The 72,089-nt window shown below is 44.6% G+C and overlaps 1 protein-coding gene and 1 long non-coding RNA gene across 2 annotated transcripts; one reads left to right on the top strand and one right to left on the bottom strand.

Moving 5' to 3' along the window:
• Positions 1–27,428: 27,428 nt before the first annotated feature.
• Positions 27,429–30,640, bottom strand: OTUD1 (OTU deubiquitinase 1). The gene has a single exon (XM_075552487.1). The coding sequence runs from the start codon at positions 30,275–30,277 to the stop codon at positions 28,877–28,879; it is 1,401 nt and encodes a 466-aa protein (XP_075408602.1). The 5' UTR covers positions 30,278–30,640; the 3' UTR covers positions 27,429–28,876.
• Positions 30,641–37,266: 6,626 nt separating this feature from the next.
• Positions 37,267–71,105, top strand: LOC142451339 (uncharacterized). The gene is made up of 3 exons (XR_012784985.1): positions 37,267–37,384; positions 66,771–66,908; positions 70,292–71,105. It is a non-coding gene; the product is annotated as an uncharacterized LOC142451339 (long non-coding RNA).
• Positions 71,106–72,089: the final 984 nt, after the last annotated feature.

The following is a 72,089-nucleotide window of genomic DNA, read 5'->3' as shown; positions in this document are numbered from 1 at the left end:
GGCCTTATGATCCCTGACACGGATGCTTTGGAAGAAGGCCCAATGACCCCAATAGGAACCTGCAAGCTCCGGCAGGGCATCTCCACGGGTGGTTTCCCTGAAAATGACGGGGTGGGCCTGGTGAGCTGAAGAGCCCCACGGAGAGTGGGTGTGGGTCTTTTCCCCTGGTCTGGTCTATTTCCTTGGAAAGCCTTGGTCCTGGAGTGGAACCAGCAGCTGGCATTCCTCACACTTACTCTGGAAAGGGAGCTTGGGTGGGGGCTTAGGGTACCTTTCAGCATGTAGATTTCCCACTTCAGCCCCTTTCCCCCTTTCCACAGAGCTCCCTGTCCATCCTCAGCTCTGCACACAACGCCCCTGGGACAGAGTCTCTGCTTCTGCTACCCCAGGGAGCAGGTTGTTGGCCAGCTGGGGAACTAGATAAAGGTAGGCAAAGGCTTATCCAAGTCCTTATTTCATACCCCTCTACTCTGTCCAGGAGCCCCAGTGATACAGTGGGTTGCACCTTGAGCTGCTAACTGCAAGATCAGCGGTTCAAAGTCACCAGCTGCTCTGCCAGAGAAAGATAGGGCTTTCTAGTCCCATAAACAGTTACCGTCTCAGGAAACACAGGCTACATGAACGTGTAGAGGCAACAACTAGAGTAAGGGCTCCTGGGAGGTACAGTGGGAGAGTGGTGGGCGGTGGGTAAGAGGTTGCTGCTATCCAGGAGCTCAAGGAGGAAGAAACTGTGTTGACACGGATTTAGGTGGCAGTTGCACAAGGTTGCTTGATGCTATTGAACTATGGAATGGCATGCTGCCTGGACTGGGGCCTAATCAAGTGGTCTGGAAACGAACCACCAACAAAATGTTGCTGCTTCAGAAACTCACCAGGGACGGTCCACTCTGTCCTAGAGGGTCGCTGTGAGGGGGCATCTGTGAGGGGGCAGTGAGTTTGGGTTTTATGATCCTATCACCAGCACCAGTGCTCCCATCCCTTCTTCATTCTGAGATCTGCAGAGCTAGCCCGCCGTGGCCTTGCCCAGCACCCCATGCTGGTCTCAGTCATCTTGACTACCCTCTTTGCAGAGTCTCTACATTGATGATTTTCCTCCCCTTTCCTATTCCGTTGACTTTATGGGATGCTGATTCCCCACCCACACCCACCCAGTATTTTAGAGGAAGAATTGTAGGAGAAACAGATGGAAGAGATAGGTTGAAAGTGCCATTTTGTAAAACCTAATACCCCCTCTGTACTTTGAAGCTCCTATAGGAGGCCAATATGGGCCAGGCACGTACCTCACCCCTACCTTAACAATAACAACAATGCCCTTCTCCTGAGACTGTCCTACAATTAAATAAGTAAAAGCGGGTAAAACACTAAGTACAATCGCTCTAACTGTGGAAGCAAGGGGTAAGCAACAAGACGTGACAAAGTAGCATGAGCAAAGCCATGCTTCAAACAGGTTTATTTCAATTAAATTGAATTATTATTTCAATTAAATCAATACAATAATTTAGTTAGATGACTTTTGATTCAATCCCCTGCTTAGGATTTATAGTTTCACCCCAGGTATACTAAATCAGTGCCTGCATTCTAACCAGGAACTTACAGCCCCCAACAATTCCTAAGTATACATAGAAACCTTGTTATGCATCAATGTATACATGGATCTTATTAAAACATTAATGTTGATTCAGTATATCTGAAGTGGAAAGACAAGTTCTCTGCAGGGAATTAAACTGGAACGTGCTGGTTTGAGCACCCAGGGAAAAGCTGAGAGACAAGTGAAAAGTCCCTTTCAGGCATGCATATAGGGCAGTAGTTTCCAACATCGGGGGTCCTGGGACCAGCAGCATCAGCATCACCTGAGACCTTGGTAAAATGCAAATCTAAGGCCCTTCCACAGACCCACTAGCAATCTAGGTGACCCTGAAGCCTACTGAAGTTTGAGAGGCCCTGAGACAGAGAAGGAAGGGGATGCTCCTTCATTGAGGTCACTAAATAGGGGCCTGCCTCTCTGTGTTGCTGGGTGTACCTGGTGTGTCGTTGAAGAGATAGGGGCCACTGTGGGAATACACAGAGACTTGTAAAGCTGAGGAGTGGAGAAGACACAGATGTGGTAACATTGAAGCCCTAATGCCAAACCTTGAGAAACTGGTTCGTAATGTAGCTTCCTTCAGCTCTGTGAGTGATGCCAGGATTCTGCTCAGCAAACAGGATCAGCAAATCTCTCCTCCCTTCTTCTTCTCAAGACAGCTTGAACCGAGTGTCTGACAACTTCCAAAATTCCATGTAGTACCCCACCCTTCCTCTTAAGAAGAAAAGTCAGCCTGACTTCTCTTGCTGCCTTCTCTCTACGGTGGCATTGCAGTGCTGGCAAATGGGCAGCTCTCAAGAGAAGGCCAGTGAATAGAGTCTGGCAACTGGCTCTTCCCCTGAAGGGTTAGCAGTGCTCTGAATTCGGTGTCTCTTCTGCTTACACGGGCGTGTACAAATACGGGCATACGAGAGGATTTTTAAAAGTTCATAGACACGGGTCTTATGAAAAAAAACTATGCATGGATTTCAAATAAGATGTTTGCACCAAAATAAACTCATATTCACTTGCTATCACATGTCTTAACAGATTGAGTTTGGGGCACTGTGAGGGAAAAGATCCATTTGAAAAGAGGACCTACAAGAGCACCATCCCTTCTGCTCAGATTGAAGCAAGAACCGTCAGGACAACATTTAAACTTTTTATTGTGAATTGGGTCCATGCGAACAGAGCAGATTCATTTTCCATTCATCAATTCCTGCACATTTTGTTTCATGCCATTCAGTGCAATCCCCACAGCTGATCACATGTCCCACCTTGAGTGTAATCCCCGCCATGCAGCATTACATCTCCCACTTCCTCCCTGGGCTGTCCCTGATGAATCTGTGAAACTCCCCAGAACATAACCTGAAACACAAGGGCCTAACAGAACCTGAAAGACATTATGCTGAGTGCGGTGAGCCAAGCACAACTGGACAAGTATCGTAGGAGACCACAATTTCCAAAAGCCATGAAAAGGTTTTCACACTAAAAAAAAATATGATTTGATGATTACCAGGGAGGAGTCACCACTGGTCTGTTAATTTGGCATATTGTGGTGGCTTCTGTATGGATATGATGCTGGAAGCGATGCTGCTGGTATTTCAAATGTCAGCAAGGTCACCCAACATGAACAGAATTCAACAGGATATCCGGATGAAGAACAGATTATGAAGGAAGACTAGGTGGCGAGATAGTTAATCCTCATTGTGCCAACCTGGTTGATAAACAGGCAGAGAGATAAATGGCTCGGTGAGCCTCGCCTTTCTAGTTCTCAGGTCTCTTGCTTTGTGATGGTCGGACCAGAGTGTAGCTGCCTTAGCCAATTCCCTGCTTCAGCTGGCAAGGCTCACTTGCTGCAAGACATCCCCAAGGAGAAGCTGCATGGACCTACCCCAATGCAGCCCTGGGTGCTGGAGCAGTCACGTGGAGACCCCGGCCAGCGCTGAGATGCTTCAGCATTCCACCTGCAAGTCGGCATCATAGTGTGTGTTTTGTGATATAGAGGAGAACTTTGTGGATTGGTGTCAAAAATATGCATTAATGCTGAACTTGTGGGTTTGGGCAGGACTGGGTTGGGATGTTTTCTTGATGTGCACTTACCCTTTACATAAAACTCGCTCTTATACATGAGTTTCTGTGGATTTGTTTCTCTAAAGTAACGAGACTAACACAGGTGGTCCACCTTTAAGGATTCAGCCACTGAAGGCCTTATGAATAACAGTGGAATATTGTCAGATACTGAAAACCTACTCAATTGCAGCAGAATATTGCCAAGCAAAGTGCCAAGTGATGAGCTCCTTCCAGCAGAAGGCACTCAAGATGGGACTGAAGAAGTGAAGTCGATCCCGATGCTCTGAATGGAGTGAACTCTTCAAGACCTTCATTTGCTGATGAGGCAAAAGGAGAGGCAACTGCGGAGCAAACATCTGATAATACTAAGAACTTGGGGAGTAGAAAGCGTGCACCTAGATCTTGTCAAACATGAAATGCACCCTATAAAGACCAATATCCTAGACATTAGTGAGATGAAATGGACTCACAGTGGCCATTGTGAATCAGACAATCATATGGTTTACTATGCCAGGAATGACAAATTCAAGGGAAATGGAGTTTCATTCATTGTGAAAAAGGAAATTTCAAGTGATAGCATTGTATCTGCATACAAAGAAATCCAGTCAAGAGCCCCCAATAAAATGATTAAATTTTAAAAATCCAGTCAATACAACTATTATTCAAATGTATGCCTCAACCACTAAAGCGAGTGATGAAATTCACCAAACATGCCATCATGATGCATTGATAATCATTGACCATCGAAATACAAAAGCTGTAAACAAAGGGGAATGAACAATAGTTGAAAGATAGGACCTTGGCGATAGAAATGAAGTTAGAGATTGCATGATAAGATTTTGCAAGACCAACAACTTCTTCATCACAAATAAATGTTTTCAACAACACAATGACTCGACATGTGGACGTATCCAGGTAGAATGCACCGTGAAACAATTGGCCGTATCTGTCAGAAGAGACAAGATGATGGAGAAGCTCAATATCAGCAGATAACGTGAGGCTAGGGGCTGACTGTAAACAGACCATCAATGGCTTGTCTGGAAATTTAGGTTAAAGCTGAAAAAAAAGAAAAGAAGCTCACCGGAGCCAAATCTCACCTGACTTTTGAGAATATCTCAAGAACAGATTTGACACATTGAACACTAATGACAGGAGGGCAAATGAGCTGCAGGAGGACATGAAGAACACCGTATATGAAGAAAGCAAAGCGCCATTAAAAAGACAGGAAAAGAAGAAAAGGCCAGAGTAGATGTCAGAAGAGACTCTGAAATTTGCCGTTAATCACAGTGCAGCTAAGACAAATGGAAGAACTGGTGAATTCAAAGAGCTGACTAGAAATGCCAAGGGAAGCTTGAGAGGATAAAGTATTAAAATGAAATGTACAAAGACCTAGAACTGGAAAGCCAAAAGAAAGAAGACCCTCGACATATCTTAAAGCACCAAAAAAAATCCCTTTTCTAGTGTCAAGTTGCAATCCTAAAAGATTCTGAGCAAAATATTGAGCAACACAGGAAGCCCCAAAAGAAGGCAGAAAGAGTACAGAGTCACTGAACCAAAAAGTTAGTCAACATGAACTATTTCAAGAGGTAGTATATTATCAGGAAGCAATGGTCTGAAGGAAGAAGTCCAAGCTGCACTCAAGGCATTAGCCACAAACAAGGCTAAAATAATTGATGGACTACAAACTGAAATGTTTCAGCAAACTGATGAAGCGCTGGAAGTACTCACTCGTCTATGCTAAGAAATTCAGAAGTCAGCTATGTGACCTACTGACTGGAAGAGATCCATATCGTTTTCATTTCAGAGAAAAGTAACCCCACAGAATGCACACGTTTTAGAACAATATCGCTGATAAAACATGCAATTAAATTTTTGCTGACTATCACTCAGCAACAGTTGCATCAGTACATTGACAGGGTGCAGGCCAGACTCAGAAAAGGACCTGGAACAAGGGACGTCGTTGCTGATGTCAGATGGCTCTTGGCTGAAATCAGAGAACGCCAGAAGGATATTTACTTGTTTTGTATTGATTATGTCAAGGCCTTAGACTGTGTGGATCATAAAAAATCATGGCTAACCTTGAGAAGAACGGACATTCCAGAACACTTCATTGTGCTCATGGGGAACCTTCTCAAGGACCAGTGGGCGACTATGTGACTAGAACAGGGGTTCTCAACCTTCCTAATGCCACGACCCTTTAATATAGTTCCTCATGACCCCAACCATTAAAATTATTTTTGTTGCTACTTCATAATTGTCATTTTGCTACTGTTAGGAATCATCATGTAAATATCTAATATGCCGGATGTATTTTCATTGTTACAAATTGAACATAACTAAAGCATAGTGATTCACTACAAAAAATGTAATTATATATTGTGAAATATTTATTTCTAATGACAAATCAATGAAATGTTGTCTTGGAGCATGGTGTAGCTTGGATAACAGTCTTCACGCCGGGGACTCGCATGTGGGCATATCTGCATGTGTGCGGACCCCCCTGCAGACAGATAGAGGAGCAGTGTCTCGTTTCCTAATACTATCGGAAATAGGTGTTTTCCAATGGTCTTAGGTGACCCCTGTGAAAGGGTTGTTCGGCCCCCAAAGGGGTTGGGACCCACAGGTTGCAAACTGCTGGACTAGAACAAGATAATACATGGCTTAAAATCTAGAAAGGTGACTGTCAGGGTTGTAACCTCTCATCATACTTATTAAAGCTGTATGCTGAGCTTATAATGGAAAGAACACAGCATAATGATTGGAGGAAGAATAACAACCTGAGATATGCAGATGACACAATCTTGCTTGCTGAAAAGGAGAACTTGAAGAACTTGTTGATGAAAAGCAGGTACTGCAACCTTTAATACGGATTACAAATCAATGTGAAGAAAATCAAAGCGCCTCACAACTAAGCCGATAGGTAATATCACAATAAATGAACAGAACTTTGAGGTTGTCAGGATTTGTCTTGCTTGGATCCACTGTCAATGGGCTTGGAAGAGCAGTCAAGAGTTCAAATGACGCATTGCATTGGGTGATTTGTTGCATAACGCCTCTGTAGAGTATTGAAAACTAAGGCTGTTACTTTGAGGACTAAGAAGTGCCTGACCCAAGCCATGATGTTTTTAATACCTTACATGCATGTGAAAGGTGAATATGTAATAAGGAAGCCTCAAGAAGACTGGATGCATGTGAATTATGGTGTTGGCAAAGAATACTGAAAGTATCATGAAATGCCACAGGAACATTAAAATCTGTCTTGGAAGAACAGCCAGAAGGTCCTTAGAGGAAAAGATTGCAAGACTACATCTTATGTATTTTGGACATGGAAGGAGAGGCTAGTCCCTGGAAAAGGACATCGTGGACGGACTGAGAAAAAGAACACCCTAGACAAGGTGGGTTGACAAAGCAGCTGCAACAATAGGAATAGGCTGACACATAAGAACAATTATGACAATGGCCCAGCACCAGGCCGACTTTCATTCTGTTGTACTATGTTCACGTGTCATTATGAGCAGGAACCAACTTGACAGTCTTAACAAAAACAACAGATAAAAACCCATTCAGGCAGATTTTCTCTTAAGAAATCAATTTTGCTTGATGCTACCTAGCCATCAAAGCCATGTACCTGTTTATATGGGCACTGAAAGAGAAATGATCAAGTATCTTAGTTCTTTAAGTAGGGTCACTAAGAGTTGACCCTGACTAGGTGACACACAACAACAACAACAACAGCAACAGGGATGAGCGATGGAGGGAAGGCAAATGACTAGCAGACTTTGTAGCGGACAAGTGTCAACAGACATTAAGTTTATGGTGAAGTTTGCGATGGAAGAATGGTGAAATCATTAGTAATTTATAAAACATTTAGAGGGATATGCCCGAGAGAAATTAGCAGTTTAAATAGATAACTTGTTTTAAGAGAGAACAAGACAATGCTGAAGGTGAAGCCTGCAGTGAAAGTCTATCCACACTCATTTTGGGGGAAAAAGAATTAATTTTGTTCATATCCAATTAGGAGCTAGACAATTAATAACAGAAACATTAACCAATGTCATAGACAACTGGGTCAGCTTACAGAATTCTGACAGAAAAATTAAAGTTGATTGGACTTTCCACTTGAGGTTTCACCTAGATAAGCTGCAGACAAGAGCAGCGACTTCAATAGACATTTTCAATGAGTAGACTCAAGATCCTGAAGAAATTCTTGGAAGAACTGTAATAAGAGATGAAATATGGCTTTACTGATAGGATCCTGAATAGAAAACACAAGAAAAGCTATGGCTACAGGCTATCAAAATATTTAATGTCTGGGGTCTTAAAGGCTTGAAGATAAACAAGTGGCTCGGAATCTAGCTCAGAAGTAACAAAGCCTACATGGAATAAACACACCAGCCTGTATGATCACGAGGTGTCGAAGAGATCAGGTATCAGGCATCAAAGAACAAAAGAATCATATCATTGTGAATGGAGGGAGAGTGGAGACCCAAAGCCCATCTGTGGGTAATGGGACATCCCTTTACAGACGCAACACAGGGAGGAGATGAGTCAGTGAGGGTGCAGTGCAGCAACAATGAAACATACAACTTTCCTCTAATTCTTAAATGCTTCCTCCCCCCGCCCCACTACCATGATCCCAATTCTACCTTATAAATCTGGCTAGACCAGAGGATGTCCACTGGTACAAAAAAGAACCAAAAACACAGGGAATCCAGGACAGATGACCCCTTCAGGACCAATGGTGAGAGTGGTGATACCTGAAGGGTGGAGGGAAGGTGGGGTAGAAAGGGGGAACCAATTACCAGTATCTACATATAACCTCCTCTCTAGGGGATGGACAACAGAAAAGTGGGTGAAGGGAGCCGTCGTACAGTGTAAGACATGAAAATGTAATAATAATTTATAAATTATCAAGGGTTTATGAGGGGGGTAGGGAGGGGGGGGGGGAATGAGCTGATACCAAGGGCTTAAGTGGAGAGCAAATATTGTGAGAATGATGAGGGCAACAAATATACATATGTGCTTGACACAATTGATGTATGTATAGATTGTGATAGGACTTGTATGAGCCCTCAATAAAATAATTTAAAAAAAGAAAAAGAAAAGCTATGGCTACCAAGTGGGGGAAGTGGTCTAGACAAAGCAAAGCAGATCAGTTAAGAGCAAAGATCACGGTAGCAGTTTGTGGGGATGTTCAAGGCATTTTACTTGCTGACTTTCTGGAGGTCCCAAAACAATAACATCAGCTTATTATGCGAGTGTTTTGTGAAAGGCAGCCAAAGCGTTAGCAGAAAAATCCCCAGGAAGCTTCACCAGCGAGTCCTTCACCACAATACCCCTCTCTGCTTGTGCTTCTCAGCAAGCCAAGGAAATGCTGTGAGAGCTTAAATGGGATATTAATAGACATACACCTTATTTGGCTTCTTCTGACTCCATTTTGTTTTCCAATCTTAAAGAATCTTTAAAGGGCACCCAATTTTCTTCAGATAATAACATTAAAAAGACAATATTGGCAGGATGAAAGTGCCAGGGCTTTGAGGACTGGCTGACATGTCTTGAACTTGATGGAATTCATACTGAAAATTAAAGTTTATATTTTAATTGTTATCTTTTCATCCTATTTTCTTTCCCCATGAGCATTTTGAAATTTCCTCATCTTGACACATACCAGAATGCATTTACCTCATTTGGGGAGTTCAGGATTTGATGAAACACATCCACGCTACTCTTATTCATGAGTTTATAAATTTTCATCATGTCCTTTCTTGTCTCTGATTAATGTTCTTTAATTGTTCGTTTTACGTCTCATAATCTTTCTAAATTTCACAGAAAATATTTGTACTCACTGGATGTGATTCACAAGGTCTTCTTGTAATCCAAAGGGTTCTAAACCTAGTTATCATCAAAACCACCTGGGGAGACTTTTTAACATATGATCCCCATAGTCTACTGTACATCTACTAATCAGTGTGACTATATGTGAATGCTTACTCAAAAACCTGTGAAAGCTGGAATCCGTGTAAGGCAGAAGCTTACCAGCGAAGGAAAACTCAAATCTTTTTTTCACTCAAAAGAATGACAGAAAAGTAGTTAAGACTGTATCTTGTCAAAGAGGGAAAACTTGCAAGGCTCAGTAAAACAAGGCCGTTGCATCAAGTTCTCGCTCTCTCTGGCTCACTAGCTCCACTATATCATATATTTGGTGTATGGGTATATGTGCATGCATATATACACATCTGTAGGTATAATACATGTACATAAGGGAGGCTCAAAGAGTTTTACAAAACAATTCCACTATCTTTTAATTCCATTTTCCCACAAATTTTCGAAGACCTCTCATATATACATACATAAGAGGCCTGATTGTGCAGTAGTGAAGTGCATGGCCATTAACCGAAAGGCTGGAAGTTCAAATCCACCTACTGGCTGCAAGGGAGCAAGACCTGGTGATCTGCTCCTATAAAGATTCCGAAACTCACTGCCATCAAGTTGATCCTCATTCATAGCGACCGTACAGGGCAGGATCGGACAGTCCTGTAGTTTTCTGAGACTATAGATTTTTACAGGAGTAGAAAGCTTTGCCTTTTTTCCTCAGAGCAGCTGGGGGTTTCAAACTGCTGACCTTAAGGTTAGCAGCCCAACGCATGCTCCACCAGGGATCTAGAGAGTCCTATAGGGCCAGTTTACCCTGTCAGGCCGGCCATTCTGAGCCAGAAATTATTTGACAGTTCCCAAACAATATACATAGCTTCGTGTGTATGTGTGTGTATATATATATATATAACTCTACATAAAGATATAACATATACACATACTCATACACATCAACACACACTTACTGACTTATCCAGCCCCTGCTGAAACTGTTGATGCCATCAACATGGCTTAGCATTGACCTCAAGAGGGGAATGCTCTAGTAAAACCAAGAATTTCATGGTGTGCTCCTTTCTAACAGTGAAATTGAAACCATGAATGTCTGTTTTTATTAAGGGTAGCAAAATGAAAGAAGGTTGAGTCTTCATAGGAAGTCGTTGTGAATAAGGCTCTCAACTCAGCAGGGCATCCACAGGGAAGGCGATGTAGACAACGTGGTTTAGCACACAGATGGCAAACATCCGGCACTTATCTGTTCCCACGGATGATGGACTTCCAGGCTGAGTGTACGCACACACCGCTCCTGGCAATGCTACCGATCCACTGGAGAAAACACATGTGCTGAGTCCTAACCCAGCCCCACTCTAAAGAGGTCTGGAGACTCCTCCCAGCACTTCCACTAGCTACAAAAGCTCCACTTCTGTTTCAATGTCATCTTCCTGAAATCAGAGAGACTCACTGGCCTATCTAGCCTCAAAAAGTTGGTGAAGATGAAATGAGATTCATGAATCTGGAAGTTTGTTTTTTCTTAATGGTGGTCCCGGAATAGCAGGACAGGTTCAAAAATCAGCACTACGACATCTCAGGTATCTTTATTAAACAAAAATATGAAAAAAGCTGTTGTTTCTTGGCATGTCTTCCAACTAGGTCTGGACACTTAGCTGTGTTTCCATCTCTCTAACCATTCCCTGAAGAATTCTGCAATGTCTGAGTTATAGCACATCACACGGGCAGTTTGGGCAGCCTCCATCAACTGAAACCGTGCTCCTTGTTAAGCGTGTGGCAGGTAAAAAGCAGCCGGCAAGTGAAGACCAAGCCTGGAGGGTGGAAGGGGTAAGATTTCCTAGCGCAGTTCTCAGAGGAGAGCCCTGCGTCCCTTGAGGAACGGGCAGGTGCATTGTCATGATGGAAAAGGCAGATTCCTCCCTGCGTCTTCCCTGGCCTTCTCATTACCAGTGCTGCTTTCAGTTTTCTCAGAACGTCTTCGTCATAAGCCCCTGTGGTCGCTTCTGTCGACTTGAAGATGTATGAAAGTTTAGGGGCGGTGGACTCCTCTCTCTCTCGGCTCCTTCACCTCCTGCTTGCTGAGACTCTGCTGGTGCCTTGTCATGTTGGAGCCATGAGACTCTGTACCCGCGGGCCTGTGATCTTCCTGCAATCTGTGTCACTTCGTGTGGCTCTGTGAGTCTGAACGGGGGCTTAGATACTAGCGTTGGACTGGGTCGGGATGCCTTCTTGATATATAATTGCTTCTTGCTATAAAGCCCTTTCGTGTACATAGATAGGTGTCAGTGGATTTGTTTCCCTGGTCAAACCAGCTTAACACAAGCACTGTGGTTGGTTATTGTCTTTCCAAAAAAATCTCTCAAAATCTTGATTCCCCCTTGGAGAGCCCCAAATGTAATCACTGTAACTTCCTGTGCTGACCTCTCTGCCTTGAATTTAACTAGCCCAGCAGATCCCCTCGAGAGCCATGATGCTGGTGGTGCTGTTTTCAAGGCACCCTACGAAGACTAAGGAGCCCTGGTGGCAGAGTGGTTAAGGGTTGAGCTGCTAACTGCAAAGTCAGCAGTTCAAAACCGCCAGCCACTGCAGAAGAGAACAATGAGACTTTCATTTCCTGTAAAGAGTTTGTCTCTGAAACCCATAGGAGCAGTTCCACTCCAGCCTGTTGGGTAGCGATGAGTCAGAGTCAACTCAATGGCAGTGAGTTTGAATCTTTTGAAGCAAACTAAGTCTATTACAGAGAAGATGTGTCTGTAATATTCCACTGATTTAAAAAAAATGCTTTGTTTGGGAAAAATCTTTCATGTCTCAACTAGAACCCTAGTAGCAGTACGATTAAAAATTTTTAACCTACTTTGCTATAAGCTCCAATTTGGTGACACATTGTACTAAAGATAAAGCAACTAGAACAGAAAGTTGTACCAAAGGAAATAAATAAGAGTTCATAAACTCATGTATAAGGATGATCAGAACTCCATTTAAACCTTCCTACTTAAAAATCATCATTCATAAACACATGTGCTAAAAATGATCAAAATTCCATTTACAATTTCCCACTCAAAAAATATAGGTCGTTTCAAATAAGGCTTTGATTGTTAAGGCAAATTGATGCTATTAACAAACAGGTGCTGCCTACAGGAAAGTCTTAGAAAATGCCAAAGAAAATGGAAGCTAGCCAATAGTCTCTATTTTCAAAAGCAGCTATGGTTTTTTAAGATTCGAAGTGAACTTTTTAAAGAATATACTGATGCAAAAATATTAAAATACAATATTTACATGAATGAAGGCAAAACCTATTACTAGGAATGAAATACCAGCTTACTGATCAATATTAAAACACAACTTTCAAACAGAGAAAGCATAATATAAGAAATTCAGGATTAAACCTGAAGACAAAACTATAGGCCAGAATCGATGTATATAAACAAACCAATCCTATAATTCTAAAGATGTTAATTACAGAAATAGCTAACAATGATTAACAGAAATTGCTAGCACTTATTAAGTGCTTACTCCACCCTTGAGATGTATACTACATATTATTTCCCATTTATCTCTCACGGTCATCCTCTGAAATAGATACAATTATTGCTTCCTTTGTACAAATGATGAGACTGGAGTTAAAGAAGTTAACTAACTGACTCCTTATAGTCAGTGATCTCGCCACACTGTGGACCCAAGTTGACATGATTTCAAGGAGCTTCGTTATGTACAAAATGATTTCTGAAGGAGTGGTGCTGGTAGCCGATAACATAGGTTATTGAGGCAGTGCTAAGCCCCGGCCATCGTGTGTGCATGAGCAGAGCTGTACTCCACAGCATTTCCGTGGTTGCTTTTGCAGAGCGTAATCAACAGGTCTTGTTCTGAGGAACCTTTTGCAGACATGAGTTACCAACCTTGTGGCTAGCAGCGAGTGCACGCAAGTGCATAGAAGGAGGTGGTGCTCTAATGTTCGAAAATCAGCCACTGAAAACTCCAAGGAGCACAAAATTCTCCTCTGACACGCACAAGGTCACGCGTGTGGTTTGGAATCGACTCGAGGGCGCTAGCGTGACTCCGATAGCCTCTGATACTCTCTACTACAATCTAGCCCGTCCTCGACAAAGGACATCGGTGTGTGTTGAATAGTTACTCCTGCTCCCCCAAATAGTTTTATTTTATTTTCTTTCTTCTTTTTTCTCTTCCTTGTCTCCCAAATATAAAATCAGACAGACAAGTTTTGTCAGTCTTATCTTATTCTGGGACTTTCTGTAGCACTGGAATGGAACCCATCAGCAAGTTTTCTTTTATTTTTATTGACTTGGGATATTCCTTAGGCTGGCCCAAGGAACTCTCTCAGCTAGATAAAATAAAAGATACTGACCAGTCCGTTGATTCTCAGCTCTTCTTTCACAAGGCTCCAGGCAGATTTCCACGGGTCTCTGCTAACGGTACATGACTGCAGGCATCCTGGAAAAGATTCACGTCAGTCACAACTTGGTCTGCTTCAGTGACTTTTCATCCAGTCAGTTTGTTGAACTATGGTGGCTTGCATGTTGCTATCATACTGGAAGCCTTGCCACAGGCATTTCAAATGCTAACAAAGTCACGGGTGACATGCGGGTCTCTGTGGAGTTTGAAAACTAAGACAGATGAAGGAGAAGGGTTCGGTGGTCTGCTTATGAAAATTCACCAGTGAGTACCTTTTAAATCGCAATAGAACACGATCCAGTACATATGTGTTAGTCTGGGTAGACTAGAGGAACAAATTCATAGACACTTACTCATATGTGTATAAAAGAGCTTTATATACAAGAGCAGTTGAATAATGAGAAAACATCCCAAAGCAGCCCAGATCAAGTCCAATATTAGCCCATATGTTCCATATCAATCTATAAAGTCCTCTTCAGACTCATGAAACACATGCAATGACGCCAAATGCAGGTAGAGCACAGGCCAGTGGGTGGGAAGTCTTGTGAATCCAGTGGTGTTGTGAGCATCTCAGCGCTGGCAGGGCTATCCATGTGGCTTCTCCGACTCCAGAAGCTCCATTAGTCTCTCTCCATGTGTCTTCTCCACAGGGATGTCTCCCAGGGAGTTAGCTGGGAGAGAGTGTGTCTCCCACCTCCAAGAAGAAAATACGGGAGTTCCCAGAAGCCTCAGGAGAAGGTCGCGCCCACACCGAGGCCTCCTTGGCTATATCCTGATTGACGGCTAGACTCCGCCCCTACACTCTTCATCCTCACATTCACATCACATCATGGCTGGAAGAGGAGGCACTCAGGATACACGGTGGAATCCACAGTAGCACTCAATCAACAATTATGAAGATGACCCAGGACCAGGCAACATTGGGTTCTGTTGTCCATGAGGCTGCCAGTTGACAAGTAGCAAGACGAAGGAGGTGCTTGTGCACCTGACTAGGAAGAACCCACACTCCCCCAAAGGTATAGTGACAATCTTTGATGGATTCGCTTTACAGCTGGTAGCTTTGACCCACTTATGATTCTTCTACACTGTCATCTCAGAGCATAAGCTTTATCCTTAAAAACCCCAGTATGGCCTTTCTACAGAGCCTGTCTACCTCAATTAGCAGTCATTAATGTTTATTTTCATCTTTTACATTTCCTTTCTACAGTGTGTGGGGGGATTTAGTTACTTTCTTTTTCCCTTCCCATTTTCTGGGTTTGTCTTCATTTTATCCTTTTAACAAAACAAAATGAAAAAGTAAAGACCTTCTTATTTTAAGTAAGACTCATAGTGACCCTTCAGGACAGGCTAGAACAATTCCTGTGAGTTTCCAAGACTGTTCGTTACAGGAGTAGAAAACCTCTTCTTCCTCCCCAGGAGCCGGCTGGTGGTTTCAAACTGCTGACCTTGATTTGAGGTTAGCTGCCCACAGTGTAGCCACTAAGCCACCAGGGCTCGCTGTGAGTCAGCACTGACTCAATGGGATTGGGTTTGAGTTTGAATTTTAGCTAAATCACATAAAGATCTATCCTAAAAGAAAACCCAACACAGCGCCGTCAGAGAGGACAATGAAGGGGAAGAAAAATGGAAAATGTTCTAAAGAAGCAAGATCTGAAAAATGCCAGAGAGGAAAAGGTTTCTATGTTGTTCTTTCTGAAGATGGCCAGGCTTCCAGGATATTTTTAATGTACGAAAGAACAATTGAGAATGGAAAGGAAAGAGAAAAATAGCCGCTTTCTCAAAGCATGCAGGGCTTTGCATTTGTGTGTGTTTAATCTGTGCCGAATGCATTGTTGGAAAGCTGATAAGGAGCCCTACGTCCTGTCAACAACCAATTCCATTTTTATCTTAGTCTATGAAAACCCACATTAATGATACAAGTTCATGTAGACTCCATCTACCTTGTTACCAAGATATTCCAATATTATAGTAATCTCCTTCTGAAAGGTATTGGAAATGGATACCCTTCGGAGCCCTGGTGGCCAGAGCGGGTTAGTCTTGGGCTGCTCACTTCAAGGTTAACAGTCGGAACTCAACAGCTGCTCCTGGAAAGAAGGCTGAAGTTCTCTGCTCTTGTAAAGGACCACATCCTTGGAAACCCTATAGAATTGACCCCATGGCAGTCGGCTCTACCATCACTAATAAAGAAAAGTTTAAGACTGATATTTTCATGCCCAAGTGCATTCCGTCTTCTTCCTGGGAACAGTCTGGATGGGACGACTTCCAGTGGGATGTGGCCCCGTGACTGCGTGCTCTCTGGGGGGTGGGTGGGGGGGAAGAGCAGGAGAGAAGTGTTCCATCTCAGGTGGTTCCTTTTCCACCTTCCCTCTCCCCTCCCACAAGCTAAAGTCAAAGGAAAGTCCTCCAGGAGCTGCGCTGCCCGACCACCATCAGTGCTCAGCCAAACCAACCTCAGGCTATCGAGTCGATTCTGACTCACAGCCATCCAATGGAAGGTGCCCAAGGCTTTGTAAATCTCGACGGGCGTGGACCCACTCTTCTTCCTTCTCGAGATCGCCTGGCGTGTCCAACCACTGACCTGGAGGTTAGCAATCCAGTGCTTAACCTGACAGCGCCACCGTGGGAGCAAAGTGAGAGAAATATGCTTTTCTTAAATGTTCCTTGTTTCAGTTGGTACTCTGGACCGCGGGGGTTCCATGTCGTTTCTGTTTCAGGTCTTCCTTATTCGGGAGCCCAGGCCACAGGAGTAGGCCTCTGATGACACCCATGCCCCTGGAGGGAGAACTCACTCCGGCCTTCTGTTTGCATGGGGCAGACATCTTACAGGTGAAAGAAGCCAAGCTGTACGGGAAGTATATTCACCCCACCGAGAGGTACTGCAAGATGCTGAGTAATAGGAGGAGAGTGAAATAAATGCATTGTCACAACCAGACCCAAATTCCTAGGCACTGAGTTGATGCCAGCTCATAGTGATCCATAGGGCAGGGTAGAATTTCCCCAGTGGGTTTCTGAGACTGTAACTCTTTGTGGGAATAGAAAACCCAGTCTTTCTCCTGCAGAGGGGCTGGTGGTCTTTGAACTGCTGACCTAGTGGTGAGCAGCCCCCTGGGTAACCAGTACGCCACCATTGGGACTCCTTGGTGACAACCGTTTGACTTAATGCAACTGCCCTTAAAGCTGCCCTCTCCATCAGTGCAAGGACCTCTTTGCAAATCACTGCATTTCGGAGCGGTGCTGGCTCCTGCCGAAGGCCCCACTGTCAATATAACCAGAAAGAACCAAACAGCCCGTCAGAGAATTCATTCGCAGCCATAAGTTCAGCCTAGAACTACTGAGGTTTTAGCTTCAAGCATCTATTGTTTCCTGAGACCTGAGTGGGCTATCGATTTCATGGAAAAGAATCCAAGAGGCTTGAAAACAAGTTTCCCCCCTCCGACCCCCTACCCCCGTCCCCTTCATCAGCCACTGTCCAGCAAATGGCAATTGCAATGAAGAGGCAGCTCATTAAGAATTTCCTGACTGTATTCTTCCATTTAACTTGCATCACTTCCTGCTTCTTTCACTCCTATCACATCACTGGCATGGCTTATATTCTTGTTGTCATTGGAACCAAAAGCCTCAGGAGAGGTTGTCTTACACCTGGCTCTACGGGTGCTGGGTGGTATACGGGTATCTATTCCTGTCACAGTTACCTCGTCTGCACACCATCTTTTTACGCTCTGGGGAGCGAAGAAAGACAACCACATTTTCCATCCCTGAAGTGCTCCGAGCGCATTCCAATCCCTGAAACAGAGGAAGGCCCTCAACGAGACGACTTGACCCAGTGGCTGCAGCAACGGGTTCAAACGCACCAACGGTTGTGCTCATGGCATGCTTCTGTTGTTGTATTTTATATATAGATACATGTACCGTATATACTCGTGTACAAGCCGAGTGTTTCAGCACCAAAAATGTGCGGAAAAACTGGGGCTCAGCTTATACATGGGTCAATGGTACCCCAGCAAAGTGTAACATCTCGCTGGGCCACCCCCAGGTAACAGGATGAGCGCCCGTTATCTGGTGGGCGATTGCCATTTCTCCGCTGTTCATTCAAAGCCCTGCTGACACTGCAGGGCTTTGAACGTTTGTTTACTCACATCTAACCAATCAGAGCCATCCTATGACATGTATCTTTGAATAAACCTTTTAAAGACCGTGTGCGAAGGATGTGGCATGAATGGATGTCATCTGGTCAAGCCTGACTAACAAAAGGAGAAAATCTCATGAAGCCTGACTTAGAGTTAATAGCAAAGTGGGTTCGAGATGCATGGGAAGACATTCCAGAAGACATGGTGTGATGTGCCTTCCAGAAATGTAGTATTAGTAATGCTATGGATGGCAGTGAAGACTGCGCTTTGTATGAAAATGACAGCAGTGATGGTGATGACGGCGATCTCAGTGAGGACAGTGTCTACGATGAGCTTGGTTGCTGATTGAGCTCAGGGAATAGTACTCTTAAGGTATCATTGTTGATACCTTATTGTTTTTGTTAAACCTATTTTCCACTTACTGTGCTGGTTTACTAATGTTAAATGACTTGTTGTCCTTTTATTTATGTTTTTATTTAAAATAAATATTTAAATACATTACCCCACTGATGTCTCAATTTTGAGTAATTGTATTTTCATTTGTTTTGATTATTGAAACTTACCAATAGCTTCTCCATTTTCCATCCTAGGCTTATACTCGAGTCAATCAGTTTTTCTGGTCTCCCAGGTAGTAATTAGGTACCTCGGCTTATACTCGGGTCGGCTTATATTCGAGTATATAGAGTAATATAGATACGTGTATATCAGTCAGCACAGACTCGATGATACACAGCCCTACCTCCACTGAGTACCATCCCTTGTTAAAATCACTCCGGTTCAGTATAGAATCCTGTGAGTTGGTTGGCTTGTTTCTCTTATCCTGATCAACTACACACTGCCCCTTGGAATCAATTCATTTTTCTGCTTCAAGGGATCGTGGTTTGGTAAGCCTTGGACTATCAGTCGCAAGTCCAGCAGTTCAAACCCACCTGCTACTCCATGGGAGAAAGATGAGGCTGGCTGGTGCCCATAAAGATTTACAGCCATGGAAACCCAATGGGTCAGTTCGACTATGTCCTACGAGGTTGTTTTGAGCCACTAGTCCCACTTGTCCCACTGAATGGATTCCCTAATTCTACTCAGTGGGAAGAAAAAATTGTTTCGACTTCATGGCAATGGAAGGCTGTGGTGTGGAAGACTGGTTTATGTACTGATGTCAGCACTACACACACACACACACATACATACACACACACACATTGGTGTAGACTTTGGGACAGGAACTTCAAAGGAGAGCTGTCATTTGTATACTTCACCTGCCCATGTGCATGTTGCTTTGGCATTGGGGGGGTTGGGGAGGTGGGGGTAGGGGTTGTTCCTTGCTGCAGACCTGCACGTGAATCATCTAGCTCATCATCAGCACCACTTGGTGGACTGGAAAATGAAATGCAAAGATACAGAAGCAAAGGAAGGTAATGGCAGGTGGGCCCAACATTGCATGATGTGTGTAAAGACAGAGCCAAGTGGGCACGGAGCCATAGCCAATCAGCCCCAGTGTCAAGCACTAGGAGTGCTAGCCCGAGACTTTGATTGGTTGGTTGGTTTTTGTTTGGGTTGATTTGTAAACATGCCACTGGACATACTCGTATTTGCTATTGCTGCTGTTGTTAGGCTCTGACGCTCAGCAACCCCATGGACACAGATGGAAACACTGGCCGGCCCGGCGCCAGCCTAGCAACTATTGCTATGTTTGAGTCCACTGTGGCTGCCACTGTGTCGGTCCACGTATCTGGAGGCCCCTGGATCAGACAACTTCTAGGACACCAGCAAAGACTGCAAAGGGGGGTAGGGGAGATCCAAAGAGAGAAGAAAGGAAAAGGCTGGCTAAGTGACTCAAAACAAAAGCTTGAGTTTATTGCTTCTAGCAGACAGAGCACCCCAGTTCCAAATTAGAAGTCCACTGAAGAGTCCATTCTAAGCAATGCGGTTGTTGGTTTCTCTAAGGGAGCACAGGAGCCCTGGCCATGGAGTGGTTATGCGTTGGGCAGTTCAAACCCACCGGAAGCTCCAAGGGAGAAAGACTGGGCCTTCTACTGCCGTAAACAGTTACAGGCTCAGGCACCAAGGTGGGTTGCTCTGGGTCAGCACTGACTCTGCGGCAGGCAGTGAGAGAAGTGAGCACCTAGCTCACTGCCATCGAGTCCGTGCCAACTCCTAGAGACCCCGATGAGCTGGCTAGACCTGCCCTGTGAGCTTCTGAGATGGTAACTCTTTACAGGAGTAGAAAGCGCTGCCTTTCTCGTGGGGAGCAGGTCCTGTTTTTGATCCGCTGACCTTGTGGTTACAAGCCCAACACATAACCACTGTGCCAACCGGCACATCATGTAATCATGATGTAATGGGGAACAAGGGCCAGAAGGTGACATGGCAAAAAGGCCCAATCACCATTTACGGGAAGAGACTGCAACGTATAAAATAGACAGGACACCCAGAGATCCTTCCAAGGATCAACTAGTTGTCACATCTCAGAGATCTTTCCGGACCACCCTGCATCGCACCCACTACATTCAAAGAAGCCAAACCTTAGTGGCATGGACTCAAACTGGCAGGTCTTTCTTCTGTAACCCCTGAGATGGCTAGAACCTCCAACCTTCTGATTTAAAGCCAAGCCTGTTAGCCTATGCATCACCCACTCTTTCTTGAGAATCTTAAGTCATTATGGGAAGATTACGTGATATGCTTTTAGTTTATAAATACTAAGACATGCATGTCCCATAAGAGTACTCTTTAAAGCGTTCTTATCAAAGAGTTGTTCTGTTTTGTTTTATATTTTACACATAAATGGACTGCTCAGTTAGTTAGGAAAACTGCTTGTGTGGAACTCGGCTAGATTCTACTAGAAACCCGGTGCTACTAAAGGAATCGGATGGGTGTGAACTCTCCCTCTCTGACCCTTACTTGAGGAATTGTCACAACACAATTTACAGTAGAAGGGCAGACGCTGATTGTCCGCGCGCCCCCACCCCCCCAACTCATCTATGTGGATTCATGCTATTTGCCCAGGCTCCACTGAGGAACAGTCAATAGCCACAGCGCACAGCCGTCTGAAGTATGCCCCTTCTAGAACACCTCGGATTGGAGGGAAGTCTAATTCTAAACAGTTTCCCTTGGTGCAGTTTGGAAACGGACACAAGATCAGTAAATTCCATGATCGAACCTCAACACATCGTATAGCGCAGTTGCAGTTTAAAATGCCCAGAATTACTTTATCAGAGACAATTCACGGTACTTTCAGAGACAAGTCATTGCTATTCTGTTTCACATCCACCAACCATTTCCCCAAACTCAGACTCCCCTCCAAGAATTCCTCCATTCCACAAATATATTTACGGAGCTGTGTGCTCTGTGCTGGAACTCAGGTCTCCACAGGGAGCATACCATCATCCACGACTACCACGGTGGCATAGTGGTTAAGTGTTGGGCTGAGCATCTACAAGGTCAGCGGTTCAAACCCAGTAGCTGCTCTAGGGGGAAAAAGATGAAACAATGAGTTAACGTCTCAGAAACCCACAGGGGCAGTCCTACCCTGCCCTATAGGGTCACCATGAGCTGGAATCAACTTGGTGACAATGAGAAAGAGAATGATTAACACATTTGGAAAATAAAATTGCATTAAGTGCTATTCAGTTTCTCGGTGTCTCTTTGAGATCCGTGTTGACACGCTAGGGTTAAAAAACAAACAGAAAACCAAACATTGCTATTGAGACAACTGTGACCCATGATGACCCCAGGTGACCGGTAAAAGCTGCTCCGCTGCAGAATTTTCTGGGCCATCATCTTTATTAGAACAGGGTACCAGGTCTTTCTTCCGTAGTGCTGCTAGCGGTGGGTTTAAACCGCAAAGCATTGGCTTAGCAGTCTCCCGCAAACCCTGACAGTCTAAGCTTTAGAAAACTAAGGTCTGGGCTTGTAGAGTTTCATGTTTCATGTGAGAACACGTTTTCTCTTCTAAATATTCATGCCTAAATCTATCTAGTGTGCTGACCGATCCACCAGGGTATCAGCTGTCCTGAAAGTTTAAAGTCTAGGTTTCCTGTTCAATGCCTTCCCTGTATTATCACAGTGGATACCACGGTAAAACTACAGGGATCCACGTCCTCAGGCTTAAGAAAGAAGGGAAAAGACATAAAAATAGCAATAGCACCCCAAGCCCTTTTTGAGAAAAGTAGTTACACATGCTGAGAGTAACTGGCCATGTCCTTCCCTCTAGGAAATATGTTCAATAGTGTGGTTCAGCAGAAGAACAGGCTTGATCAAACCCAAACCAACTGCCAGCAAGGTGATTCCAACTCATCGCCAAAACAAAACTACAAACTCGCTGCCATTGAACAGATTCCAACACATCTTGACCAGAGTAGAAAGCCTGAGCTTTCTCCCATGGAGCAGCTGGTGGTTTTGAACTGCTGGCCTTGCGGTTAGCAGCCCAACACGTCACCACCAGGGCTCCTCTAGCAACCTGAGCGGGCAGAATAAAACTGCTCCCTAGGGTTGCTGAGTCTCTTCTTTCTCCCACGTGGTGGTTGCTGGGTTCAAACTGCTGACCTTGTGTAGCCAACTATGTCCCCAGGATTCCGTTATTGGGGTTTCTTCAAGGGCAGGCTTGCTCCCTAATGAAGATTCTAGTGCATTAGGCATTGGGTCACAGGTGTAGGAGAGAAAATGTAGCTAGTATATCACCTATACACATTCTTTTATCACCCATCAAAAATGATTTCATATTTAGCCCAATTTAATGCACTACGCCTTGGGGACAAAAAAATAAGTGAATCGAAAGTCAACGAAGTTCAGAAATTAAGTTTTTGCCAAAATACTATAGACCCATGCCATTTCAGTCTTCAGATGTAAGCGATTAAAACATGCTAATAGTTAATGTTCCGTCATCTTTAATCTACATGCTATGTTACTAGAATCTAAATTAATAAGAGTTTCACACTAATTTACCTGAAAATACCACCCGAAGCTTGATAAGTGTTATTAGCCTTTATATTTCACGGGGAAGAGTAAGCTCTAATGAAACTTTCACTCAGCCTCCTAGATGCCTTCTGCAAGCCGCTGAAGGAATGAGCTGTTTAATAACTGTTTGCTCAATGAAAATAGCAGCCAACCACAGGTCCATTTCTTCAACTGCTCACATGCTCGGTGATCCAAGGATGCGACTCCTTGCACATACAACTGGGCAGGCGGTGGAGAGTAAGTACTGCGCATAAACAAGGGAGTGCCAGATCCCAGGTTTCCTCTTCAAAAAGGAAGCTGTACAGAGACTGCAGGAAAGCCAGGGACACATCTTCCAGGCCACGCAGCTCAAGAACATGCTACTCCCTGGTAGCCTCTTAGGATCTGTCTGCATTTTGTAGCATCACATGTCAAACAGTTAACAACGACAACAAAAGCATGGGCGATGCATAGATAACTGTGTGTGCATATGTCACAATGCTTCAAAAAGTTCACGGGCAAAGGGAACGAAAGGATCATGGCATTTCCCCACGAACTTTAACACTGCCTCACATGGATACAGGAAGGCATGTGTGAGTACAGGTTTGTGCGTGTATAGTTCTACCTGTAGATCTACATGTACACATCTCTGTGTGCTCCACATATGGCCCTAGGTTTACAGTAAACCATGTAGGAGACACAACTTAGAAGCTACAAAGACTGCCTAGACATGTTTGAACAAATCATGAGATCTGTTTACCAGGCTGAAAGGCTTGAAACCATAACCTCAATGGACAATCTAGTCATTGACTGTGGGAGTTACATAATGTTATGCCCACTTGAAGATATATAAAATTATACAGGTGGTATCCAACCTGTCCATCAGGTTACAGCCTGGCAGAGCATCCTCGTTGGTGTGGCCTTGTTATAAGGAGGGCCTTAGGAACCTCTCCTACGCTCTGCCTTCACCCTCCTTCTGGCTGGCCACCTCGAGACCACCCCCACCACCCCTGAGAGCCATGCCATGTTCCCACCAACCTTGGATCTGCACGACTTTGCACCCACTGCTCTGTGATCTTTCTGCATTCTGCATCATTGCATGTGACTGTGAGTGTGAAGGACTTATGGACTAGGATCAGACCCATGGACTTGAATTGGACTGGTCTGGGAGGTGTTCTGGATGGATAACTACTTCTTGATATAAAGCCCTTTCTTATACATATATGAATGTCTCTGGATTGCTCTCTCTAGTCAACCCAGCCTAACACACTGGCATAGCACAGTTCCCAAAAACAATGTTCCTAGCTGGTGAGTAGCAACTGGGGTCTTAAGATCTTATCATTGGCCATTCTAAATTATAAGTGATGGTCTGTATTTATCAAGAGCAAAGGACCTAAGAAGAAACTAGTCCCACATAAACCACAGGTTCTTCCGATTTGAGACCAGAGGAGCTAGATAGTGACTGGCCCTACCGTCTGGTCTGCCCAGACACACAATAGAAAGTTCCAGATAGAATGAGATTAAAAATGTAGAACAAACTTCAGACACTAATAAAAGGGCTGACCTACTAATAAAATGAGAGACAGTTCAGTTCAGACATTATTGCCCTAAAAACGTATCTTTGAACTTGGCACTGAGCTACTCAGGGAAGTCACCTTCCAGCCCCAATAAACAGACTGGCTTCTACAATGAACAATACCACAAGTGAAAAAGGTGCTCCCTTCAACCATCAATATCGGAGGCCAAAAGGTCAATGCTTTACTACAAAGCAAAGGGGGAAGACGGCGAGGGGAAGACATGCCACCAGTGGCCAGAGTCAACAGAAATCCTGAATACACTGACATATCGTGGCAATTCTAGCCACTTGCACAGACCATCTAGAAAGTGTTAAATGGGTGCGGAATTTACTCTGTAAACTTTCTTCTTCTTTATTTAATCAATCATTTTATTGGGGTTCTCTTCCAACTCTTATAACAATCCATACATCAATCGTATCAAGCATATTTTTACATGTTGCCATCATCATTCCCAAAACATTTTCTACTTGAGCCCTTAGTATCACCTCCTCTCTTTCCCCTTCCCCCCCATCTTCATGAACCCTTGATGATTTATAAATTATTTTTATGTTCATACCTTATATAGTCCACTGTCTCCCTTCACCCATGTTTCTGTTGCTCGTCCCCAGGGGTGGTGGGTGGGGAGGGTTGTACGTCAGTCACTGCGATAGGTTCCCCCTTTCTCTCCTTACTTTCCCCCACCTTCCTGGTATCGCTACTCTCATTATTGTTCCTGAGGGGTTTATCTGTCCTGGATTCCGCGTGTCGAGAACTCCCATCTGTAGCAATGTATGTACTCCAGTCTAGCGGCATTTGTAAGGTAGAACTGGGGCCATGATAGTGGTGGGGAGGAAGCATTAAAGAATTAGAGGACTGTGGTGTGTTTCATCAGTGCTACACTGCACCCAGACTGACTCATTCTTTTTTGTGTGACCCTTTGGGCTTTGGGTCTCCTTTTACTCTGTAAACTTTCACCTAAAAGACAAAACTTAAAAAAAGCTTAGTGATTCTAAACCATAAACCCAAAATCCCTTGAGTCTTTTTTTGAACCAGATCATGGTTCAGCTTCATGAATAAAGAAAGGCTGCCTGGAATCTTATGGTCTTTAAAACAGCCATCTATATGAGAAGAAGTCCTAGCAGTCAAGCGGTTCACGACTTGGCAGTAGTTGGTGGCTTTAACCAAGCAGCCACCCTTCAGAGAGAAAGCTGTGAAGATTTAGACATGGGCAGCTAGAAACAGGGCAGTTCTCCTCTGTCTTGCAGGGTCATTAAGAGTTGGACTCACTGCCATCTGGTGGATCCTGACTCCTAACGAGCTGAAAGGACAGAGTGGAACTACCCCTGTGGACTCCTGAGACTAACTCTTTATAGGAGTGGAAAACTTCATCTGTGTCCTGCCGAGCAGCTGGTAGTTCCAAACTGCTGACTGTGTGGTTGTAGCCCAGCCAGTCATCAGGACAGACCAGGGAGCCTTTTTCATGTGTCAAAATCAATGTGATTATCCACAGCGTGAGTTATCTAAATGGGACCAAGTGGGCAACAGAAACTAGCAAGGGCAGATTGCCTCCTGGGGGGTGGGAATTTATGTTCATGAAGGAGGAACAACTCAGAAGTGAAAATGAATGTGTAACTACAAGAACGCAATCAGCACTATTAAACCGTAGAAACTGTTGTCCACTCTCCTGTGTATGGGGGGGCTCCCAAAAGTTTCATGGAAGAAGGAATTAAGAGAAATTTTTGTAGCCCTCAAATTTATCTTCCACAAGAATAAATTATAAAAGCAGAGCCACACGTCAGTTAAGAATCTTCCACTCATATTTTACAAGGAATTTCTTGGAAGAAATCCAAATCAAGGACCTGGGATTCTTATTGGAAAAGGGCAAGAGCAGCCCAAATCAACCCCTTTAAACAGGGTCACCAGCTCGAGGAATTACTAAAGTTTTCGAGGGGCCGATACCTAATGCATCTCCTTTCTCTTTCATCCTGGGTGGACATTTTAAGAATCCCCAGATCTTACAGAGCTCTCGATAGGGAGTGGAAGAAAGAACAGTATTTACTAGTCTCTTCAAATCTATGTACCCTTCTCCTCAAATTACCTGAATCAGTAATACTGATGCCAAAAAAGCGTGTCTTCCCTTAAGGAATTTCACAAGTTAAAAACGAAACCTTCTCTGCCCCTCTGCAATGTAGTGACGCAATCAACTCAGGTTCACGCGGGTCTGGAGTCCACTGCGTGTAGCCTGCCAACTCAAAATGACATTCCAAAGATGCCCTTTTCAGTCCACAACACCAAGACGCACCATGCACGGTGCACACATGTACTGTTCTTCCGAGCTAAATCTGCTAGCACATACTAACATTAAGATCCTGAGAGACCGACTAGAAGAAAAATTAGCTCACTGCTTTCAAACTTTTTAAAACGTTAAACTCTATGCTGAGAGTGAGTGGAGCACAAAACTGACATTTAATCCCTATGCCGGTTTCCCTATTTCCTCTTCCCTGTTATTAGCCAATAATCGATGAACCTGTAAGTTTAGAGAGGCATTGTAATTAGAAATAATGAGAGCAATTTCTAGCATTACCCCACCTTTAAACTGTATTGTAATGTAAGACAAGATCCCTTTAAAATTACTAAGGATTATCCAATTCTGCTCATGTGACTTTAGAAAATCCTCTTAAAATTCTGTGCTGTTTTTGTTATTGGGTGCTGTCCGGCTATGAGTAGGTTTCGACTCACAGTAATCCTGTGTACATTAGAACAATACATCCTCCCATTTGCTATGTGGCATCTTGACACTTGTGGGGGGTGGGGAGTGAGTGAGTATGAAAGGTTCCCACAGAAGTAGGTCACTGAGTAAGTTTCAAATCACTTGACTCAAAATGGCACTTAAAAGTAAAATTACACGTTTTATTCATTCATTCCATCAGCTGAGAATTGCTCTACTGTACAAATACAAGATTGTACAAAAATCACAAAGTTTTACAAAATAAAAAAAGTACAAACTGCATTACTTAATAAATAGGACTAAAGTAGTTAAAGTGGAAATGAGATAGATTCCAGGTTGGTAAATTGTTTGACCCAGCAAACCATATAAGCTCTGTTTACAGACATTTTTACATAATACAGGGCAATCCTATTTTGCCTTCGGAGAAGGCCTTTATTGATGCTTAGTATTTTTCCCCAAGGTCTTAGCTGTATAAGTAACTATATAAAGCAGGAGACTTATGTAGTCAGAAGGTTAGTCCATGTTAAAATCCTTTTGTAACAAAACGATGTAGATAAATTTTAAAAAAATGAGAGCACCAGGCCATCTACTACAAACATGGAGCAAAACCCAACCCAACCCACTGCCCTTAGTGGATTCTGACTCACAGCAACCTATAGCACAGGGTAGGCCTAACCCCTACCCCTGCACCCCACACACACCCTCTGTAGGGTTTCTAGGGCCCTAAATCCTTATGGAAGCAGCCTGCCACATCTTTCTCCAGGTTAATTGGTTCAAACTTCCCACCTTCCTTAGGGTTAGCAGCTGAGCACTCTGATCACTGTGCCACCAGGGCTCTCCTTAAGGATCCACCCCCAAACAAAATAATGACTCTGCCATCAGCAAATAGTCCATTTCCATTCAAGCAAACGCTGGCACTACCTCTGAAAAATAATATTAATACTTCTCCCCACAGCCTTCCCTCTAAGTAGTTCTCTTTAAAAGGCTGACCATTTCTAGAAAAATAAAGATTTCCAAAACGACATCTGTTCTTTTAATCAAAATGGAATGGGTCAATAAATCTTAAGAGCACAAAAGCATCAAGATCCATTTGAGAGCATTATAAAATGCAAATTTCAACAACGTAAAATAACTACTTCTACTCTGTTCAATAACTTCATATCAAGCACTTCTCTGGAAGGATGCCCGGAACTCATTTGTCAAAAAAGGAACACACGCCTTGGATGAAGGTACGCCAGTTTTTTAAAATGTTGTGCAAAAATACATTTTTATATAGAAAATATTGCCAGGAATGAAGACATTTACACTGTGAGAAATGAGCTTGCAAATCACGGAGTGCTAACTTTATACAGCAAATTATAAATTGCAGGAGGATGACCCAAAGCTCTCAGAAAACACCACGTAGGTGGCCTGCAACTTTCAGCTCTGGGGGGTAAATATTCAAAAATCAACCAACTGAAAAACAAAACAACTCAAAAGATTAAGGCATTACATCTACAGAAGTCTACGAGGAAGTTTAAAAGTGCTATTACCCTGATTTGAGTTCCTGTAATTCTCCAAACCCAAGTTTATTTAGGACCATCCCCCAGGGTGCTGGATTGCAAACATTTCAAGAGCATGCATTCTGTTCAATATACATCTTGGAGAGGGATATGGCCATGGACTTGGCAAGCTCTTCGTCGCGTTTCCTTTGCACTTGAGTTTGTTTGCACCAGTGGTCGTACTCCGGGTTGGGGTAGGAGTGATCAAACACGGCATCGTAGTGTCCATTACTGAGCCAGCTGAGCCAAATACTAGGCCGGAGGGAATCCTCGGGCCCCAGATAATGGATCATGGTAGACACGGTGGGGCTCTCCACCCTCCCTCCGGTCGTTAAGTGAATGTTCACATTCAGCATCTGCCCCATGGCCAGCAACTCGGGGTACCCGGCCCACGCCCCGTCCTGAGCTGCCGCGATGATAAACTCGCCCACGTCCCCCTCGATCAGCGGGCTGAAGTGGTCCAGGTGGTCTGCGATGTAGTGGACCGTCTGCTCGCGCAGCTCGCGGTGCAGGCTCTGGTCCCCGTACACCGTCTTGCTGACCGCTCGGTAGAGGCAGTTGCCGTCGGGAATGATGTGGAACCGGTACTGATTCCTCTGGCGCAGGTACTTGTCCTGCTTCTCCACCTCCGCCAGGTACAGGGCCAGCTTCTCATCCCGGGGGTCCGACCTGGCGACGATCGCCGCCTCCCCGGCGCCGCTCGGAGCGCCCTCGCCGCTCCGCGAAGGGGGCGCCGGGGCCTCGGGCTCCCCGCCGGCCGGCTCGCCGCCCCGCTCCCAGCCGCGGGGGCTGCAGCGCTCGGCCGCGGGCTCCTCGCTCCACGCGGCCGCGCTCGGCTCCCCGCTGCCCGGCGGCGGCCCGGGGCCTCGCTGCTTGGCGGCCGCCAGGGCCTGGCGGTGCTCGCTCAGTCGGAAGTTCCTGTCGGGCCCGTCGCGGGCGGCGCCCCGGCCGGCGGGCTCGGCGCCGTCGGGCCTCAGCAGCTCCTCCAGCAGCCAAGCGGAGGACCCGCGGCGAGGCGGCGGCGGCGCGGGGGCGCCCGGCGGCGGGGCCAACAGCAGGCAGCGGCCGCGCGCGGCGGCGGCGGCGGGCGACGCGGCGGCGGGGGCCTCGGGCCCGTGCAGGCGCAGCCGCTCGGCGCCGAGGGCCCGCACGGTCAGCTGCGCCGTGGACGTGTAGTGCGGCGGCAGCGGCGGCTTGCAGGACCCGCCGGCCGGGCTGGCGGCGGCGGCGGCCCCGGACACCATCTCGAAGCAGGAGAAGGCGGGCATCTTGGCGGCGGCGTCCCTGGGCTCCGCGGCCCCGGCGGGCTGGCGCTCCCCGGTTTCAGGCTCCGGCGCGTGGCTGGCGGGCCCCGGGGGCTGCAGGGACACTTTGAAGGGGGCGGTGGCCGCGGACGCCGCGGGGGTCGCGGCCGTAGGACCCGGGGCCCCGGCTGGGTAGTGGGTGCAGACGCTGCTGTAGAGCTGCATGTCCCTGCCCGCCGCTCGAGCCCCCTTATAGGCGCGCCAAGCCCCCGCGCGGGGGACACACCCTCCCGGCTCCGGGGAGGGCGCCGGCCGCTGCCAGCCGACGGCCGTGACCCAGAGCCCCCAGAATAGAAATGACCGAAGGGGCACCAGAAGCCTCCTGCCCGGCGTCAGGAACCGCAAATAGCACCCGGGTCCCCGCCAAATTCCTGCTGCGCCACAGCGTGCGGTGGGGGCGGGGAGGAGAAGCGCGCCCGACCCCCTCCGGTGCGCTCTGCCACAGTCCCGGGGCGCAGTGCCCGCTCCCCTCGCTCCGGCCCGCGGCGGGCGCGGAGGACTGCCCCGGGAAGAACACCCGCCCCGCCGCAGCGCGTCCCAAGGGCCCGGAGCGGCGCGCGGCGCACGGAGGGGGCCGGGGGGGCGGGGCCGCGGCTTGTTTACCTCAGGCCGCGCGGTCGCGTCACGTGGTCCCCTGGAATGTGCGGCTCCGCGCCGTGCCCCATTCACCGAAGCGTTCGCCCCGCCCCCTCTGGCCCGCGCCCGCCGCCCCGTCGGCGTACGTCAGGGGCGTGGTGCGCCGAGCGCGCGGCGAGCGCGCGCGCGGGCGGATGGGCGGGAGCGGGAACGCGCGCGCGCGCGGGACCTCAGGCGGGAGATCGCTGAAGCTTACCAGTCTACTGGTCCAATGTTCTGAAATTGATTGTGGTGACCACACAACTCTTTAATATGACTGAACAATTGAATTGCTTTACCATGTGACTTATATGTTAACAAACTTTTTTATAAAGAGCAAATTAAGCAGACAGAAGCAAGCACAGATGAGAATCTTGGTCCCAACGGGGTTCCTCAGCCATCGGGGGTCCTCCACCTCACCCCCGGGGTCCGCGCTGCCCCGCCCTCCTCCGATAGTTGCGGCAGGAGGCAAGCTAGTACCCTGAAAGGTTACCTGGCATAAACCTTCCGGACCTCGTCTGGAGGACGAAGAGGTGCCTTTAAAATCTTTCTGCCCCCCCTGAGTTTCCTGGGCCATCAGCCCGCTTGCATTTACCGCTGCTGCTGCGAGAGCCAATTTCTTGGAGGTCACGTGGCCTCCCTGGCTGCCTAGCGCCCGTCCGCCTGGCTGAACCGAAACTATGCTGCGCCTCTTTTAACTTCAGCCAGTTCTGGGGCGCTTTACCAGAGTGCTAGGAAGCCTTTCAAATTCTTTCTGAGTGCTTGTTTGAAGCGTCTTTCAGAATGCCTTTTGAAAACCCAGTTGCACTCCCTAGTCAGAAGCAAGGTAGGGTGGCTGGTGAATTGCATTTTAAAGGAGGGGTATGTCAAAAACATTTTTATCCAAGTATTTAATGAAGGTTTTCGACTCCTGTAAAGAGTTAAAGTCCCCGAATTTTACCGGGGCAGGTCTACCCTGTCCTAAGGGGTCGCTATGAGTTGCTCACTCTGCGGCAGTGAGTTTGGTGTTTTAGAAAAGAAAATAATAGAGTGGATAATGAACTGGCCGTGGTAGCCGACAGCTTCTGCCATATTCAGAACTTGGATCCAATGCTAAATTAACAGACTTTAAGAATCAAATTAGGCCTAGAGATTCTTCGCACTAAAAAAAATAAATCCTAGCAGCGGTTCTCAACCTGTGGGTCACAACCCCTTTGGGAGGCGAAAGACCCTTTCACGGGGGTCGCCCCATTCATAACACTAGCAAAATGATAGTAATGAAGTAGCAACGAAGATAATTTTATGGTTGGGGGTCACTACAACACGAGGAACTACAAAGTGTCTCGGTGTTAGGAAGGTTGAGAACCACTGTCCTAGAGACTTCATCTAGGCAGACAGCCAGAGAGTGCTTCCTCATTGTCAATGACTGATTTTTCTGCAGGGGTAAAAGTTATTTAAAAATAGCAACTACTTACAACCCCTTAAACCTCTCCACTACACTAGAAGAAAAAAGGCTCTTTTATTGAATAAGCATTGCACTGGAATGATGCATCACAAGCAATCCACTAAAGACATTGCAAAAGACAGAAATCTTAGCTGTTGCGTAGTTATGTAATTCAATCCATCGCATACATGTTTGCAAGATAATTTTGTTAACTTTCTGGAACCTTTATGGAAGGGGTAGCTTGGGGATTTGGAACGGTGGTGACCTTCTGAGGTACTGATAATCTCCCAGGAAACAGGTAGGTGAGGATCAATTCATAGCGGTGAAGACCAGATCCTACAGGCGACATCTTAGACTTGCATACTTATCTAAGAGACATAAGAATTGACACTAACAATTAAAAGTCCATTCTGAAAGAACTGGGTACCAGAGGAGCTTCTTCCCCTTTTTTAACACGGAGGTTTAAAGCCTCATTTCTCTTTATGTCTTCTTTATGTTCAAAAATAACACACACCCCCAGCTTTTCTTCCCAGAAAGAATTTGAACAGTTAACTTAAAAAAAAAAACAGGCTCTTAATTATTCCTCTGCCCTACAGGATCCCTATGAATCCTCATCATGGTAGTGAGTGCATTCTTCCTATCACCTTTCCATCATTTTCTAGTTGCTGCTATTAGGTACCATCAAGCCCATTCCGACTCAGACCTGTCCTGTGTGCAGCAGAAGAAAACACTGCTCGGTCCTGTGCCAAGTTGTGTTTGAGGCCATGATTGCAGCCACTCTGTCAATCCATCTCCTTGAGGGTCTTTTCCGTGCTTTTACACAGAGAAAGAGGAGACATTCTATGCCCGTAAAGAGTTACCGTTTCAGAAACGCCCCAGGGCAATTCTACCCCTCCCTGTGGGGTCCCTGTGAGTCAGGATAGACTCACTGGCAGGGAGTTTGGTTTTTTGGTCTGTTGATTGGTAACATGTCTAAAGTACCTGGGGTCAAATCTCACCATCCTCCCTTCTAAGGAACGTTTTGGCTGTATTTGTTAGATTTGTTTGTTCTTCTGGCAGTCCACGGTACTTTCAAAATTCTTTGCCAAAACCATAATTCAAAGGCATCCCCTTTTACGCGTCTTTTCTTTTGCACTGTCCAGTTTTCACAGCATATGAGAGCCATTGAGGATATCTTGGCGTGGGTCAGGCACACCTGAGTCCTCAAAGTGACATCTTTGCTCTGCTTCTTCACATAGTCCCGATCCTCAGATTGTGTGCTAACCATACAAACTGAGTCAGTTTGGTAAAAGGAGACAACCTGACCGAGGCTTTTCCTGATTTTAACCCATGCAGTATCCCCATGTTCCTTTCAAGTGCCAGCCTTTTGGTCCATGTGCATGTTCCACCTGAGCACAGTTAAGTGCTGTGGAATTCTCGTTCTTCAGTGTTATCTGTAGTTTAGTATGAGCCACACAGCAAAGTGCCTTTGCATAGTCACCAAAACACCTTTCTTGTATTCTCTGCTTTGAGCCAAGATCCATCTGACACCAGCAATGATATCCTTTATGCCAGTGGTTCTCAACTTTCCTAATACCGTGACCCTTTAATACAGTTCCTCGTGTTGTGGTGACACCCCAACCATAAAATTATTTTCGTTGCTACTTCATAACTATAATTTTGCTACTGTTCTGAATCAAGCAACCCCTGTGAAAGGGTCATTGGACCCCCCCCCCCCCCAGAGAGGTCAAGACCCACAGGTTGAGAACCGCCGACTTCTGCCATATCCTCTTGAATCCTGCTTGAATTTCTGGAAGCTCCTGTTGATGCAACCAGCGTTGAATGATTTTTAGCAAAGTTTTACTTTCATGTGAGATTAATATCTTCAAATATTTGTTGAATAATATCTTCCATAATTAATAGCTTCAATAATAAATCTTCAATAACCTGTCGGGTTATCTTTCTGTGGAATAAGCGCAAATAATGATCTCTTAAAGTTGGTTGGCTAGGGAGGTGTCCTCCTAATTTCTCAACAAAAACTAGTAAATGCTTCCAGTGTGGATGAGTCAGCTTGTTAAAACATTTCTATTGGTATTTTGTCAGTTTCTAGAACCTAGTTTTCCTCAATGCCTTCAGTTATCTTCCTTCATCACCAACGATTCTTGACCCTATGCTGCCTCTTGAAATGATTGAATGCCATCAATTATTTTTGGTACAGGGACTCGGTGTATTCCTTTTATCCCCTTTTAATACTGTCTGCATCGTTCAATGCCTGGCCCATACAATTCATTTCTCTCAGCTTCCGGCAGTGTTTTGTTTTGCTGCACATAAGGTCGCTGTGATCAGAACAGACTTCTAAGGGTTGATGAGCTGTTGATGTTCTTTTTTGTTTTCCTAGCCTGTTCTTTATGCACTTTTCATCTAGAATCCTATTTTGCTGCACTTCCAACAATTTTTTTGGTACAATACTAAGATATGTTGAACAGATGGTTTTCCAGAATGACATCATTAGGAACTCTTTTTGCATAGAATGAGTAAATGTCTTAGGAAACAGATTTTCTTTTCCTTTCTTTTCCACCATAAAACTCTCTTTACACTCACTTTCAGACCTTGCCTCATCTCAGTTTGCAAAGATACGAAACAACAACCTTTTCCCAATGCTGGCAGTGATTACTGCTTTGAAGGTTTCTTAAGTATCCTCCCCTTCAGGAAGACATTTAGATAGAGAATGCAGAGTGATGTCATAGTGACGATTCCGTCTGATGCCACATTAACTACAAAAACCCAAAAAAGCCAAGAAGTCCGCTAAGTCCCCGTGAAAGCTGCACACCAGCCTGTGTGATCCAAGGATTGTAGATAATAAAATCCAAACCCAGAGGAGGGAATAGTACCAGAGTCTAAATTCTGAACACAGGGTTTGCAGCATGCTATGATGGTGGTAGAAGCCCCAAATCCATTTGCAGGGCCCTTACGTGAATTGAGTCTCTGGTGACTCTCCACTGGAAGGTGAGTAGTCTTTAATATATCAGACAAAGAGCATTGTCAGATGTATTTTAGCAGCATACAGTTTTTTACCTTGTCACTTGATCTTTCTGACCCATTTTGAATTTATTCTACATTTTTTGAGGTACCACTGTATTTTTATTCTTGGTGGTGCTACAGGATGCTTTTCATTGGATGGAGCTCTTTATATTTAATAAATTTATTAGGGGTTCATACAACTCTTATCAGAATCCATACATACATCAATTGTGTAAAAAACATTTGTACATTCATTGCCATCATCATTCTCAAAACATTTGCTCTCCACTTAAGTCCCTGGTATCAGCTCCTCATTTTTTATCCCTCCCTCCCCGCTCCCCCCTCCCTGATGAACCCTTGATAATTTATAAATTATTATTTTGTCATATCTTGCCCTGTCCAACATCTCCCTCCACCCACTTTTCTGTTGTCCATCCCCCAGGGAGGAGGTCACATGTAGATCCTTATAATTGATTCCCCCTTTGCAATCCACCCTCCCACTACCCTCCCAGTATCGCCACTCATACCACTGGTCCTGAAGGGATCATCCACCCTGGATTCCCTGTGTTTACAGTTCCTATCTGTGCCAGTGTACCTCCTCTGGTCTAGCCAGATTTGTAAGGTAGAATTGGGATCATGATAGTGGGGTTGGGGGTGGGGAGGGAGCATTTAGGAACTAGAGAAAAGTTGTATGTTTCATGTGCGTTGCTACATCGCACACTGATTGGATCACCTCCTCCCTGAAACCTTTTCTGTAAGGGGATGTCCAGTGGCCTACAAATGGGCTTTGGGTCTCCACTCCGCACTCCCCCCCCCATTCACAATGATATGATTTTTTTGTTCTGATGATGCCTGATACCTGATCCCTTCAACAACTCATGATCGCACCAGCTGGTGTGCTTCTTCCATGTGAGCTTTGTTGCTTTTGAGCTAGATGGCCACTTGTTTACCTTCAAGCCTTTAAGATCCAAGATAATATATCTTTTGATAGCTGGGCACCATCAGCATTCTTCACCACATTTGCTTATTCACCCACTTTGTCTTCAGTGATTGTGTCAGGATGGTGAGCATCATAGAATGCCAGTTTAATAGAACAAAGTATTCTTGCATTGAGGGAGTACTTGAGTGGAGGCCCAATATCCATCTGCTACCTTAATACTAAACTTATAAACATATGCACATAGATCTATTTCCCCATCCTCATATATAAAAATATATTTACATATGTACATGCCTTTATTTAGAGCTCTATAAATGCCCGTTGCCTCCTAGCTCTTTCTTCTATTTCCTTTTCCTTTCCTCCTGTCCCATTATCATGCTCAGTCTTCATTTGGGTTTCAGTAATTCCTCTTGGTTACATTACCCTTGATCACGTCCAACCAGGCCTTTTACACCCTTCACACCACCAATTTGGATCACTTGTTGTTCCCTTGTCCCTGGATTGGTTAACACCACTACCTTTCCCCCCACTTTCCCCTCTCCCATGTCCCCCCGGAACTGTCGGTCCGTTGTTTTCTCCTCCAGATTGCTCATCCAGCCTATCGTATTTAGACAGACCTGCGGAAATAATATTCTACTTTTAAAATATTTTCTGCTTTCTTTTCTGGTGAGGTTTTCTTTATTTGGTCGTTGCTGCTGGACCATTTTGGGGTGTTTTTTTGTTCTTTGTTTCGTATGTTCTTCTGGATAGGGAAGCCGGAATAGGTGCCTCTATGAAGACAGTGACTGGATTGAGCATTACCTGGGCCACAGAGCGAGGCTGGGGGAAATGAGGAGTTGACAGCAGTGAGTACAAGAAGGAAGACAACGTTCCAAAGTTGATTGTGGGGATGATTGCATACCCTTAATATGACGAGCTGTTGATTGCTATGATATGCTAATTATAGCTCGATAAAACTATTTTCTAATGCCGTGATGTGTTTTGAGCCCTCACATGTTTGTTCAAATGCCTTCTGTTCCTAATTTAGCGCATCGGCTTGTTTTCTGTGTACGTAGTGTAGGTTTGTTTGCTCTTATTTCTGGTTTTGTTTTGTTTTCATCCTGTATTTATCCCAGCCTGTTAAAACACACTGTTGCTTTAAGGATTTAAATTTTACTATGTTCTTTATCCCCCTCTAGCTTCCTGTTACACAAGCTGTACGGTGTCCACAGTGGGTACTCAGTCAATATTACGAGAGGATTATCCTGTTGTTATTAGGATTGTCTCCTGCTGTCGCACACCAGCTAGAGTGGAGGTCAGTTTGAATATCTTACTACATAGAGTAATAGATCGCCAATAAATCAGTGGTGCAAGCTTAGTAGATTTCCTTTTCCACTTAGCCCTGGGCCTACCAGCTTCCAGTGGGGTCGTCACGAGAATCTGTAGAGGTGGTTAGTCGATTGATTTGCCTTCTCTTGGACTGATTTACCTGAAAGTTTGGAGTGACCTAAGCAAACCGTGCCTGCTAGGGTCCTCCCAACAGCAAATAGAAAGCCAGCAGGGGTGGGGGAAGACTTTATGCTATAATTCTGGCTTTCCCAATAACTGTCTGAGAAATCTTGAAAATTTTGGTTTGCATTCATTCAGTCAATAGGAATGAACTTCAAGTCTTTTCCAGGTACTGTGCTCAGAATGAAAATACAATAGAAACACAAGACAAGGAGTCTGCACTCATGGGACTTCTATTCTAGTGGAAAGTGGGGGCCGAGGAGGCATACACATGTACAATGACCTCCAGCCTCAATCCCTCCATTTCTATAATGGAGGTCTGTCGGGCGCTCAGTTTACTGTGCGGTGGTGTCTGCATGTTGCTGTGACATTGGAGGCGGTGCCACCTATATTTCAAATACCAGCATAGTGAGAAGATTTCAGCAGACCTTTCAGACAAATGCAAACTAAGAAGATAATTTAGCAATATACTTGTAAAAGAAAAAATAACTGGTGAAACCCATATGAAGAGCGGAGGAACGTTGTCTGATGTAGTCCCTCGGGTTGGAAAATCACAAGTCCAAGCACTCTCTCATTAAGCTGATTCCACGTTTCCAAGTCTAAGTTTGTGGAAGAAAAATGATAGCCTCGTCTTTCTCCCATGCAGTGGCTGGTGGATTTGAATCACTAACTGTGGGTTAGCAGCCCAATAACATGCCCCAGCACCAACAAGCCTCCTCGGTACTCAGAATACACCATCAGAAGAGCTGCCTCATCCAAGTGCAATGGGCTTACAGGACAGTGATGAAGTAAAACTTTCAAGACTCTCATGTGTTGATGTGGCATGGCTCAGCCACAACAAAAGCAAAAGCTACAAACAGCCATTAATAATTGGAACACAGATTAGACACAGCGAACACCAGGACCGATTGGAAGTCGACCAAAATGAAAGGGCATGCATAACTATCAGTAATTTAGGCACTGCCGAGCCGAAGTGGACCATTGTTGTTAGGTGTCGTCAGGGCAGCTCGGACTCAGAGTGACCCTTCACAGCTTTCCTACCCCCTTCTCACCTGTCCAGGTGGAGCCCAGGGTTACAGTCCCTGTGTGAGCTCATTGCATTGATGGTCTTTATCACCAGGAGCCCCGGGGGAGCTGTCAGGGGGAGAAGCGTTGGGCTGCCACCTGCAAGGTCGATGATTCAAACCCACCAGCTACCCCACAAAAGTAAGATGAGGCTGTGTGCTCTTGCAAAGACACACAATCTCGACAACTCTGTGTAGAGTAGTCAGGCGTCAGAATCAACGTGCTGGCAAGTTATTTTGGACTTGACTTTCCCAAGCATGGTGTCCTTCTCCAGGGACTGGTCCAAAGCGCATGAGATCGTCTCAAGATGCTTCCCAGACAGAGATGTGTTCCCTCTTCTGACTTTCCCTGGTAGATTCAATAGCCTTCACTAACACCGGAATTCAAAGGCATCGTTTTGTCTTTGGCCTTTCTCATTCATTGTCTAGTATTGGAAGCCATTGACAATTGGCTTTTCAACAATTTACAAAGGGTTTCCCTGGCAATGGGCTTTCCCATTGCAGTGCTTCCTTGATTTCAGGAATGTGACTTCCCTGGGCATTGCCTGTGGATCCAAGTCCAGTGAAGTCCTTGGAAACTTCAACATGTCTTCTAGTTATTGTGATGTTACTTATTGGTCCAGATAGGAAAATTTTTATTTACATTGAAGTGTAATCCATACTGAAAGTTATTATTAGTCATATCTTCCAAATAATGGATGGTTTACTCAGCATAAAAATTAAACAAATGTAGTGAAAGGATGCAACCCTGCTGCACACTTTGCCAGATTTTAAACCATGCTGTAGTCCCTTGTTCTGTTTGATCGGCTGCCTCTTGGTCTCCACACAGGTCTGCATGAGCAAATCTAAATGTTGTGGAATTCCTATCATTGGCAATGTTAGCATGATCTGCTGTGATCCCTACCATCAATATTGTTACAGAGTCAATAAGACAGAAGTAAACATTTTTATGGTATTATCTGGTTTCAGCCGCGATCCATTGGACAACAATAGTCTTATCCTCCTTCTACATCCTCTTCTAAATCTGGCAGTTCTTTGTGAATGTATTGCAGCACCTGTTTTTGTTTGTTTGTTTTAATATCTTCAGCAACATTTTCGTAACATTAAGATTAACAAAAAGGACAAGGTACTAATTAATGAGTGTTTGTTGAGTATCTGCTATGCCCAGAGAATTCAGTCAGTCCATGCAGCAGAAGCCCAGCACCAGACCCAAACCAAACTCACTGACATTGAGTCGTTCCAACTCATAGCAACCCTGTAGGACAGGAAAGATCTGCCCCCTCAAAGTTTCCAAGACCTTAACTCTCTGCAGGAGTAGAAAGCCCCATCGTTCTCCCATGGAGTGGCTGGTGGTTTGGGAGATGTTGATCTTAGTTACCAGCCCAGTGTGTAATCACTAGGCCACTCAGGTGCCAACGTCCTTTGTATAAAATGGGGTAAATACTGACATGTATTTGAAAGGTAGTCTATTGCCCTCGGTAAGGAGCTCTCATAGACTAGTGATTAAGACCTCTACTGCTAGAACCAATAGGGCCCTGGGAATCTCCCAGCTGCTCCACAGGAGGACGATTTTTCTAGTTTTAGCTTGCTCACTTAGGTCTTTAATCCTTTTTTCCGTTGGAGTATGGGGAAGAAAGAAGTCAAACTCCACCCTACTGCCATGGGGATAACCTGCATCTTGGTGCCATTGGTTTGAAAAGACTCCTCTTTCTTGATGGGATGTTCTTGACTCCCAACGTACAGCTGTCTTTCTCTTCTATTGATCTGCAGTCTCTCTCACTGATCCATATATTTATCCTCATTCAATGCCACACTAGTTTGATTGCTAGAGCTTGCTTTCATCAACTCTGAAATTGGAGAGTGTGCATCCTCGCATGTCATCTTCTCCTCTTTTTTTCCCTTTCAGATTGTTTCCCATAGTAGGCTTATAAAGACATGAGTTTCAAATGAGTTAATTAGTGGATGGATGTGATTTTTAGAATGTTCATTCTTTTTGGTGAAGGAGGAAAGAGGTGAGCAATGCTATTATCTCTACAGACATAGCTAAGAGGTGATGGCATTGAGGTCTCTGAGAAGCCCTGGTGATCGCACAATTAATGGCTCACCAGCTGATGAAAAGGTTAGCAGCCTGAACCTCCAGCAGAGTCCGCCATGTTCCCCCAACCCCCTGCCCACCAGGAAGATATGGCAGTCAGCTTTTGTAAAGATTAGGAAACCTTGGAAACTCTATGGGGGAAGTTCTCATTTGTCCCAAAGGATCCCTATGAGTTGGGATCCAATCAACAGCCAAGAACCAGACATTCACAGTCCAGCACTCCGTTAGTCATTCCAACTCAAACTAAACTCACTGCCTTGGAATGGATCCTGATCCAGAGCAACCTTTCGGAGCGGAGGAGAGCTGCCCCTCTGCGTTTGTGAGCTGGTCAATCTTGGCAGGAGTAGAAAGCAATCTTGGCAGGAGTAGAAAGCCTTGTCGTTTTCTTACTGAACAGCTGGTAGTTTCGACCTCACCTGTCAATCAGCAGCCCAGCGGCAGTTGGAACCCAACTATTGGTAGAACCCAGCACACCGCCAGGGCTCCATGAGCCAGGTGGTAGCAATTGTACACTTCCACTTGATGTGATTGACATGTGGAATGATGCGATATATGCATTAATTCCCAACTAATAAAGAAAAAATCAAAACCTCAACTAGTTCACACTTCGCATCCACTGTTGTGAGTTGTTACTGACTGGGTTTCCACCTCACAGAGACCCCATGTGCCACCGAGTAGAATGGCATCATAGGTTCATCTTGGCCGTATTCTTTACCAAACCAGAGCACCAAGTCTTCCTTCCGGGTGGGTTTGAAGTTTGAATGGCCAGCCTTCAGGCTAGCAGTCAATTGAAAGTCATGTGTATTACAAGCCCACTATAATGGATAAAAAATGTTTCTAGGGCAGATGAAAATAACAAGTTTTGACAAGAATGGGAACTCTGGTGGCACAGTGGGTAAGTGTTGGACTGCATCCACAAGATCAGCAGTTCGAAGCCACCAGTGGCTTCTCGGGAGAAAGGGGCTTTCAACTCCAGTAAATAGTTACAGTTTCAGAAACTCCCAGAGGGCAGTTCTTCCCTGTCCTATAGGGTCACTACAAGTCAGCCTCGATTCGGTGGCAGGGCAGTGAGTTTTGGTTTGTTTTCGGCAAGGATGTGGAGAAACCGGAGCCCTCAGACCTTGCAGGTGTGATTGTAAATTAGTGACGCCTCCTTGGAACACAACAGTTCCTCAAAGCGACCACCTCAATCCCAGGCGTGTTACCCAAGAGCAGTGGAACTATACGTCCACACAAATATCTCTACAACATTGTTCACAGAGGCACTTTCTTTTCTTCAAAAGCCAAAACACGGAAATAATCCAAATACCCACCAACAGATGAATGGGTGCTTGAGATGTGGTGGGTCTCAACGATGGACTCTCGTTCCGCCGGAAAAAGGAGTGAAGCACTGACTCATGCTATGCCGTGGGTGAAGCTTGGCCACATTAGACACAGAGAAGGAACCAGGCCACAGGGAAAGATGCGAGACAGACCACTCAGAGAGCCTGAAAGGCCACTCGTGGAAATCGGGAGGGAGGAATGCAGACGGGTGGCCTGTGGGCATGGGTTTGGTTGTGAGGGAATAAAAATGTTCTAAAACTGAACAGTGCCAACAATTTTACAGTTCTGGATGTACTAAACCTCTCTGAATTATGTACTGTTAAAGGTGAATTCTAGTATGCAGATTATAAAAGGAAGCATCATAAAGTATGCAGAAAAATCCCATTGTCTTTTGATTACATTTTCCCACATATTATTTGAAGCCTCCTTGAATAGAGTATATATATATATAATATATGTATATATTAGGCACTGTGTTATGTGTTTGTGATAAAAGGATGGTTATGAGTTATCTATATAAATCTCTCAGGAGCAACAGTACTTACTTTGTGGCACTAAAGCATAAATCATAGACACCATTGTATGTACCTTAGTGATTTTTCCTGACAAATACATGATAATATGGCAGCTAAAATGGAATTGCTCAAATGATATAATGGAGTTGGCACTTATTGCAACCAATTGCTGATGCCCACGTGAAAGGAATGTATGAGGAACTAGGCTAGTGGGGTGGTATTTGATAGATACGTGATTTTGTCTCTCTTTAAAAACTTTCTGTGACAATAATTTGTACATCCCAGGTTGCTAACTCCTAAAATATTGCCATGATGTAGATAATATATCTAATAATAATTAACAACAATAGTAATACTACAAAGGGGCGTCGCAAAGTTTGTGGAGAAATGGATGAAAAGATAATGAAATTTTTTCAGAAGCTACTTAAAGTATTATAAAGTATTATTTAATAATAATAACTTTTCTGGAGAAATACCTTAAAACAACAGATTTTACCAGAATCATATACATTTTCTCCTTAACCAGGCCATGCGGAGTGAAACACAAGAAGAGTCTTCTAAAGGGTCATTACACAGCAATACGGGGGCCATTCACACTCTTTGTGGACTGCGGTCCAGTCAGCTCCAGACTCGTGGTGACGTAGAACTGCTACGTAGGGTTTCTCCACCTGTCGTTTCCCCAGAAACCCATCAGCAGGCCCGTTCTCTGCGAGGCCACAGGGGGGTTCTGACTGCCAACCTTTATAGGTTAGCCGCCCATTGCAAATGTCTTAGCCGCCTGCCCAGCAGCCTTTCATGTTTTTCCTACCACACTTTTGTCTGCTGGTGTCTACCATTTCCTGACACGACAGCAAAGTATCTTGAGGAAGGGCTGACTCTTACTAATTTATACAATTGGCACTGTTTTGGCTAATAGCAAGACTGGTTGCATACTTATATGAATTCACATGCTTACTGAGCATCTACTATGAGCCAGAAAACTGATAAGCAAGGATGGTGAGACTTTGTCTCAAGTACTTGGGATGTGTTACCAGAAGCAACCCCAAACCCAAACCCAACCCACTGCCCTTGAGTTAATTCCAACTCAGAGCAACTCCGCAGAGGGTTTCCAAGACTAGAAATGTTCACTGGAGCAGACAGCCTCATCTTTCTCCTCAGGAGCAGCTGGTAGGTTTGAACTATGGGCTTTGTGGTTACCCAGGCAGCATCGGGGCCCTCAGATGTCATCACACCCTCAATTAACTTTTTCTCCAAGACATGACTCCCGAGCTGTGAAGATAAAAGCATTTCTCCTGACTTGTATCACGTGTCAAATGAAAGCCATGGTCTCCCCAAATGAGACCTTATGCACATAATTAGAGGAACCAAGGCACTTTGCAAACAGTGTGTGGAGGCCACATCTGACCGCATCTGTCTGCACAAGGGAGAAGGAGAATTCATCTCCATATCTGTCTGAGGCCAATTGCCACAAGGCAGAGAGCCCCCTTCCATCTTTCTTTGCCTATCTTGACACCAACTGCCCCTCCCACACACTCCACTTTTCGGCCGGATAGTCGGTCGTCTGTTCCCATGGCCCCTCAGAACTCACAGACAATACCCACGATCACAGGGGTTTATTCGGGAAGTTAACAGGTGACCCCCAGCCGGGCTCAGGAGACATCATGGATATAGCCCTTGGGTGTAGCTATGTCTCTCCTTAGCCAGCGGTCAAGTCCCTCTCTGACCTCAGCCTCTCAGCCATGCTGCCCTTGGCCTTGGCCTTGGCCTTGGCCTCTGTGGGCCAGGAAACCCACCTGCTGTTCTGCATCAGGGTCGCTGCACTATTCCTCTGCTGTCTCATGGTCTCCTTGCCTCTGCCGCTTGGTCTCAGAGTGACTGGGCTTCCGCGGCCTCTGACAGGGACTTCAAATGTGCTCGTCTGGTGCCTCTTCGTCCTGTGGTCGCGAGGAGTTTCTCCATCCCTGCTTCTTATAGCCAGAGAAGTGACAGCTAAAACTGACCAAAATCCCCTTCTGTTTGCATTTCGCACACCTCATTTGTCTGATTCCATCCAATCATGTGATGGGAGTTACAGAGGGATGGACAGAAGAGCCAGACTAAGACATCTCAGTTCTCCACTGTACCAAATGAACCCAAAGGCATAACCTTCTGCGCACATTTTATCAGTCAGCTGCAATGAAACGTCTGCTTCGTGACATTAAAAAGAAGTAAGAATTAAACATTTGGTCAGACAGTTACCAAGCAAGTGGGGAGACTGTCCCACCTTTGCCATTTAGACTCAGACCAGAAAGCAGACTTACTGTCATCCACTGGAGCCCCATGCAGAGTGACCCTAAGGGATAGGGTGGAACTTCCCCGTGGGTTGCCAAGACTGCGACCCTTGACTAGAGTAGAAAGCCTCATCTGTCTCCCAAGGAGCAGCTTATGGTCTTGAACGACTGGCCTTGTGGTTAGCAGCCTCATGTGTCACCAGTATACCACCAGGGCTCCTCTGAGCCGTCGACAGGACCTACCGAACTTAAAATATAACCAGAGGATAAAATGTGTTGAAGAGTGATGGGGTGGGGGGATGCTGCCAAGTGCCTGCCACCTAGCAGGCAGCCCATAAATATTTTCTAAAGTTGTCAGCTACCAATGGGAGATAAGCCAGTAAAAGCAAGCATCTTGGGAAGTGCTGTGTGGGTTGGTATATATTCATCCTGAATATTCTATGTGATCGGTGATTTTAAATGAACAGGTAAATAAATAAAGGGCACCGGGCCATGGAAGCACCTCACGGGCCTCTCCACAGCACAGCTGCCACCGTAGACACAGCACGGCTAAGGGCACTCTCTAGGCAGGAGTGGAAGCTGCTCTGAATTATTTCAACCACATGGCTCTACTGGAGTTTTATTTATCCACGGCTTACATTTGTTAGCGTGAGGGCTGTGTGAGTCTGGATAGACTAGAGAAACAAATTCATAGACACTCAAGAAAGAGCTTTAGATACAAGAGCAATTGAATAGTGAGAAAATGGCCGAGCCCAGTCCAGATCAAGGCCTTAAGCCTGATATTAGCCCATATGTCTGATACCAATCTATAAAGTCCTCTTCAGACTCACTCAACACATGCAATGACGACAAATGCAGGAAGATCACAGGCCAGTGGGAGGAGAGTCATGTGGATCCTGTGGCGGTGGAAGCATCTCAGCACTGACAGGGCTGTCCACGTGGCTCCTCCAGCTCCAGGGCTGTGGCTGCATCAGCTAGCTCCATCATGCTCATTGTCTCCCAGGGAGTGAGCTCCATCATGCTCATTGCCTCCCACCTCTAGTGAGCTATTTATCTCTGTTGTGCCTCCAAATGAGGTCTTCAGGCTGCAACCTGATTGACAGGCTAGACTCCACTCCTTCACTTTTAATAGTCTTATATTGACAACAGATTATGGCACGACCATAGTTCTACAGCCTGCTTCTGAGCCCCTAACCTGTGTATCTTCAAATAGGACAAACACATCTACTAATGTTCAAAATTCTACTGGCACCGAAGTGAAAATATAAATGTACCATATGACCCCTGTTTCTAAAAAAGCTCAATATAAAGTCGGGAACACACACACACAGACTCAAATGTGAAATTCAGCACATGCAGCAGTCTGCTGTCCAAGGTAAGTTCGTTTTCTGTATGCCAATATTTCTGAACATTCATAATTGAAAAGGCGTTTACATAGTAGTTAAATACCTATAAATAAGTAAAAAATGTAAGAGAGGAAACTGTACGTTCACACTCAGCTTCCCCCTCCCTCCCACTATGGGTAGAAAGGCATGCTGAGAAGCACCCCTTAGGATTGAGAGGTCTTGTTATTAAATGACTGTTGTTCGCTGCAGTTAAGGCAGCTCCCGGCTCATGGAACTCCCAGGCACAATGGGAGCCAATGCTCGTGACCCCTAGTGTTTTCACTACAGGGTTTGGAAGTAGGCTCTCAGGTCCATCTTCCTAGTGTTAGTCTGGAAGCTCCGCTGAAACCTGCTTGAGTAGCTGAGCAACATGAAAGACCCCGCTGACTGGCAGGAGGGGCTGTGTGCCTGACATGCATTGGCCAGGCATTGAGCAGCCATGATGAAGCTGTTTTGCCAAGAATTTAGAAAAGGAAAGAAAGAAAGAAAGAAAAAAAGGAACAAGCAATGCATTTCCTTTGAATCTGCTTTTATTAATACACGAAGCAAAAAATAAAACGATGTAAATATAAAAACAAAGATGCAATTCTCTTGTGCCCCATCTCCCCTAATTCACACTGATAACAATTATATATATATGTATAAAATGATCTTTTAATTAAAAAGAAGATATATATATATACCTTCTTACAACTCACTACAATCCATATATCAATTGTATCAGACATATTTGTACATATATTGCCATCATCCTAGTCTAGACATTTACTTTCTATTGAGCCCTTGGGATCAGCGCCTCTTTTCTTCCCTTTCTCCCCCTGCCCACCCTTGTGGCCCCTTGACAGATGATAAACTATTATTATTTTCATATGTCACACCGACTACTCTCTCCCAATGGATTCTGTTGTTCTTCCTCCTGGAGGGGTGTGTGTGGTTTTGTGCCAATCATTGCGATCGGTGCCACCCTACTCTCCTTTTGGTATCACTATTCCCATTCCTGTTCCTGGGTTCCATGTGTTGTGAGCTTTATCTCTTGCCTGTGTCTGCAAACGTGTTCCGGTCCAATCTAGAGTGGGAAGCGGCACTGGGGTCATGACAGTGGGGGGTGAGGAGGCCTCAAGAACCCAGAGGTATAGCGTGTGACCCATCAGTGCTCTACTGCACTCTGATTGTCTCATCCCTGTGACCCCTCTGTGGGGGGATGTTCCCTTGTCTTCAGATGTGCTTTGGGTCTCCACTCCGAGCCCACCTCGTTCTTAACAATGTGTTTTTGTTTGTTATGCATGTTCTGATGCCTGTTACCCAATTCCAGTGACACCTCATGATCACACTGGCTGGTGTGCTTCTTCCATGTGGGCTTGTTGCTTCACTGTTGGATGACTGCTTGTTTAACTTAAAGTCTTTAAGACCCCAAACACTATATCTTTCAATAGCCAGACACCATCCGCTTTCTTCACCACATTTGCTTATGCACCCATTTAGAGATGGTATATTTTATAGGCATGTGCAACCTTTTTTGCAATAGGTTATACTGCATATATTTTTGGAATAATAAAAAATTTTTCAGTTAACTAGGATAGTTAATTAGCATGTTTTCACATCAAAATATGCAGCTGAACCTTATTCTTTTTACTGGCTACAAAACTGTCAGAATATGAACAGAAGACACTATAATTTACTGACATTTAGGTGGTTCAACTTCTTCATAAATTAAATGGTGCCACAGAGAATGTCGTTATGCACAAATCTTTCTCCCTTTGACAAGGTTTTTCTTGGACAGGTAGAGCGGGACCAATGTTCAAGCCAATGAAATATGATTTGAAAAGTTTAAAGTGGTGTCAGGGTGGGTAACTGGGCTTATGAGAAATCCGCATGACGCCTTCTAAACATTTACAAGCTAATTTGTGAGGACATGTTCAACATCAAACACTTTAGAATGTGTGAGTTTAAAAATTACATTTAAGGCCATTTCCTCCCCACCACCACCACCAATTTCAATCTTCAATTAAGGTAAAGGGCAAACAGTGTGTAATGTTTATATGTGTCAAGGGCATCTCATCACTGTAGGTAAGCTCACAGATACAGTGCTAACGGCTATTGATTTGTTGGCTGGAGAAATGAATAAGGAAAAAATGGAGACAACATCCTGTTGGGAATATATTGCTATAGACTGTGCCTTACTTTTTCAGGAAAATCTTCCTGTTTAAGATTCTTGCTCCAAGTTAGGTATTGAAATTATGGAAGTTATCTACTTGGAATCCAATAAATTTTGGAAGGTTTAGGTACAGTCTTACGGAAGCTCATATTATGAAGACAGCATGTGTACTTAGGTGGTGGTTCCATAATTTCGTGTCAACTTGATGTTATATAAAAGTGTAGGGGCGATGCCTCCTTGTGGGCATGGCCTTCTTATAAGAAGGACCCTGGGACCCTCGCCCCTCCCTCTCCTTCTCTGGCTTCACTTTCCTGCTGGCTGGCCCTGGGTGCCGCAGGCCCTGCACTGTTACCACTGCCGTTGGATCCGCATGACTTTGCACCCCCGGCTGTGACCGTCCTGCATTGTGCATCAGTGCATGTGGCTGCCTGCATCTGAAAAGAGACTTATGGACTAGTATCAGACTTATAGACTTCAGTTGGACTGGGCTGGGATGTTTCCTTGGTATATAACAATTTCTGGATTTATAGGTCTTTCTTACACATAGATGACTATTACAGGATTTGTTTCTCTAGTCAACCTGTTCCAACACAACTTACAACCAAAAATTAAGATCTATAATTAAGCAAAGGAGAGAAAGCTTATTTCTAAAGTCTCCTTACTAAAGAGAGAACACCAATTGACTCAGTGCCAATGAGTCAATTCTGACCCAAAGTCACCCTCTAGGGCAGTGGTTCTCAACCTGTGGGTCTTGACCCCTTTGGGAGTTGAATGACCCTTTGACAGGGGTCGCCAAAGACCATTGGAAAACACATAGTTCTGATGGTCTTAAGAACCGAGACACCGCTCCTCTATCCATCTCCAGGCAGGTCCACCCACATGCAGATATGCCCATATCTGAGTACCAGGAGTGAAGATTGTTACCCATGTTACATCATGCTTCAGGACAAATTTTCATTTATTTGTAATTAGAAATAATTATTTCACAATATATAATTACATATTATTTTTGTGATCAATCACTATGCTTTAATGATGTTCAGTTTGTATCAATGAAATTATATCTTGCATATCAGATATTTACATGATGATTCATAACAGTATCAAAATGACAGTGATGAAGTAGCAATGAAAATACTTTTATGGTTGGGGTCACCATAACATGAGGAGCTGTCTTGAAGGGTCATGGCATTGAGAAGGATGAGAACCACTACACTAGGGTGAGGTAGAACTGTCCATGCGAGGTTTCTGTTTTGTTCTGTGCTCTGGAGTTCTTTGTGCAGTGGTTTTCCCATTTTCTGAATTTATTTTTATTGTGACCCACAGTAAATGCAATATACATTGAGACCAAGTACACACACCCAAGAGTACGTGTATATGACTGAGATAAGTTCTTATGAACAACATACAACAGCAACAAAAAACCCACAGCCATCACCCTGATTCTGACTGATAGTGACTCTGTGTAGGTTTCTGGGGCTGTACAACTTTATTAGAATAAATAGCCTCATCGTTCTACCGAGGCATTAGCTAGGGGGTTCGAACCACCTACCTTGTTACTTGTCCAATGCCCTACTTGAAGTACATTGCAACTTTTCACTAAATAAGAAGTCCTATCATTAATGCTCTGTGCCAGTAGACCTCCGAGAGTAAAAGGGATTTATTTCTCTTAGTAATGATGTCAGGTATCAGGAATAAGCCAAGATTATTTCAGAGGAAATAGAATATGTGGTCACTTGATCAATGATAGAAGAGAAAATAGTTAGTTTATATTTTCCCTGTTTTCTTTTAAGGCACCCATTCCTCTTTCATACCCACAGAAACCTAGAATTTCTAAAATGCAGTGTATGAGTCTTATAATAAGCCCTAGTGGTATAGTGGGTTATGCCTTGAGTTATTAATCACAAAGTCAGCAGTTCCAAACCACCATCTGCTCCTCAGGAGAAAACTAAGGCTTTCTACTCCCGTGATCATGTCAGAAACCCGTACTGGCTGTTCCGCCTTGTCCTGCAGGGTTGCTATGTGTTGGGAGCAACTTGATGGCAGTGAGTGTATAGTTTTTTGCCAGATGGAATCAGTAGCTCAGGTTCTACTCCTAATTCCAAAACTAATTGTATGAGTAAATCATTGCATATCAATGACCCTTAATTATTTCATCTGTGAAATGACGGCTTCATGATCTCTAAAATGCCTGTCAACGTTAAAATTATATTTACATGGCTTTCTGACAGAGGAGGCTGTGTGTGGGGGGGGGGATCCTTTTTTTAAAAAAGGACAGTATTAATGAAGTCTTTAAATTATGTCATTTCCTAACGCTCTCCAAAATGTATGCCTGAGTGAGAACATGTGTGGCTGCCCTCCAAGAAAGAGCAGGGTCAAAAGTATGATAGAATCAGAAGCCTAAAGTATGAGAGAATCAGAAGCCTAAAGTATGATAGAATCAGAAGCCTAAAGTATGAGAGAATCAGAAGCCGTTCCTTTCTGCAATCCACCAACGCACCGTTTCTAAAGGAAACAAAAATGCCACGAGGATTCGTCAGTGGGAGTCTTTCAGATGAACCACAGCACCCACCCAGAGAGCAGGAAAGAGAAATTCTAGAGTTGAAGAAAAAGATGCAAAGAGGGTTAAGGGAGCGGTGAAATACAAACTTTGTCTGCCTTACACTTTTAGGGAAAGTGGGCACCATGTAAACTCATGGCCACGGACAAGTTAGTACTGATTGTCCTCAAATAGAAGACAGCACGCATCATTGTAGTAGCTACTGACGACAGAGCTTCAGAGGGTATTTGTCCCTTCTCAAAGACTTTGAAACCTGCTCCTGCTCACATTAAAAAGCCTTTCCGCCACCAGTTAGGAGCCCTGGGGGGTCATGGTTATGCGTTGGGCTGTGACCCGCATGATGTCGCAGTCCACACCCACCAGCGGTTCCTCAGCACACAGGCTGGGCTTTCTGCTCCCGTCATAGTTACAGTCTTGGAAACCCAGGGGGTCGCTCTGAGTCAGCATTGACTTGAATAGCAATAATTTGTGGTTGAGTTTTCATCAGCTCGTTGATGCAGGTCAGACCACGCGTCATGTGAAGCAAGACCACCCTTTCTCCTGGGCTGCTTACCAACTTGGACTTTCAGTGAGAGAGAAGGGCACTCGTGTATTTTACTTAAGCCACTGTCGTCTTGGTCTCTGTGAAAGCGGCTAAGCCAGACTTCTGAGGAATGTGCCACCTTGTCAAAGACCACATCGCTGCAAATGATACATCGGGAACATCCCCCACTCTGCATTCTACTCTGCCACCTCCTGCCAAACACTTGAACAAGGGAGATGCCTTGCTGCCGAAGGAGGATGTTATTTTTGGTCTTGAGGCTCTTATAGCTTCTAAAAGCTGAATCAACATTTGAAAACTAGAAGTTCATTCTGACCGTTTAATGTCCTTCCTTAAAGGAGACTCAACACTGTGGTTGTTCCGATGCTGAGTGTGATTTATCTCCCATGTGACACCAATAAAACTTTTTGAAGCTGGGCTCTGTTGACACATCATCTTAAAGACTAACCTGCTTGACCTAAGCTTCTTTGACGGAGACAAGTTTTCCTGGCTGCTGACCAAGGCAACGCTCTCGTTTTGCTGGTAACCTTGGTTCCGTACCCACCTTTATGGATTGAATTGTGCCCCTCACAATCAGTCTTGTAAATCCTAACCCCCTCGTTGCAATCCCATTTGAACCAGAACTTTCTTTTATGTTAACAAGTCGATGTCAGTGGAGGAGGAGTTTTAAGCCCATCACGTTGGAGATATAAAAAGAGCCAGTTATACTCTTGTGTTCTTATGAAGAGATGACCAGAGATATGGGGTGCTACAGCAAAGCTTGGTGAAGAAAGCAGATGGTGCGTGGCTATCAGAGAGTATGTCATCTGGGGTCTGAAACTCTTGTCTTCATACAAGCAGCCAAGCAAGACAGACATCAGCTAAGTCGACATTCGGGAGCACACCAGCCTGTGTGATCCAAGGACTGTAAATAATAAAATCCAAATCTGGAGCATGGTATGCTATTGGAGGGTACATTCTGAACACCCGGTTTTGCAGAAGGTTATCGATGACTGTGAAACCCCCAAATCCATTTGCAGCATCCCCATGTGGATTAAGCCTCAGGCGACTTCCCTCTGTGGACCAGGCACATGAATGGCTTTGCTATCAGAAGAGTAGATTGTAAAGTGGACGGCTACAGATGTAGTTAGTCTACAATGTGACACCTTGTCTTTTCATCTCTCTCTTGACGGATTGTCTATTTGTTCCTCTTTCTTAATATTTTCTGTTTACTTTTCTATTGAGCTTTTCCTCGGTTTTATTGTGTCATTGGTGATGGGTGGTTTTTTCTTGGTGGGGGATGGGAATTTAGGATGTTTTTTTCTGCATAGGAAATCCAGGCTAGGTAAATCTATAGAGACGGTAACTGTATCAATAGTCTAGGGGCATGACATGAGAGGTTGTGGGGAAATCGGGAGCTAATAACAGTCAGTGCAAGAAAGAAGAAAATGTTCTGAAATTGATTGTGGTGACCACACAACTCTTTAACATGACCGAACAATTGAATTGCGTGATCATGTGAATTATATGGTAACAAACGTTTTTAAGAGAAAATTAAGCAGACAGAAGCAAGCACAGATGAGAGAATCTAGATGTCATACCACCTGTCAATCACCATGGAACAGAAGCTGACAAGAAAGCAAGACCTTGCTCCAGAGAATACAGAAAGAGAGCCTTCCCCTAGACCTTGAATTCAGTCTTCAGCCTTCCTGAACTTTGAGGAAATGAAGCTCTATTTGTTAACGTCACCCACTTGTGGTATTTCTGTTATAACAACGCTGTAACAAACTAAGACACCCACTATATCATCTTTATATAGCTCTTTCCATACATACTAAAAATAGAAGCATGCACTGATGATATTCAACATCTAATGATATATAGTCTCGCTGGTTGTCAATGTATTGAAATGCTCTCCTATTTCTCCTTAAGAAGTTAACATCTCATTGTTTCCGAAAGAGCCCTAGCTGCCTTAGCTTCTATGACCCTTCCTTCAGCAACCCTAGATATTCCCAGCACTCAGAAACCAGAAAGGAGCCTCCAGCTCCGGAGCCTCATTCCTTTCTCATTAGTTAGTGTCCTTACCTTACTGGTTATTAAATATATATATTTTTTCACTTCTGGGAACTTAGTCAGCCTGGGCCTCACACAGTTCTGATGGTGCCTACAGCTACTCATTTCAACAACCTCTTTGGGATAACCTATCTGTATAAAGCGACTCCTCATCCTCTGAGAGTCTGTATCTCCTCAACTACTTTATGCTGATCTCTATGCCCCAAACTTCCACTTGCCTAAGCACATACATGAAAAATTTACAAATGTAACAGAACGGGTACATGAATAGATAGATAGACCAACAGAAACCAACTTGTTGCCATTGAGTCGATTTTGACTCATAGAAGAGGGTGGAATTGCACCTTTGGCTTTCTGGGGTTGTAAACCTTTATGGGAGCAGAAATCCTGGTCTTTCTCCTTTGGAGTGGCTCTTGGCTTCAAACTGCTGACCTTGTGGTTAGCAGTCCAAAGCCTAGCCCACGATGCCACCAGGGATTTCTAAGAAGTGATAGATAGATAGATAGATAGATAGATAGATAGATAGATAGATAGATAGATAGGCGACAGATACATGGAATTCACACTGACTCTCTTCATTTCTCCAAATAATTCCACAGTCCCTAAACTAAATGACTCCTGTTTGTTTAGACTGTAAGCTAAAGGTTTCTAAGTTGGAGTTCATATTACACATAAAAATGGCCAAGCATTGGCGACTATGAAAGCAAGCTGTATTTAAGAAAACAAAATGTCTTTCTTTTCCACTTCCTGACCATTTTAATATTATGTAGAGAGTTCTCATTATCAACCAGAGTGATCTTACTTGAAAACCACATTAAAACATAGATGGTGTTATCAACATTGAGTGGATGTTGGAAAGTATTATGATTGTCACTATTATATCTCTAAAATGCAAATAAGATCCCGTGATTTGCGTCTGTTGAAAGTCCTGCCTTGCTTTCCGTTGATTTTCTGAACACCGCTACAGTGTTCTTGGCGATCAGGGCCAGACTTCCTCTCCTAGCCCTCATCTTTCAACGCGCTCCACATTTTCCCCTCTAATTCTTGTCTTAGAACACTACAGCAAAGCTTCCAACTGCACCCTGCCTCTGTAATCTCTAGGTCTCTGCACAGACTGCTCCCTTTGCTGAGGACAGTCTTCACTTGGGTGGCTAACCCACCCTTCAGGGCTCCATTCCAGTCTGTGTTAGATACCCATCAGTAGGGACCTCTCACAGCAGCCTGCACCTCATCCTACGATGTGCCCTATGACCAGCAGACCACGTCCTAGATTACAAGCTCAGTGAAGGTAAGGGAACCCCTGGTCTCTCTTTCCTGTTGCAGTTCCATATTAGGCTCTCCAGTAATACTTTCATCACTGAATAAATTCATTTTTGATGAGGAACAATAACTCTTTTTTTAGTTTGAGGAAGTTTACCGACATCAAATAAGTCGAAAACCAGAGGTTGGAAACCAATCTGTATTTATATTTAATTGCTATGCATAAATAAATAAATGCCTCTCACAGCTTAGACTGCTGCCTATGTTTTCATCTCATGGTCCATTATATTTAGCTTTGAGGCCTGTGGATCAAAGGCATGGCTAGAGGTCGTATAATGACATAATTAAATTTTAGTAGGTTCATTGGCTTCGAGTTACATATAGTTGGTGCCCTTTCTCCACAAAGCATATTGTCAACAAATGTTTTTGAAATCCAGAGATGGACAGTGTAGAATTGAATGAGACAATTATAAAAAAAGCAAACCCTGTAAAAATCATGTTCTATATTCAATTTCGCTCTTTCCTAAACATCCTGATTGTCGTGGTCCTAATTAATTTTGCTTCAAGTATTTTTAAAAGTGCAAAGAAACTATAATTAGAATCTGTCATGTCAGAGGAGACATTTAGAACTGAGGGAAACAGATGAATCTTAAATCTCAAAATGAACATGATCATATTTAACTTATAAATTTAAATTATATTAAATCATTAACATGTGTACACATGCACACATACATGTGAGATGTGTAGATAGGTCATGTCACATCTCAAGCAGCCACGGTCGTTTCTGTTGGCTCAGATGTGTGGGAAAGCTGGGAAATGCAACAGGAGACCCAAGAAGCAGAAGGGACACGTTTAAGCTGTGGTCTTGGACTGCCAAAGGAATGAACAAACACGTCTTGGATGTACACCTAGACTGGAAAGACTTCATCTTGTTTACTTTGGACACGTCATTAGAAAAGACCCGTCACTAGAACATGTTTGCTACAGCGGAGGATGGGCACCAATGAAGGAAGCCGTCAAGGAGACAGAAGCACCCAAGGGCCTCCTTCAGGGGCTCAACCCCTGAAGCTCCTGGCGGGGAGGGCGTCTGTTCCGGATCATCAGCAGGCCGCAAAGGTAACCACCTGCACCTGCGTAGAGTCCCCCTTTCCCATCGGGAAATAATCCGGCATTCTTGATGCGAGGAAAACATGTTTCACATCTGGAAATAATGACTCGGGGAGGAGGGTTTCGGACCTGATACCAGAAATGATTCCCCAGCAGGAAGTCATCAAATCCGTGGTGACGAACCAAGGAGCACTGAGATCACAGACCTCCACGCTCGGCTCTGCAGGTGACTTTACCAGAACTCCTCGTTTTGAGGAAGACAGCGGTCCTAGGGAAAAAACATGTCTTATTATACCGACTGCCGGGGTGGGGGTGGGGGTGGGAGTGGGGGGGGGATGCGCGAGGTTAAGGACGCAGTGCGGAATCAAAGCTTCCGCTGTGGTCTCAGCTTGAGGGAGGCAGGAGCAAAGAGAGTTGCCGGGAAGAGGGAAGGGCTACACACACAAACAGGACTTCTTGCTTGAGAAGATAACCCGCAGGAGGTGGGAACACATTTGCCAATTCCAACGTCTGTGGCGGGTGAGCAAGTACAAAGTATGTGACCCAAATAGCTACCCGGTTTTAAAATGGCAAAGAATGTTAATAAACAAGGAGCAGAGAGCAATGGCTAATAAATAGATGAAGAGCTGCCACACGCTATCAATCTTCAGGGCAATGCAAATGAAAACCACTCTGAGATGCCACGGCTAACCCAGTAGGATATTTATTTAAAACACACAAACACATCTTTAGTGACAGAAAGTAGGTTAGCAGCTGCCTAGGGCTAGGGGAGGAGTCCTGGTGTACTGTTCAAACCTCAAGTTCGAAACCATCAGACACTGGATGGGAGAAAGAGGAGGTTTTCTACTCTCATAAAGGTTTACAGTCTCAGAAACCCACAAGGGCCATTCCACCCTGTCCCATGGTGTTGCTATAAGTCTGCGTCACTTAATGACACTGACTTTGGTTTGGAGAGCGAGCGGGTGTGGGTGGAGAACGGGGAAAGGGAAATGAAGAAGTGGGCATGATTGCTGATGGAGACAGGGTTTCTTTTCAGGATGCAAATAAATATTCTCAAATTAGTATGGGGGTGGTTGCACAAGTCAGTAAAAATACTAAAAAACGGTGACTATATGCTCTACACTGATGAGTTTCACAGTATGCAAAATCTATCCCAACAAAGTTAACTTTTAAAAAAAAGAATCGTGTTTTGTGCTTCTGTTCTCGCGTCTAGACCCTTGGCAGTGCCTAGGGTCTTGAAAGCTTGCCGTCTAGGACCCATCAGTTGTTTGCCGGTGGCAGCAGAGCAGGGAGAGAAGGAATCTACCTGAAGGGTACGAATTTTATGGTTAATTGGTACGGGGGTCAAGTGCCTCCTTTGCCATGAGGTCAAAGTAACCAGATGATGCCTGCTTCCCACTAATGAATATTTTGATCAAACATTCCACCGTGCCAAAGATTCTATAGGAGAGTCTTGATCAAAAGGGAAACTATGCAGAAGAGAAATACACATTCTCAGGGACTCCGGGCTGACTGGTGTCATGGAGATTGGGTGAAGCTAATCTACCCTAAGAGAATCTTGAAACCATAGCCAAAAATATCCCAGAATCTTCTCAACACCAAACCAGTCTGGGGCTTTCCTGTGTCAAGATCACCGTCCTTGAGCATTAGGCTCTTCTAAGATTCATCTCCATGGGATCAAATGGACACGAACAACTCAGAAGATTGGGGAGGAACCTTGAGGGGCGAGGTGTTTACATCAATGGAGGGAGAGCAACTCAGGAAAGAAGGGGCGAATGGTTGCCCCACGACGTAATCAGTGTCCCTGAACTGTGCATGTAGAAACTGAGGTCTGTGCTGTGCATAGTAACAACAATAATAACCATTTGGGGGGGGGGGGGGAGAATGGATGCCCAAGCATGGTATCACTCAGCTGAGTTAACCAGCAGAACGCGTGTTGCTTCTGTATGCTCTATCACCTTGTTCTATTTCTCTGTCCCCTGGAGGATCTTGTCTGCTCCGTAAGCCTAGGTGTGTCTGCCTGCTGGGCCACATAGTCTTCTTTCTCTTCTCCATAATCTCTCCTTCTCTCGCCTTGTCCTCTGAAGGGTTCTCATTCCTTTGATTGGCTGTACTTGTTGATAAAATGCTCCCCTTTTCTGCTGGATTACGTTCAGTAGAGCCTGTTTCTGTTTGCTCTTAGAAACCACAAAACTCAATGTGCAGTGGCTTCTGCCTCTTGCTGGGTGCCAGGAATTGCCGCTGTAAATATATAGAGTCTCCGGGCACAGTCCCCGGAGGGCTATGTGAGTAATCCTCCAAGAAGAGTCGAGAGTTATTCTCGTCATCATTTTGTAAACCCTCCGAACCTGCACTGCACTAAACTGACACGCATCCCACTATGGAAGTCTCCTGAATATAAGGATGTATCCCACTAACTAATACAGCTTCTGGTGAAACACACTTGGATTGCTAGCTCTATTTATTTTACTTTCTGTCAGGTTTTTACGTCCGAATGTGATCGCTCCTCATTTCAGGCACTCGCGTTCCCCCAGAGGTAAGCCAAAGCCAACAAGAACAGCACAAGGGTCTGGAAGTGAACCATCTCCAAATAGTTGGTAGAAAATAGCAACTTCTTTTTTTGTGTGTGGCTCATTTTTGGACTGTTTTTCCTTTCCTTTTTCTTTTTTTTTTTTTCCAGAGAAAGGTTTCCTCTTTTTCTAGCTCTTCAAATGAAGTCAGAGGCTCAAAAATACCCCACTGTGCTGTTTGCTTGGGCATTTTCTCAGAAGGAGATGAACTTGGGGAGGAGGCTGAGCTATTACTCATGACTCAGTGAAAAGATGAGTCAATAAGCATGGCTAAGCACCACCCCCCCTGGGTCATTTCCCATCAACCTTAGGGATATTGGACTTCTTTGCAATCATAAGGATATATTGATATTGATTAGTCTAATGGATTCCTTCTGAGTATGAGAGAGCAACCGTAAGCAGAATGTTCTTAGTATATCAATAAATTCTATCAGTCACTATTTGATACTTGGGAAAAATGCTACTCAGGAGGCAGGATTTTAACCACACATCAGCTTTTGCATTACTGGAACCCCCTAAGGAGAATGCCCCTCTCACTAGGAGTGTTGTTTAGTTCATAATAAACCAAGATCCAGTGACACTTAGTTTTTAAAAATAACAGGAAAGAATTGGGAGGCCGCTTTTCAAACCTGAGAAATGTCACCCCTTAATTTTGTTGTTGTTTATTATTTTATACCTGGCATAACCAAGAGCTTTAAAGATTTACAGCATTTTTTAAAATGCAAGAAAATTATAAAACTAAGAAGACAGTACCTGACTCACTGAATCATTGATGCCACATTCACTGTGTGTTTAAAATTGTGACATGATCAGTGATTCCCATCAGGAGTCCAAGATAGGACCATATTTCCACCTGTAAAGAACTCACAAAAATATGCGATATGCATATAACTCTCACAGCTTGCCATTGTTCTGCGGGTTGCACGGTTTGTAAAAATCATATGGCATGTAAATTGTTAGTGTGGAAATATAGTAAGTGGACTTAGAGTTATTTTTTATATTAGAAAAATAAAATCCTAGTTTCACAAGGTCAGGCAACCTAGATATATACCAATGTCCTTGCTTTCATTGAGACGTATCACCAGGATGACTGGGACTGACCAAATCATCTTCCTTAGAACAGTGCTTAGTACATTCCGGACACATGGTAGGAAGTAAACAGCAATTCAGGAGAGTGATTGGCTCTGATTGGCTCTTGATGACATCATGGAGAGTCCTGGGATTTATTAGATGAGCCAGCTGGTTACCAGAGTGCTATGACATGCCATAACCCCAATTCTATCCATCCAGCCCATAATTACCTTCTGACATAAGTCAGAGTGACTGGTTACTTGCAGTGAGCAATCACAGCAGCAAACAGTGCTGGAGTTCCTGTAGACCGTTTCCATTGTTGGTACGCACTAACACTTTGGCTTGCTGTTATCAGAATCATGGTACCTGTATGTGTAATTTTGTTAGAATTTATTTTATTTTTATTGTTTTGCTGTTCTTGAGAACATAAACCTTAGAACATACCCCAACCAACCTCCTCTACATATACAGTAAAATGACACTGGTTTTATACACACACACACACACACACACACACATATATGTAGTTACATTTTTGAGCAAGGGCTGTACCTCAATCTTGCTAAAGGAAAATCTGCAATGAAAACAAATGTTCTGTGTCCATGTTTGGCGCTGAGGAATCTTTCACAGGATCCCAATCCCCTGGGAAATAGAATAAAAGGGATTACCTATGTTGAAAAACGACTCTTGGGTAGGAACAATGTGGTTAATATCCCAGGGGTCCAAATATTTATATGAGAGAGAGAGAGAGCCACCTGGTCATGACGTTCCATTGCTGAATTGTAAGGCAGGTCCTAGAGTGTTCAAGCTCAAAGCAGAGAGGGAGAAGCAGCCCCCTTGTTTTCCATCGCATACTCCTTCATATCCTTCCCTCAGCCCTCCGCCACCCTCTTTCGCCCAGGTTCGCAGGAGCTCAATCACAAGCACAAGCCTTGTTCCCTGCGGCCGGGTTTCAAGGTAGCGCAAAAGCCCTGAGCGCCAGAAGAGGCCATTGCTGGCTCGGCAGGGCAGGATTCTGGCACTCCCACATCCTCTCACAAAATACCAGTAAGATTCCTTTCTCCGCCACCTAGCACAAGTTGCTTTTGCCTTTCCTCTTAAAATCCCCACGTTGCGAAACATCTGGCCTAGAAGCTAGAGCAAACTTGAACCTGAAGTTAACTTGAAGAAAGAAACAGCTTAAGAATGGGATGTAGGTCTACTTTCTTCTTTACATTTGCATTCTTTCAACTTGTTTTCGATTTACCAAGTTTCCTGAAACAAGTAAGCATCGCTTTAGTGATCATTTTGTAAAAATCAACCAAACGTACCTTTATTTCATTTATTTATTAATTTTATTTTTTAAATATATTATTTTTTGAATAATAGCATCTATGTGACCCAGTGCATAGACTTTCAGGGCAGAGGTGAGTTTGAACTGCTGACCTTCCAGCTAGCAGCTGAGCACAGCTGAGCACATAACCGCTGTGTTGTCAGGGTTACTAACAGTACACCCCCCACCCCCCACCCCCCCCACCCCCCGTCATCACTCACTGCCGCGGAGCCTTTCTGACTTACGGTGACTGTCTAGTACTGAGTAGCACCACTGTGGGTTGACAAGACTGGGCCGCTTTAGGAGTAGAAAGCCTCATCTCTCTCCTGTCGAGCAGCTGGTAGGTTCATAACTGCTGACTTCTCACTACCAGCCAAATGCATAACCCACTGTGCTACCAGCACTGGCTCAATAGAACTACTCATGAGTGGAAAATAAGCCGAAACGTTCACCACACTGGTAGGAAAGTCGGAAGCCAAACCTTGGAAGCTGAGATTGTCATTACCGCAGAGAGGGAACAAAGTGCTTGCATGTATGTATGCTCCTGGTGGGTGTCAGTCATGAGAGGTGAACCTCTGCCGCAGCCTGTTCGTTCCTTAGATGTTGCCTTCCTTGATAGCACAGGAGAGCTGTGAGGGACCTGGGGGGGGGGAACTCTAGCCTCAATTGGACCCTGGTTCTCATTCATTTGAAGTTCCTCTGTGGTCGAATTGGTTAACCCACCTGGCTGCTAGCCGAAAGGTTGGGTGTTCGAGTTTACCCAGAGGTACCTGAAAGAAAGGCCAGGCGGTCTACTTCTGAGCAATCAGCCCAAGTCTTGAGGCACAGGCTCTACTCCGACACGCGTGAGCTCACCAGGAGTCAGAGTCCACAGCAACCAGTTTGTCTTCATTCATTTATTCAGCCACTGCTAAACAGATAGCTCAGTCTAAGTGGGGAAGAGTTACGTGGAGTGTGACAGAGAACAGGTATGGGCGTCAGGACGCTTATCTCCTACTTGAGAAGATAAGAGGGAAAAGGAACAGATAACAGTAATTAAGACGTGTCCTATAAACCATGAGGGAGTCTCAGATCACGGAGGGGCATACGTTGGTTTGTCACTCATCTCGGGAAAGAAGAGGTAGTAAGAGACTTTGGAGAGAAACTGGCTGGGTGATTTAGGGAGCACGGAAGAACGTCAGGTGTGCTCTGCGAGCTGTCAGAAACAGGTTCCACTCTACCATGGAGTGAGAAGTAGCCGGTCCTCATTCAGTAAGAGGGGGCAATTGGGTGTTTTGTGGGTTGTCGAGTAGCTTTAGGTGGTAGTTGCATAATCTGGTGTCAACTTCAGACTATTAAAAATGAAGGGCTGGTTGAGAGTGATTAGGGAAAAGAATGTACGGATGTGCTTTATACAATTGATGTATGTATATGTGTGGATTGTGATAAGAGTTGTATGAGCCCCTAATAAAATGTAAAAAAAGAAAAAAAGAAGAAGGGCTGGAGTTTAGCCTGTCCATCAGGTCTCAGCTTGATGACCTCATTTGGAGGCACTACAGAGATAAATAGCTCGCTGGAGGCCAGACACTCTCTCCCAGTGAGACATTCCTGTTGACAAGTCACATGGAGCTTCGCTGATGGCGCTGGCGCTCTGGAGCTGGAGGAACCACGTGGAGACTCACGCCAGCACTGAGATGCTTCCACCACCACTGGATCCACAAGACTTTCCACCCACTGGCCTGTGATCCTCCGGCATTTGGCATTACTGCATATGCTCTGTGAGTATGAAGAGGCATTTAGAGACGGGTATCAGACATATGGGCTTATATCGGACTTACAGACTTGATCTGCACCGAGCTGGGATGTTTTCTCAATCTACAATTGCTTTTTGATAGAAAGCTCTTTCTTACACATATAGGAGTCTACCTGGATGTGTTTCTCTAGTCTCCCTAGACTAACACCCTTTGCTTTTTGTCAATGCTTAGACAAATTTTCTTTTCAGTGACCTTGCTGTGTCTCCTTTTCCTATGGGGTCAGAAGAGTCCTATCTGAGTTTGATCCTCTGTGTGGCGGTTGATGTTGCCGGGCACAGGAGTGGTCCCACCTGCTGGTTAGGGCCAGGCCAGCTTCAGCATGGTCTGAAAGTCAGGGCCTGCTCTCTTTGTCTTTGTAAGAGGTTGCAATAGCAAATCAAACCAAACTAAATCCATTGCCCTTGAGTCGATCCCGACCCAGTCTGACCGAACAGGGCATGAGGTTTCCAAGGCTGTAGCTCCCACCTGGAGGAGCCGGGCTCAGCGGCCTCCCTCGTGGGCTTCAATGGCTGACCTTGGGGTTAGCAACTGGCAGCGTCATCAGAGTTCCTTAACTCCTTACAATATCAAACCCCAAACCCAAAACCCACTGCCTTGGTTAGCTCACATCCCAGGCCTACCCCAGTGCGCCACTGGGGCCCTCAGCAAATAGCAAAGAGTGGCGGGGAGTTTATATTGAGTATCGGGTTCCGGCATTACCTAATATCTCCCCGGAATGCTATCCTGAAGAGTTTGTAGATGGACCTCTCCCAAGACACAGGAGTCGGTGATGCAACTGGATTATGTCTTTATCCCCTTTCACGGATGCACTAAGGGGTGTGGCGTCGGCGTTTCTACTCTCCTTGCGGCTCAGCCGGTCTGCCATCGTTCCTCCTCTGCCCATGACAGGACACGCGCTGGTACAGTGACCGGGCGTTTGCCTTACATAACTGATCAATAAGTGTATTTGGGGATCGGCTATTTATAGCCAGCAGCAGCACACGCCAAGGACACCCGGAGCAAACAGAGGCAAATGTCAGTGATCTGAGTCTGTATGAAGTAGCGCTCCGGCATTACAAGAGCTAAAGTCATGGTTTTCCAAGTAGAAAAACAAAGAAACATAATGCAGTATGTCTCATTTGTATCCCCCGATCCTGTCAGTCTACCTACATTCACTGCGCTCTCTGCCTTCTATTTTTATTGGGGGAAAAGTATACTCGGGAGATATTTGTGTGCTGTGCATACAGTCTTGAGCGCCATGGTAACAACCTGCTCTTATGTCTGGATTAGACTTAGAGAAAACATCTAAATGATGGGTATGATTTCGTAGTTCGTTTTCTCACACGTGTGTTGCTCAGACAGCTACAAAGCTAAACATAGGTAAGAGAAAGATAGGTGAGGGATTGGTGAAGTTCATGTGTTGGGGGGGGGGGCGGTATTGCTGTTGTTTTCTCTAACAATTAAAGGTTTCCAAACACGATGCCCATGGTAGATTACGACTTTCCAATCCCACCACCCAAATAGCTAAAAGCACGGAGACCCATGAAAAAAGCCATCGGCCCTGGTATCACACTTGGGCTCTGTCTGGGGAGAAAGCTTGTGACGCGGAGCTGTGAGTCAGCTCTCCAATCCGAGAACTTGATCTAGAAATCACGAAGTTCCATCGCACTCCATGCTCAGTGACTGGAGGGGTTTCCCTTCTCGGGCCCATTCCCTTGGAAACCTTTCTTGATTGTTTATTTATAGATATAGCAGTGCTAAGAGTTCCCACTTGGGAACACGAGAACCTTGCGTCCCAACCTGGGCTCTAACCAGTTACTTGCTATGTGCCTTCGGATTCGTTCTTTGATTGCGAAATAGCTCTTATAATAGTAACTACTTCATCGGGCTGTTGGGAAGATCGACACGAGTTTAATATTAGTATCTGGCTCTCAGGTTGTGTGGCACGCAGGAGGTAATACACATAAAAAGTGCTTGGTGCTGTGCCTGGCCCATTAAAAGCAACCGAGAGGCATTAACAAGCAGCCAATAACAACCATTCTCGTGGTTGTTTTTAATGCAACCCACCATCAGCCAACAATGCATAATTTTTGGGGGAAAAATATTTATGGCAGAGTCAGGAAATTCTGAGATACCAAGTGTTTACAAAAGAGGGTTACATATTCACCTGTCTTGAACTATCTGGATACCTATTAGCATCTACTGGTTCATACCATGAAATCTAAGCATTGGCATGATTCAAGCCTGGTTTTCAGATTTTCTGCATCTAAAAAGTGCATTTCCCCAGGCTAAACTTATCTGAGGTTTGGCTCCCTGGTGCTTCAGTTTTTCACGCGACACCTTAATCTTATTACTTAATATCTCTAAAAGGTACCTCGTGTTTGTTCTAAAGAAGCCCGACTTAGCTGAGCATCTAGGTGGAGTCAGGTTTTCATATTTTGGCCACAATGATCCCTCAATCAGTAAGAATATCATGATATCTTAAACTCATCATTACATTACACTTCAGATCTTACAAGACATCTTCAAAACTGCAAGCTTTGGCTTACAGTTTGGCTTACAAGACATCTTAAAAACTGCAAGCAGGAACACATAGAGCCACCACCCCTTGGGTTAGCAGTGGGGCATTTGTCCACAGTGCCAACAGGGCTCATTCCATATTATTTGTCCAATAGCAACCTATGAAGTAAGTCATGACTGGGACTATAAATATTCCAGAAGTAAATATCCTAACGTGCTAATCCTCCATAACCCCACTGTTACAGATTAAATCGTATCCTTCTCAAGTTGTGTTAATTCAGCTAAGCCATGATTCTCAGATTATGTAATTCTTTCAACATTTTGGTGGTCAGATGTAATTATCCAACTGTTGTGAATCTTGAACTCTGTGGTGCTCACATGGCAGGAATCGAGGCAATTATGTTAGTGAGACCGGAGACACTCTTGAGTCTCTCTCTTGTGAGATATAAAAGAGATTACACAAGCGAGTAGACATCAGAAGGACCTACGACCCCCTGGGAAGAAGAGCCAGGGGTGAAGGACATCCGACAGCGCTGAGCTCTTTGTGCTGGAGCCTCCTAGAACCAGGAAGCACAGCTTTCCACTAGAGCTGCCACTCTGAATTTAGATTTTTTTTTCTCCCTGAACTGTGAGAGAATAAATATCTGTTTGTTAAAGCCAGCCACTTGTGATATTTATGTTACAACAGCACTAGATAACTACAATTGAATTTGGTTCTATAAGAGTAGGGTGCTGTGCTCATAAATACCCAAATTAGGGAAGTGGCTTTGTAGTAAGTAGAGGCTGGAAGAGCTCTAAGTGTCTATCAGTCAATAATAAAACTCTAGGTAGTAATCAAAAATTCAAACATTTTAGAAAAAAATATCTCACAGTGCTAGTCTTCCGTAGCCCCCGCCAGAGCAAAGTCACCATGCAAAATGTTCCATGCATATGCCAACTTCATTAGGCTCCAAGACAAGTGGCTATTGCAAAGAGATCAAGTAACTTAAAACACAGATGTTTAAATTAGTGTGTATGGCATAGCCCTGCTAAACAATCACCCTCATGAAGGGAACACAGAAAATAAGGGTACTAAAGCAAAGTGTGCTGAAGAAATTAGATGGTGCCCAGCTATTAGAAAGAACAGCATCAGTGGTGTTAAAGGCTTGTTCCAAACAAGCAGCCATCTAACTGAAAGGTCAACTAAGTCCACATGGAAGAAGCACATCAACATCTGTGCCCCAAGGGTTGTAAGTGATATAATCCAAATCCGAGGGATGGAATAGGATCTGAGCTTAAGTTGCAAGATTCTTGTTTGCAGAAGGCTATGGATGACAGTGGAACCCCAAAATACATTTGCAGAATCTACACAGAAATAAGCCTAACCATAATGAGGGATGGGAACAAACTGACTACCAGACTGAGACTATTGGAGCGACGACAATCACAAATGAAAATGATACATCTGACTTGAACGCTTAAAACCTTGTCACTTGATCTCTCTTCTGATATACATTGTGCTCCATTGGTTTTTAACATTTTCAGTGGGTTTTCCCCCATATTGGAGTTTGGCTCTGTTGTATTTTGTCATTGCTGTTAGCCTTCTTGACTCTGCTATGTGTTTTTTCTCTTTTTCAGTGCCTGAAACCCAGGATAGATGAACCTATAGAAATGATAACTCAAATAAGGGTTCCTGGAGGAGTTGGTGGAGGGGAGTACCGGGGAGCTGATATCAAGGAATTCAGGAAGGAAGAAAATGTTTTGAAACTGATATTGGTAATGATAGTACAACACTGCTTGGTGTGATTGAGCTATAGAATGGAATGATGTCTGGATTAGCTCCTAATAAAATGGTTTAGGCAAACACAAAAAGCAAAGACAGATGTTTACTTGTCCTCTGACATAAAAATTCTAAGGCAAAAGGTCAAAGATGTTTGGAAATTTCTGTTCCGCACTCGTTTAAGGTCCCATATTCCTCGTTCACCAGCTGCAGGACATTACCTTTGTCTGCACATTTAGAGATGGATCAAGTCCAGGTTCCATGTGGTGGGAAGAGGAGGTGAGGAGGTATGCCATCCAAAGACTAAGACCTGCCCACATTACACTTACATGTTTCTTTACCTTTGTATCTCTATTCTACTTAGGTAACCTATTCCCTTGACCACACCTAGTTGCAAACAAGCCTGGGAAATGTCAACACCCGGGCCCAGGTGAAAGAAGATGAAAGTGGAAATAGATTACAGAAGAAGGTGAACACAGATTACGGCGAACAGCTAGTGACAAGCAGTAGCACAGACACCTATACATTCATTTCCATGTTACACAAGGTAGCTTCAGATGGGAAAATTGAATGATCAGTTAATGACATTTTTCCATGCGCTTTTTGAAACTCCGTCACATAATTATATGATAATTACTTCTAGTTAAAATATCACTTAAATTTTTTATTAACTTATAAAATGCAATGCTCACAAATAAAACTACAACACATATACTTTTTCAAGGTTTTTTTTTTAGTTTTAAAACTCATTGTGGACATTTTTGCATGCTGAAAGCTAACCTAATTCTTTAAGACAGCTGCATAGATTTGATTTACAGATTTCCCATAATGTATTAATCTATCCTTAATCATGAACTTTTATATTGTTCTGAACTTTTCTCTATTTCACATCCCAAGACTAGTTCAGGTCCTTAGGCTATATGTTTTCACAAAAAAAGTTTTATGTTTTCATAGTGCCTTGTGCTTTCTCATTTGGAATTAAATAATATGTATTGAATAATTTGCCTCTTTTGGAATTAAATGTGAGGTAAAATCACGAATTGCATAATTTCTTGGCCTATAGACTTCATTCTTGCCCTGATGAGCTTCACCAGCACCCAACACCATCACCACCTAGAAGCCACCTCATACCAATTTTATTTTCTACATATATGTGTTTCTCAAGTATGTTAGCAGGTCAATGGTATATACAATAGTAGTCATATACATCCTATGTACTACTCAACTCACCTCCTGGCCAGGTGACTCATAGTGACCCTATAGGAAATGGTAGAACTGTCGCTGTGAGTTTCCAAGGCTGTCACTGTTTATGGGTATAGAAAGTCCCCATTTATAGATACCATATTGATATCATCTTGATATTTAAAAGCACACGTGTTGGCCTCTACATATATCATTGCATAGGGACGCCAACGGAACTTTCCCCCTGAATTTCCTTCACTGTAACTCCATCTGTGTTTCAGCCAGGTCAGCTAGGTTAACTGGAAGATCCGCCGCCACGTCATGCATGGTTAAAATTAAAGTCGGTGATTACCCTGCACATTCCCGGGGCTTTTCAGATAGCACCAAGAGCCAGCCATGCAAACCATGGGAACAGCTGAGGACTAAGTGTGACCCGCAGTGACGCAGGATGATTCAGGCAACGTGGGTTATTATTAGACTAAGTACAAGATGTGTCAACAGGCTATTAAATAATAGACTTGGAAAAGGAAGGAGGGGGAGAAAAGTGAATCTGAGTCGCTGGCAGTTCATCTCCCCCAACTGTAATGGTCACAATGATCCAAGCATGGTGTCAGTTCCCAACTATGCTTGTCTCATTCTTGGACTGTGTGGCTGCTGCGGGTGCCAAATTCTTAGCGGTCACGTCAAGCTCCAGGTGTCTCTGTGTCCCTTTGAATGAGCAGAGTGGATCTACGAGAAGAAAAGGAAGAGAGGGGTGCGAACGCCACGCAAATGTGAACCTGTTCTGAGATATCAATAAACATTTACACCCCTTTCCATCAGACCTTCTGTAACATTTTCCTTTGACTTTCCATGTCATTGCCATGTTATCAGGCTTTTTTAAAGTGTCAGGAAATATAGTTATTTAATAGCTTAGTTTACGTAGTTATCTAACACTTGACACTGGAAAGGCCAACAGTGAAAGACAAGCATTCACAACAGTACAACTGGAATCAAAACCTAAGCTAACCCAACGCTCTCTGAAAACAAAATGAATCTTAGAAAGAACGGAGGGGGGAGAACAAAAAATCATATCACTGACTGCACACCTCCATGATAGGATCGCTGAAGACAAATGGTTGCATAAGCAAATGTGGTGAGGAAGGCTGATGGTGCCCGGCTATCAAAAGAGATAGTGTCTGGGGTCTTAAGGGCTTGAGGGTGAACAAGCGGCCGTCTAGCTCAGAAGCGGATAAGCCCACGTGGAGGAAGCACACCGGCCGGTGCGATCGCGAGGTGCCAAGGGACCAGGTATAAGGCATCATGCAAAAAAAAAAAAGATATAAGTGTGTGTATGTATGTGTATATATGTGTATATGTATATATATACCATATTAAATGAAGGGGGAAGTGCAGAGTGGAGGCCCAAGGCCCAAGTGTCGGCCAATGGAGATCCCCTCATAGAGGGGTTTAGGAGAGGAGATGGGTTAATTAGGGTGTGAGGTAGTATCGATGAAGAACACAGCTTTCCCCCAGATCCTGGATGCTTCCTCCCCCCAACTACCATGATCCGAATTCTACCTTGCAGGCCTGGATAGGACAGAGGCTGTACACTGGTACATATGAGGGCTGGAGGTACAGGGAATCCAGGGTGGATGATGCCTTCAGGACCAAGGGTGTGAGGGACGATGCTGGGAGAGTGGAGGGTGAGTGGGTTGGAAAGGGGAAACTGATTACAAGGATCCACATGTGACCTCTTCCCTGGGAGAGGGACAGCAGAGAAGGGGGGAAGGGAGACTCCGGATAGGGCAAGATATGACAAAATAACGATGTATAAATTACCAAGGGCACATGAGGGAGGGGGAAAAGGGGAGGGAGGGGAAAAAAAAAGAGGACCTGATGCAAGGGGCTTAAGTGGAGAGCAAATGCCTTGAGAATGATTGGGGCAGGGAATGTATGGATGTGCTTTATACAATTGATGTATGTATATGTATGGATGGTGCTAAGAGTTGTATGAGTCCCTAATAAAATGTAAAAAAAGAAAAGAGGAGAAAAAAAATGATTAGGGCAAAGACTGTACAGATGTGCTTTATACAATTGATGTATGTATATGTATGAACTGTGATAAGAATTGTATGAGCCCCAATAAATTGTTAAAAAAAAGAACAGTCCTAAATATGCCAAGCGATAACACACAAATTTGATTTTTATTTGACAGACTTCATCCACATCCAGAATATCTTCTTGGAGCAACTGCCTCGTGCTACCAGAAGGAATGGGTGATGCCCAGCTGCCAAGACTGAACATGTTGATCCACAACTCTACAGAAGAATACTGATCAACATGGGGGAGAGTGCAGAACAGATTTTCAAATTCTCATGAACTCCAAACTCTTTGGAGTCAGGAAGACTGGATAAATCCTAGAAACTCTTGCTCTGAGATCATCTTTAAGTCGTACACCAAAACTATTCCCCAATGCCGTCTTAAAGGTCTTCTTATAACAAGATTTTGGTTTGATTACTAAACAATGTCTGCCTTGAGCATTATGCTCCCTTGAGATCTCTCCATATCAGATAGACAACAGAAACTTGGAAGTTTAGGTAGGAAGGAAATCTAGGAGGTAGTGAGTTTAGGTTAAATGAGGAGAAACAACTCAGGAAAGCAGAATGAAATGGTTGTACAACTCAACAGAAATGTTCTGTTAGTCCAGGTAGGCTAGAGAAACAAATTCATACACACTCATGTGTATAAGACAGAGCTTTATATACAAGAGCAATTGAATATTGAGAAAACATCCCAGTCCCATCCAGATCAAGTCCATAATTCTCATATTATCCCATAGGTCCAATACCAATTTATAAAGTCCTCTTCAGACTCAGACAACACATGCGATGATGCCGAAATCAGGGAGATCACAGGCCAGTGGGTGGGACGTCTTGTGGATCCAGTGGTGGTGTAAGCATCTCAGCACTGGCAGGGGTCTCCACGTGGTTTCTCCAGCTCCCGGGTCTCTGGTTGCATCAGCATAATTCTATCAGGCTCATCTTCCGTAATGTCTCACAGGGAGTGACCATGTGTCCTGCCTCTAGAGAGCTATTTATCTCCTTAGCGCCTCCAAATGAGGTCATTAAGCTGTGACCTGATTGACAGGCTAGACTCCACCCCTTCACTCTTAATCCTCTCAAACCGACAGCAGATTGTGGAACTACCACAAATGTCAATCAATGTCACTGAATGGTACATGCAGAAACTTGAATTGGTGTGTGCTTTGTTGCTGTGCATATTCTCAAGAACAAAATTAATCAAATCGTTTGAAAACATATATCCCAGTTGTTCTGCATCACACAGAACTCTACTCTGTCATAGCACTCTACATTTCAGCTGGGTTCTGTAATTCCTTGCAAAGGCCACATAAAACCCCCAGACACAGCTCACAATTATGAGGTTGATTATAGACGTTAAACTCATTGCCATCAAGTCAGTTTGCAATTCAGGGGAGAAATACTCCGGATGCAATTGTTCAATCCAAATATGTTACAAAGTTACTTTAGGCTTGCAAATCAGTATCCCAAGAGCCTGCTACTTACTTGTAAGCCTCAACCGGAAGGCATTCAGCTGCAGATCAGTGGGCCAGCAAACCCAGCATCCCAAATTAAGTGCCCAGAGGCACCTCACCTCCATAAGCCAAGCTCCTGGCCAAAATCACTCCACTTTTCTTGCTCTATGGGCTGGGAGTCTCAACACTGCCTCATGCTCTGGCTCCGACTTCTGCTGTCGAAGTTCCTCTGGTGACAAAGTTGCCTCCTGGACCAAAGGTGTTTGCTGCACAGGGATTTGGGGGTCCAGAGCTCCCACTCCTGGATCTTGCTGGTAAAGATATCCCCATCACTGCTCCTGAGATGGTCATTGTGTTCCCAGCAAGATGGCGATCACTCCCAGCTGAAGCATATGATCCAGTCAGTGTCTCCCCCCACCTACTTTCCCACATCCATGAGCATCATGAGGGTCATTTGATG

The sequence above is a fragment of the Tenrec ecaudatus genome, chromosome 6 (genome assembly GCF_050624435.1).
Source record: "Tenrec ecaudatus isolate mTenEca1 chromosome 6, mTenEca1.hap1, whole genome shotgun sequence".
NCBI classification, from domain to species: Eukaryota; Metazoa; Chordata; class Mammalia; order Afrosoricida; family Tenrecidae; genus Tenrec; species Tenrec ecaudatus.
Note: the sequence above shows the minus strand (reverse complement) of the source record. Positions and strands in the feature narration are given on the sequence as shown.

Excerpts from the sequence above, each read along its gene's own strand:
- OTUD1 (XM_075552487.1), bottom strand. The coding sequence starts at position 30,277 with ATGCAGCTCTACAGCAGCGTCTGCACCCACTACCCAGCCGGGGCCCCG.